This window comes from Gossypium hirsutum, chromosome D08 (genome assembly GCF_007990345.1).
Source record: "Gossypium hirsutum isolate 1008001.06 chromosome D08, Gossypium_hirsutum_v2.1, whole genome shotgun sequence".
Taxonomy (NCBI): Eukaryota; Viridiplantae; Streptophyta; class Magnoliopsida; order Malvales; family Malvaceae; genus Gossypium; species Gossypium hirsutum.
The window spans coordinates 55,434,934-55,499,898 of NC_053444.1; the positions used below are offsets into that span (position 1 = coordinate 55,434,934).

Genomic DNA, 64,965 nt, shown 5'->3' on the forward strand with positions numbered 1-64,965 from the left:
AATATATATATAAAAGCTATTCATAAACAGTTAGAATAGTAAAAAGGCAAAAAACAGGAGTAAATTAAGATCACAAGAAGCTTACCTTAGGTGATATTTGAGTAACACTAACTTTTGAAATAATGCAATCTATGGGATTATCATTCATTACAGTTGAATAAAATACACGTCTTTCATCATGAAAAGCAGCCTCTTGTTTCATAACCTTTGCATGATGTGCAGAACAGAAGCAACAAAGGTCAGGATAAGAAATAGTGCATGATCTAAAAGAAATCTTAATTTCTGTACTTACTGTATCTTCAGCTCTATAAAACCACTGGACTCTAAAATAATTTTCTCCATCTGTTGTTTTAAAAAATTCTAATATCTTGCCAATGTGGTGTTTTGCTTCTTCACCCTGCAAAAAATCCTTATCCCATGAGAATTTGCTTGCTTCAATTGCCATATTATTGAAATTTAGAACTGCCATAGGCAGACAAGAAGAAAAGGATTAGAAGAGAGACCACGTAAACTTGATTTGCCCAACATTAATTAAGAGAACCTAAATGTATATATACAAATTTTAAAACACACCATGTGTTGATCACATTTACCTTAATATAAACACAATCCCCAAGATTTATGGTACATCCATCAATTTCAGCTTGAGCATAATGGCATTCCACATTCCAAACTACCTTGTCTTCATCATCATCATCATCATCACTATCACATTAGGAACAGGGGTTATAAGCCCAAGAAAGAAGATGAAGATAAAAAGGTTAATAGCAATTTTGAGATAAAAGCTAAATCAAGATAACTAAAACACTAAGCAGGCAGAGCTCATAAGAGGTTACTTACTCCGATGAGATGAGTTTTCTGTTAGATTTTGTATTCTGCAAAGTACAAGATATTCACAATCAGCATTGAAAAATACTAGTGCACTCAAATTACTAATATTCCAGCTCATCCCCAAACCATTCTCTTTAAAAATTAAAACCAAGTGCTATGAACACTATAGCAGCAAACTACATGCACTATAGTCCAGACTCCAAAGGAGCAAAAGCTAGATGCATAGTTACTTACCGATGTATCAATGTTGAATACTAAAGATGCTTTAATGCATGCCAGATAATGCTCAAACAAGATAAAGGGATATCAGAATGGACAGAAAAGGAAAGAGAGGCAAAATAAAGTAAAAACTTATGGTCACTGCTTCAATCAGCCTAATCAATCAAAGAAATAGCATTTGACAGTGTAATTCATATCAACCACCTTCATTTCATATCGCCAACGCCACCTTTCTTGAGCTTCGTCATCCGGGATTGGATTGCCTATAAATATAACATCAGTCTTGGATTGGCTCTTCTTCTTTCCTGAAAGAGACGAGCCCTTGGCTTTCTTTGAGAATGTTTCATCTGAGGTTCCCATATCTGATTCTGCTGATGAGATCTTAAATTTCTTGGAAGGCTGTTCATCACATGAATTGGATAATCTATTGGAAGAAGAGTTTACTTCAGCACTATCACCTTCAGCCAATAATGTAGAAAGTGAGGAAGGTGTTTTCAACTGCTTTTCATCAGACATTTCCCTCCTATGTTCTCTAAAAGATGCATTACTGTCGCCATTTTCTGTTGCGTGCATGGAACTGGGAGAAATTCCCAAGAGCTTCTCTTCAGAAAAGATCACTTCATCCATATCCAATCTTCTAACAGATATATCACTGCTACCATTTTTAGTAACCTGGCTAAATTTCAGAGATCTTCTTAACTGCCTTTCAATAATAAGCCTTAAGTTTGTCTCATTATGCCTTAAAGGAAAAGTTCCTTTATCCGCTTCCTCGGTCTTTGAGAGACATAATCGCTTGCTGTTCAACTTTCCAGAAGATCTTGTTTCAGAGTAGGAACCTTTGTCAGAGGATTTAAAAATAGTTTTTGATGAGCGACCTTTGGTTTCAGGTGGGGCCGAAGTCAATCGTGGAGATCTCCTCAACCCCATTCCATTGGTTCTTTCAATATTCATGATTTTTGCCCCTTTATTTCTACCGACACAAAAAAATAGCATAAAAAGAAAGATCAGGAACAGACAGTGTAGAGCAAGGTTGACCATGTCATATTACTAAAATGCAACAATGAAAGAAATTAGCAATTGCTACTCACTTTAACTTGAACCGTTGACTTTTTGAGCTTCGACTCTGCATAACCTATGAACAAGAATCCACACAAATGAATCAGGTAAGTTGCATACCTCTAAAAAAGCCTTCATCTTTGACTTGTAAAGCATTTGAAAAAAACCCACAAGAAATATAGCAGCAGAAAATCAAAGCCATTTATTAGACGAATTAAGAAGCCATAAATGTGACCCACATTTACATGTATTATTTTTTAATTTACGTTGACCCAAATAGAACTACAATTAAAGCCTTAATTACAACTGAAACCGTCTTCTTAGATAATATAAAAATAGAGAAATCCTTCCAAAAAATATAGAGGAAGATTTTATTACCGGGAAAAAAAAAGACTTAATACTTTAGCTCGATGAATAGGGGCCAACACACCTAGCTGCTAAACTTACTACGCCGAAATATCTAGTGCCTGTTTACCGAACCCAACCAAGAAGGCTGGACGCATAATCCCTTAAGGCAACGACTATGGCAGACCTCCTAGCTTACCTTAATTTACAGCCCAATGTGTTAAACATATTTCTTCTTTATTTTCAGAATAAATTTAGAAAATCTCGATGGAAAATTAAATTCTAAAGTTAGTGGAAAAACAAAAAAGCAATGGCGTTACCTTCGCGGAAAGAGAGAGGACTTTTTTATTTTCAGCGGCAGCTGAAATGGTAGTAAATCTTGGCGACCTTCTAAGATTCTTACCCTCTACAGTTGTACTTTCCTTAATTTTCCTTTTACAACCTTCAGTTTCTAAACTCACAATGGCCTTGGGCCTCACATTTGCGCTCTCCCTAACGAACAACGCTGAATTTCTGGGCGACCTTCTCAGGCATCTCTCAAGCACCGTTTCTATATCGGATTTCCTCGAAAAAACACTCCGAATTGGAAATAACTGAAAGATACTGGCGGATCTTCTCGGTAGAAGCTTGTTATCATCGGCGCCGGCAGCAATTTCTTCCGGGACGCAAATCTCTAGAGGCAATGGCTGCTCCACATTATCGTCTCCGGTTGTGACCAAAGTAAGAGACTGAGATTTGGAATCAGAGTCGGAATTTTCTGTTGGCTCCATAAATGCAACAAAAAAAAAGGCAATTTCGATAATTTCGAAGATAAAACAAGATTTGAAACCAAACAGAAAAACAAAAAAATTCAAATGTGGATGGTGGAGTGAAGGTGGAGCATAAGGGGAACCGCGGGAGGCCACTGCATCGGTAAGTGCAGAAACTGAGTTCACTTTGCCTCACTCCATACGATCTACACTGCACTCCAGCTTTTGGGAGTTCAGATAAGGAAAAACGTTGTTTCTTTTATTTGAAAAAGATAAATTACGGGATTGATGTGTTTAAATCTGTGCTGTTGAAGGCTTGTACGTTTTGAGAATGGGTTATCAGATCAATCAGAGCGCACAATTATGAAAAGCAAGCACGCATTGGTCACTTTAGATATGATCGTATTTATTTTTAACTACGTTACGCCATTTATGATAAATAGAAAAAATAGATTATATAATATTTACGACAAAAAATTTATTTAATTTTTTTATAAAAACTAAGATTTTGTTGAAATGGTGAAGGTAAGTATAAAAAACTATGACGTATTAAATTTAATTTTAATTTTTTAAGATTCTACGTAAAAATATAAAATGAATAAATATATATTTATAGAAATGTTTGGTACTTTACTAAAAAATAATTTTTGATAGTTCCTCAATTGAATTAGAATTTAGTTAACGGGTGATATCAACTAAATCAGTCATTTAAATAATAATTAGAAATCCTATAATATGTAGAGGCGAGTATTCGATCGAATCAAGTGAAAAATTTTTAAATTAATTGAGTTGACGAGTCTTATTTTATGATCCTAACTCGATTTGAATTTTTTTCGAGTCGAATCGAATCGAGTGAAATTATTCGAGTTGAATTAAAAAATTAAACATGTCAAATTAAAATATTGTTACAGTATAACTAATTCCATGTTATAACACATAAATTTGAAACAATATAATTTAAAAACTTTTTTCAAAGCAAAATAAAAAAAATATTTTAGTATGCTAAACTTGAATCATTAATTTACTTATTTAGGTTCACAAAATTATTATTCTAGAATTTTTTTAATTTTTTAATAAATATAATTTTTATAATTTTTATAAATATTTTTAATTTTAAAATTTATTTTGAATTTTTTTGTAATTTTTGTTGAGAGAGACCAATTTCCTCATTTTCTAACTTGGCAGGGACCAAAAGGGTATTTACACCAATTTGTTATTTGAATTATTCAAGTTATTTAAATTGTAAAATTCAACTTGATTCAAACTCGAAACTCAAATTATTTATTTGAGTTGACTCTAATAATTCAAATAACTCAATTCGATTAACTCAAAATTCGAATTTTTTTCAAATCGAATTAAGTTTTGTTCACCCCTAATCACATGTGGATGTAGGTTGAAACAACAATTAATAATATATGAAATATGTACGATTTATACAAATATTTAACAATTTTATATGACAAATATATTTATTAAAGTTTGATATACTTTTGTCTGGTGGATGAGCTAATAGTAGTTTAGTGGAACTACGGCTGTTACATCAAGTTTTGAGTCGAAAATGGCAAATTTGTATCCAGCATATCCCTTAAACTCTTAATGGTGTTGCTGATCACATGACTAAATGTGCTGATACAAGTAGCTCTTTGATACATTTATTTAGATCCCTACCGGCTTTGGTCATGAACTTGTTGGAAAGAGATTGCAACATGTCTATTTACTCTTGATTATGATTTTATTTAGTGTAATCGCTTAATGCTGCCCTTTTCTATAAAAAAAAGTATATGCATAGCGTCATTGGTTCAAATATCATTATAGACTTTATCAAGAAAAAAAAACCTCATTATAGACAATTTTTTTTATAAAAAGTAAAAAATACTCACAAAATCATTTAAATTACGTTACAAATATTTTTTTTATATAGTTTCTTAATTGAATTGAGACCCAGATGGATGACACCAAGTTAATAAATAACTTTATAAATAGTATAAATATAATTTTTATTTATAAAAATTACTAAAATCTTAATTAAAATTTAGTTAGAATGATAAAACTTATATCTATGAATATCTAGATTTTCTACTCTCAAGTCTCTAAATGAGTTTTTCTAAATTAACTATGGATTTAAATTATTTTTTATAGATTCTATATAAAAATAAAATCACTCAAAATAATATTTATTGACTGAATTAATATTTAATTAATCTATAACATCAACTCAAACAAATCAATTAATAATTGTATATAGGCACAATATAAATTTATAATTTTTTTACATCAATAACCAATTATATGGATAACAAATTGCAATATGATTCTTCGATGAAAATATTTATAAATAAGAGATGGATCCACTTACATTGGTGTAAAATTAAAATTGTTTTACACTCTTTTATATTTTTCCATACAGTTTAGTTGAGCAGGTTTGAACTTAGGAGATGACATTGTTGGGAGAGATAGCCACGAACCCCAAATATGGACCATAAAACGGACTTGCATGGTACCAAAAAAGTATCTTTTCATACCATTAATATTTTAACGATCCAATCGTTAAATTTATCAATATAATTATACTTGACTTGCACATAATTTTTTAAATCAAATCAATATTGATCTAAAATATTGTCTATATTAGTATATACATTTAACGGCTGAAAGTTTTTACATAAAAAATAGATTGAAATTTTTAATTTTTTTTCAAACTTAACCTATAAAATCTATATAAATAGAACATAAAACATAAAATATCAATAAAATTAGAGAAAAATATAAAATCAATTTAATTTTACAATTATAACCAATAAATTCATGGGAAAAAGTGTAAAATCTCTCCCCTATGTTTACAATCGTAAGTAATTAAATTTACTAATAACATCAACCTACCTAATATAAATGTTGGCTCTATACTTTGGGCGGGATCTTCAATGTTCAAAATTCAAAGTGAGCTTTATAATTTAATATTCAAATAATTTCTTTTGGCCGTCATATTGAATCAACTAAATTTATTTTATCACATTTGAAAATCTACTCTATACATTAAAAATATCCTCAAGCGATTCTCTATGTGACATATGCCCAGCTGTTTGCTAAATATGTATTTTTAATTTTTATTAATTTTCAAGTTTGAATTTTTTTAAAGGAGCTAGAATTAAATGGTATATTTTTACGATAGTAAAAATGTAAATTTATTATTTTAATAGCATATGTCTTTATAAATTTTAAATAATTAAATCAATATTTAAATATTTTAAGGGTCAAAATGCAATTTTATTTTTAAGATTCATAATAAACTTGTTTTAAAATAGTTAGTTCATGACTGATTAGTCAACTTAGAATTCATATTTGGAACTAAGTTTAAAAAATCATTTTAATTTCAGTTTTAATTGCAATCGAGTCTTTAAAATAATTAGGTTGCATGTTTGATTAAAAAAGGTTAAATATTTGTTATCTTTTTAAGTGACATATTTTGTAACACCCCTAGTTTGTCTCTGTCACCAGAATAGAGTTTCGGAGTATTACCATATATTTCAAAATATTTAAATTCAAACCAAAACAATTATACAAATTATCTCATAAAAATTAATAACTTCATATAAGTCAGAGTAAAAATACAATTATGGGCTTTAAATTGAGTTTACGGGGTCCTAAAGACAGTTTGGGAACATTCTGGGATCAATTCGAAACAAATCAGAAAATTTTAGAAAAACTTGAAAATTTTAAAAACATGGGTCACACGGCCGTGTCACCAAGCCGTGTGGCATAGCCCAGACCGTGTGGACATTCAAAATATAGACACACGACCGTGTCTCAGCTCATGGGTCCGCCCGTGTAAGTATCCGAAATAGGGCCACAAGGCTATGTGCCAAACCGTGTGTGCATTCGATGTTGAGCCACACGACCATATCATAGGTCATGTGCCAAACAGTGTTACATACTAACTTGAGACACATTGCCGTGTCGTAGGATGTGTCTCAGATTGTATGAAACCTGTACCTAAAATAATAAAGACACACGGCCGTGTGGCAGCATATGTCCCAGGCCATGTGCTACAAAGTTTTCCCCTAAAACAAGTCGTTTTCAACCCAATTGTTTAGGTACCAAGACATAACAAAAACACATGTTTACAAGCCTTCAAAACACAATCAAATAGACCCAAAACATCCAAAAACAATCAACTTATGTGCCTAACCAATATGCCTTCATTAACACCACAATTCAAACATCAAAATAATTCAAAACCAATGCTAGGTTCTCAAGTCACACACATATATCAACCAATTATACTTGACCACCTAAATCATCTTACATTCAAGACAAACCTTACCATTTCTCTATTTGTGCGTTCGCATTCATTTATACCATATCACCATAGGACATCATTCGCTATACTATAGAACAATATAACCAAAATATATACTTATGAGCCTTTACAAAACCTTAAAAGCATACATATACAAGCACCAAAAATCAATCTAAGGCAACATCTTTCAAGTATAACAAGCACCACAAGTAACTTGTGTTCAAAATATTTACACAACACCTATTACATGACAAGTTCCGTACTAAATTTAAATTTCATACCAAACCATGAATTAGCACATTATTAACTAAAGCATATATTTATCACACAAGTATAGAAAATACCACTTGTAGTAAGTACTTAAAACATATACGGGATACTCCTATTACATGCCACATATACCAAAATTAATCATTTTCAAAATCTACCAAAAAGAATCTAGATAGTGTGATATTCGTGTTGATCCAATCGCTTAATTTCGGAAAAAAATTATCTACAATGAAACAGGAAAATAACATAAGTAAGCTTTAATATGCTTAGTAAGTTCACAGGTTAAAACGATAAAACTTACCGAATAAACAAAAATAATTATTTTATAACAATGTCAATAGACATTAGTCTTGCCAACCACAATCAGTCAATGGTGAGTTATACAAATATACAAGTTACATAATCTGTTCAATCATACGAATTCAATCAATATCAATTTACGATATACTATAAAAAATCAAGCAATTATTTATACAATTCCATACACAAGTCATTTAACTATTTTAAATATGCCCGATGAACGATATAACATATATAGGTACGCGATTATCCACTGAAACACACCAAAACGCTCTAATGAGCCTAACCAACTAAGAACAAGCCTTGGCACCAAGTGCCTAGCCTGTAGGCTAACTTCGCTCCAAAAACACATCTCAGCACCAAGTGTCAAGCTCGAAGGCTTTACATCCGCTCCCAATAACACGCCAGAACACTATAAATATAACACAATAGTCCGCAACAAATGCTAGACTCCGGTATATTCAGTGAACAGGAATAAATCAAGAATCATCATCTCATCTCAAGTCAGACCCGTACATCGCGTAATATAACCTATTGGCATGCCAATTGTATCCTATCCTATGTTCATCCGGACTCGATACACATAACCATATAACAATTTCCAATTCAATCCATTTCTCACCAATTCAATCACAATATTTCAAATATGACCAATATCATCAAATTGTATAATTCAAAATAATAACATACTAAAAGTACTCAAAACAATATCATATGAACTTGCCTAGACGAAAACGGTTGCAAAAACAAGGTCGGCGACTAATCCATTAATTTAGTTTTTCCACGATTATCCTTCGTACGAATCAAACCTTGATCTATAATAATTAAATTCAATCTTATCAAATACACATCCCAACTCAATTTTATGCATATGACCCTTAAATTTTCATTATTTACATATTTTCCCTAAACTTTTACATTTATATTAATTTAGTCCCTAAACCCGAATTTACAAATTTAAACTTATTTGAACATAACCCATTCCAACCGAATATTTAAGGACCTTATACAGCCCTCTATACACCATAATTTCACAATATTACCTTGAGATTTTAACATTTAAACAATTTAGTCATTTAATATGAAAATCAACAAAAATTATTTTACAAAATAATCCTATTAAACAACCAAGCTTAGTAATCTATCACAATTTTTCACAAATAACTCAAACTCATCCAAGGCGCATTTTTAAAATATTTAATAATTTCAAAAACGGATGTACGGGTTGGCTGGATCTAATTGCAACGATCTCAAAATCATAAAAATTACTAAAAACAGACTAAAATAACATACCCATGCAAGGAAATAGAAGAACCGAAGCTCCAAGGTGTTGAAAATGGTATTCGATTTGCCAAATGAAGAAGAAAGAAGACGATTGAAACTTTTCTTTTGTTTTTACTATTTAAACATTAATTTTAATAATATTTTGACTAAAAATAGTCCATTAACAACACATGGCCGGCCACTAAATTTTAAGAATGGTTTAATTATCATTTAAAACCATGCAATGATGTTTTCCATACCATTTAACTTAAATAACTAATAATAGTTGATTTTTGTTTTTTTACAATTTAGTTCTTTTTCTTTAATTAACTAGACAAACATCAAAATTATTGGACCAAATTTCAATACACCTATATAATAAATTCGTAATATTTATTAAAAAATATTTATAGACTTGGTTTATAGAAACAAGGTCCTGATACCTCATTTTCTAAAATCACTTGACTTTAGGGACAAACCACTTACTTAACTATTTATTCTATTAGCAAAAATTATTAAATTAAAAATTCAATGTAATACTCTACTGACTCGTAAATATTAATTATTTAATATTTACGAACTCTCATGTCAGTTTTGTGGTCCTGAAATCACTGTTTTTGACACCACTGAAAAATAATAATAATAAATGAGGGTAACTTTTGCCAGGCTTAGTTGCGTGCTTGGTTGAGGATTTGATATGACCATGATAATATCTGTTCTAGAGCCTAGAGTCAAAACCTGGTACCTGTTACAGGTTGGGGTAAACTGGATCTAATTTCTACTATTGTTCGTACACATTTCTTTTGACGTTTACATATTGTTTGCACTTGATCTTGTGGCCAACTGTAGTTTGATTAATGTTGGAAATGAGATGAATGAAATAAATGGTTGAATAATTAAGCTTTTGTGTTGTGAACTGGCCTAGCTCCTAATCTGAAGGTAGGAAGAAGTTGATATACGGTAGGAGGTAATCTTGAAGCGGATAATACAAATTAAGGCACACATTTGGCCCTTCAGCTGGTTTACCAGAGTAGCAGAGCAAAATTTGGGAGTTGCTACCTGAGCCGTGGCAGTAGATGAAAGTTTATAACATCAATTCATTGACTGATTTCGTTTCTGTTCTATTGTGCAAGTCCTTTTTTATTTTTATTTTATATTATTGTATACGGTTTGAGGCAAGATAGCTGTTGGCCAATAATTTTCTTTGGAGAAGTTGCTCAAGTTTCAAACTACCATGTAACTAATTGTGTATCAATTATTTTTTCTCGTGACCAACATGATTGGATTTAGTCTCTCTGATATATATATATATTTCTTTGAGTCCATTCGTATACCATTTTGCTGGCCATGAAACTAGATGTTTGACAGTGGAGATAAATTAAATCTAGGGGTGTTTGGTCTGAAAGTGCTTCTGTAATAGGATTGATTAATTAGGAATGTTTGATGAAATTTAGGATTTTTTTATTATGCAAATTATGCTAGGTGATGGTGATTGTAAAAATGTTGAAAACTCCAAAGATGTAAGTAATAGAAGAGTAAATAGGTGTTGTTCAATTTATCTAATTAAATTGTCATAAATAATTTTTTATTTTTATTTTTAAAAAAAAAGCAAACTTCTTTTAGTCGTTATGCGAAGAGTCACTTGATAATCAGCAATATTAGTCGTTATGCGAAGAGTCACTTGATATTTAGACCTCACAAAATAACATCCATTAGAAGAAAAATGCCATATGAAGTGATTATTTGAAGGAAACCAACTAATTGGCATGCTAATGACCCAATTCGCATCATACGACACAAGAAGCCTTTCCACTAGATCAGTATCCTAAGAACATCAACTAGGATGAAATAACTTAGAAATTTTTAAATGAGCACACCCTTAAATTGGAACGATATCTACATAAAAATTGCTATCATAGTTAGTCCAACGATCTTTCAAAATATTAACTTCACTAGCTATGCTTTGGCCTTATGAATACTCTTCCAAATAAAAGAAGGATTACACCCTTCCAACGACTCAAGAAAACCACCCTCCAGGAAATATCTAACTTTAAAAATTTTGCACGAAAGAGACTTAGGCAAAGTAATGAATATCACCTTTACTTTCTGAGAATATCCAAATTAAAATGAAACAAAAGGTGAAACCCTATACCGCCAAACTTCTTAAAAACACAAAGCCTATCCCAAACAACCCAATGGATAATCTTACAATCACTATCAGAACCCCATAGAAAAGAATTCATCATCTTCTATAGGTCATCACATAAGTTGTGAGGCAACATAAAAACACTCATGCTATAAACAGGAATCGCTTGAGCAACCATCTTGATCACTACTTCCTTCCTTTCCCTTGAAAGAAATTTATTCTTCCAACTAATGACACACTTGCACAAACATTCTTTAATAAAAGCAAAACATGTATTTTATTTCGACAAATGAGAGAAGGCAAACCCAAATTTCTACCATGATTTAGGGGTGTAGTAACACCAAGAACATTATAGACGACTTGCCTAGTATGTTGCTTAGTGTTGGAATTGCACATAATACCTGATTTCAAAAAATTAATTGCATGCCCAAAAGCCTCATCATACTGTCGAAGAATATCCTTAACCTTACCAGTCTTAGACTTGCAAGCTTAAAAAAATAAGAAACTGTCATCCATAAAAAGTAAATGTGAAATCGTTATACTTCCTCGGCAAATAATAACCTCGTGTAAGTGTCACGTGGCTAGAACTTTAATCTCACAAACTGTGCGAACTTAGGTGATTTTTTTGCTTCAAATCTGCTTAATTTAGCTTAACTTTAGAATGTTGAAAAATCACAATGGAAATTCTCCATGACACTAAGAGTAAATTGGAAGCAACTTAAAAACAAAGAAGAATGAATCAAACAGAAAAGCTACAAGAAGTCAATAACACACCAAATGTTTGAGTAAATGCTCTCAAAAGTATTTTACTCAAGAATGAAATACAATGAGATGAATACAAATGAGGAGAAGACTTTTATTTATAGTTGAGCTCCTTTAGATCCAACGGTACAGTTTAATTTATATCAACGGTCAAGATTAAAACGAATCTACAATTGAGATTCTTAAAGGATTTACATGATCCTCTAATATTACAAAATCAAATCTTTTAAGATTACAAATCTTCTTCCATATTTACCATGGCAATCCTAGTTTTCCTTAAGTGCTTCATTGGGCCACCAAGGCTTTAAATAGATAGGTTTCTCCACATGTTCCAGGAATCGGGTCAGTTCAAGTGGGTCTAATAAGCTCTATTTAATCAATTGATTTCCATGAGAATTTCTGTGTGCATTCGTCACGGACTTTGATCTGTGGCCCATGACATAAGTCGCCATTCCTCTTTGCTCTTTGCAACAAAAAACTTAAGCCTTCAATTCACAAAGTAAATAACTATGGAAAAAGTAGATCTCCTTGATAAAGACCCCAATGAGAAATAATAAGACCAATCTCACTACCATTAAATGAGATAAGATAGCTGACCGAAGAGACACAAAAAATCATTCAATCTATCCAACGTCTGTGAAACGCCATGCATTCCATAATAAATCGAATAAAACCCTAGTAACCTCTATTATAGGCTTTACTAATATCAAATTTCAGTGTAACTTCGCCAACCAAACCTCGACTCTTATTCTTCATAAGACGGATAATTTCAAACACCACCATAACATTGCCAGTAATTAACCTTCTTGGAATAAAAGCCGACTAAAACTGAGAAATAATATTGGGTAAAAGTAATTTCAAACAATTAGCCAACACTTTCGGCACAAGCTTTTACACAACATTATATAAAGCAATAGGTCCAAGATCCCGTATGGAAATGGGATTTTTCTTCTTCAGAATCAACACAACAATGGTGTCGTTAACAACTGAAGGGAACTCACCATGATTAAGCCAATCGTAACATTCTTTAACCACCTCCTCGCCAACAATATGCCAATATTTCTAATAAAATGCATCATTCAACCCATCAAGATCTAGTGTTTTATCAGGATGCATCTCAAACAAAGCCCTCCTAAACTTATTTGGTTCAAACAGACCAATTATAGCAATATTGTTAGTGTTGAAAACAAAAAGGAGAAAAATTTGAAAAAAAAAATCATAATTCAAGCCCACAAAACCATAATACAAAGAATTGAAACATTTAATAACAATCGACTGCATACCTGGTTCATCAAAACATTGCCTACCATTAAAGGTGAGCAAAGCTTGATTTGATTCAAAAAAATAAAAAAAAATTGAACTTTGAGTTAATCGAATCAAGTTATTTGAGTTATTTAAATTATTTGAGTCAACTCGAATAAGTAATTCGAGTTTCGAGTTCGAATCGAGTTAAATTTTACAATTCGAATAATTTGAATAACAGGTTGGTGTAAATACCCTTTTGGTCCCTGTCACGTTTGAAAATGAGCAAATTGATCTTTCTCTCAACAAAAATTACAAAAAAAAATTCAAAATAATTTTTATAATTCAAAATATTTATAAAAATTCAAAAATTTATATTTTATAAAAAAACTATAAAAATTTCAAAAAAAATTCTAAAAAAATTTATAAAGAACGTTAAAAAATTAAAAAAATTCAAGAATAATAAGTTTGAAACCTAAATAAGTTAATTAATTATTAAAGTTTATCATACTAGAGTATTTATTATTATTATTTTGCTTTAAAAAAGATTTCAAATATATATAGTTTCAATTTTATGTGCTCTAATATGAAATTAGTTATACTATAACAATATTTTAATTTGACATGTTTAATTTTTTAATTTAACTAGAACAATTTCACTCGATTTGATTCGACTCGACTTGAATATCATTTCACTCGACTTGATTCGAAATAATTTCAAATTGAGTTAGGATGATAAAATAGGACTCACCAACCCGATTAACTCGAAATTTTTTCATTTGATTCGATCAAATGCTCACCCCTACTTACCATTGTAATCATAGAGTATCATAATATGATTGACTTATTTCCATTTACTAGCCTACGCATAAAAAATGTAGTATTTGTATCACCATGACACATCCAAAGGACCTTTGCACGTTCCCGCCAAAACACTTCCTCTTGAACAAGTAAACCCCCCAATTTAGGTCGTAATCGAACCACAATATTGTCATTAGAGCCATTATTCCTTGTGCGCATAATGTTCTCCTTCATATCATGTTTTTGGAAAATTGTTCCTGTAACATCCCATGCCCGACCTGATCGCCAAATCCAGGTATGGAAAGTCACGATCCAAACTGTTAAAATCACCAAACTTTTCTTTTTAAAACCGACTTTTGGAATTGGTGAGGTAACCATTTACTAAAATGGCGTTTCATAAATTTGAAAGGATATATATAAACGAAATTAAAATAGTACCACTGTTACACCCCACACTTGACCTAACCGTTGGATCTGGGTATAGAGTGTTACAGGTTGACTCATTGAATTCCTCAACGTTTCTCTTTAAACACCCTGACTAATTGGTGGATTCCACTTTTGTGGTACAGCATTACACAAATTCTAATCCATATTTAGCTGAAATAAGTTTTAAATGGTATTCTACCTTACACAAAAATTTAAAATAAACAAACATAGCTTGCAACGGCAAACTTAACCACTTTCATAAAATGCGAGTAGAAATAGGCCAATCGGGGCTACAATTATATTTCAAATACATACAAAATAATGATTTAATAAAAACGACAGTTCGACAAGGGTTGGCATCTATGTCCTAATAACCTCCTAGCGAATACATGTTATCCACAAAATAAGAAGACTCACAAATAGCCGTAGGTCTGGCGGATTCCTTTCAACACTTCGCTCAATCTAAGAACCTGAAAGGAGATGGAAAATAGGGTAAGTTCATAAAAACTTAGTGAGTTTCGAGAAAGATTAATCTTAATAAATCGTAGCAGACGTTAAGAAATAGGAACTCAACTTGACAACTAACTTGCCATATTTGGTAGATACATCCCTCTAATCAATAAGAAATTTGGTGGATCCTATCACGACTTGCTACTTATGTGGTCTAACCTCTTTATGAACATTTGATTTACTATTTATATTTTTTTTAATACAACATGCATCAACTTATGCACCATTTTCTTTTTCTCTCGTACTCCCTTTCTTTAGCTAGTTTTTTATCCTAGTTCCCGGAGAACCCATCTTTTCATGGATCTTCATAACCTCTCATTTGTATCATACACAAACATTCCCTTCATATCCTCTTCACTCATTTTCTTGTTTGGACACATAAGTGTTCCCCTGCAAGGCCAGGTTTTCATCGCTCACAGTTTGTATCTATGTGCCATACTAAAGGTGAATAATTTGTCTTGGATCTTCAATACCAATGTACATATCATTTCACCGATACCACCTCACTCCAGTTTGTATACGAACCTTATACACTAAAGAAAGAATACTCATTCTTTATATATATCAGGTCATTAAGTCCTTTTTATCGTATTGGACCATGCATACAACTGACTCTAGGAACATAATTATCTAGACATGAGCACCAAAGAAAAAGGAAAGCATCATTTACATGGCTGAACGACGAAAACTGTTAATTGAAATAACATAGACTATAACTCTTGATACAAAGGAACTTACCAAAATACTTTACTTTAGAGTTTTTCTACTCTACTGGTTCCTTGCCTTTTGTACTAGGGCTTTCTCTTGTGTCTTTAGATAAACAATGAAACAACTCTTTTAATCTTCCAGAACTGTCAAAATGTTATGACATATCAAGAATCTATAGACAGGCAGACAGTTTGTAGGTAGAAGTTTTTTCATACCCAGTATTCAAAATATACTACCACATTTCCTATGTTAGCATCTATCTCGTAAAACTTAAAGAAAGGTTTAAGAATTTACCAGCAGACAACCATCGTAGAAGCTTTCTTAAGCTTTAACAAGTAACACATTCGTTAGCAAGGAATAATTCTCCTAGTTTTTTCGATGATAACAATGTCCAGTAGAGAAGATGATTCAAGGGTCTTCTCTCCACTACTACACTATCCTATTTATAGCTAACTCATGGAAAAATCCTAATTAGGATTATCTCTAATCATTACTAGCTTTCACACGCTTCCACTAATTAATCACATCTTACGAGGCCTTCAAAGTGTCCTAATTATCGACACGTTGCCTCATCTAGGACGTTGAATGACTTTAATATGTCCCACAAGATATTTTTACTTACTTTAGCCATTATGTAAAAACACGGGTGGCGATCTTATTAGTGAAAATGTCCGCCTAATAAGGTCTCCGCCCTAATCTCTACCTCGCTATTACTCACTTATATTACTCACTTATATACTTTGTCGCATTAGTGAAGTTCTACAAAGTACTTCGTTATATTACCATTATTCCTTCATTAGGCTAAATCTAGCAACCGATGCGTCATTTATTGGCATAGTCTTTCCAATCCGACTCGGTTCACCAAATCAGGATGTTACAACCATGCCACTTTATAAGATTAAGATACATGTAATTAGCCTTTGATGACAACTTAGACAACATCCATAAATCATAATTAAAAATAAGCCAAAAAGGCTACCAACCATCATTTGAAGATCTCTAAATATCATTTTAAAATATAATTTAATGAATTTTAGATGGCATCATCTAACAATTGTCCTAGTTTCCCCCCAGTAGATACATGTTACCCACGAAAAATAAAAAAAAGGCTCACAAATGGCCGTTGATCTGTCTATTTTCCTTCAGTCACCACGTTCAACTAACGACTTGAAAGTAGGAAGAAGAAACTAGTTAAGTTCGAGAGAACTTAGTGAGTTCCTGGGATTTGAATCCTATTAAATTACTATTAGGCACTTTAAAGTTAGACTCGAATGAATATATTAGCTCGCCATACTTGTCGAATGAATATATTAGCTCGCCATACTTGACGGATACAACTCTCTTTGATCTGGAATACCCACTGGCGGATACTAATGCAATCAGAACCAGCCTGTCGATGGACACTAACTGATTTTTGAAACTCGCGTATGATGAACACAGACACAACTGCTTCACGTGTGCGCCACTTATGCGGACTACCATTTTATAACTATTTGGCTTACTATTACCTTTCATACAATATGCATTACTTATTTTGCACACATGCATCCTTTTTTCACATACTCCCTTCCTTATGCTAGCTTCTAACCCTAGTCCGAAGAATCATATTTGGAACACCCTATACTCGGTCTAGTCTCCAGACCCGAGCTACAAGATGTTATAACATAAAACCGAAACATTCACAAGTAATTTATTTGATAATATCTAATAATCAATAAATACAAGTTAATTTCATGTTAAACATGCATTACAATCTAAACCAAGTCTTAATTAGGCTTACAAAAGCCATTGAACAAGTTCAAAACTAAATTGGGACCAATCTGGAACATTTACAAAATAACAGGTAAACATGCAAAACATGGGTCACACGGCCGTGTGACAGGCTGAGGCCATGTGGTGCAATATCACATAGCCGTGTTCCTAAACCGTGTAACAACTTCATACCGTGTAATATAGGGTCACATAGTAATGTCGCCAGGCTATGTAACTCACTGTGGTCGTGTGAACTAAAAGTCACCCTGAACGTGAAGCAAACATGGTCATGTCAACCACCCGTGTGTAACACACGACCGTGTGGTAGCTTATGTACAGTATAAATGACTTGTTTTAAGTAATTTTCATACCATTCATACCAAATGACCTATAATGCTATTTAACACCATTCAAACATACTCCAAATTATGCACATTACAATACCAAAACATCAATTTACTAATCATTCAAACAAGCAACCAATATGCCCTCATTGGCACCAACAATTCAACCATTAAACAACAAGCAAACTTTACCATTCTTGACAAGTTAATCATACCTAAAAATTCATATATAATCATCAATTCTTTAACTAGAATATCAATAAGCAAAGTTAAACATATGGCTTAAAACATTATACCAATTTCATCAAACAAAACATACCATAATTACCAATGCCTTTAACCTTTTCATATCACAACTCAATTACACCAAATGTAAACATTTACCTAACATAACCAAAGTCCATTTCCATTTCATGCTATCATCTAGACAAATACCTAATGCCATCCATGCCTTTTCCATTATCATTTATATGCTAAGTTACCATATGCATATATCCATATATTTATATACATTCAAACTCAACCATGCAAACCACAAACACAAGCTTTACATTTCAATATTTAACCCTTCTAAGTACATGCAACAAATAACCAAGCTCGAAACATCAAAATTTTACCTAATCGGGAGATGAAAGGTGTGTGCTTCTCGATGATCTGATCGACACATTCCAAACATCCAAAATCTACAGAAAAGTAGTAATACGAGTAAGTATATTGCTTAATAAACTCATACAATATAAACAAATAGCTTATCTTAACCATTTAACAATTACATGAATCAATATGAAACAATTTCACCTATCATAGCATTCAAAACAACATCAACCAAATGAGATTTAGTTCAAACCACATATATAATTTCAAATGTTAAAATACCAACTTCAACTTAAAATTCATCATGAATCCATGTTCTAATTTATCACTTTGTTCACTTTTATCATTCAAATTGCATCATATATTCTTATCATAATCATTCATATCATGTTCATCCTTTTTCCCAACACTAATTTCATATTTTCACATTTCCATCTTTTATTTCTACTCGATGAAACTTCGTACAAGAACTCTATATACATGTGAGAATAATAGTGCTTGGTTAACCGTTAGGGTTAAACCAACACAATAAATAGCCTGGCCAGAGATTTATATTCCTATATTCTCGAGTCTATAACATATGCAATAGCCTATTCTTGTAATTTCTAGTCCGCAACATATGCAAGAGCTTAGAACCTATTCTTGTATTTTCGAGTCCGCAACATATGCAAGAGTTTAGAACCTATTCATGTATTCTGGAGTTCGCAACATATGCAAGAGCTCGGAACCTATTCTTGTATTCTCGAGTCCACAACACATGTAGGAACTCAGAATCTGGACAAGAACTCATAACCTCGTATACGAGACTTTTAATAATTTTATTAGGATTTATTTCACATTATAACACAATTTCTAATTCACCAACAATCAACATTAACAAATCAAATATAACACATTAGCATAAACAATTTAAATTATATTGCATGAACTACCTGACAAAACGGTACTGCTTTAGGTAACAGGGACTATTCGACAACTTTCCTTTTTTTTGCCTAAGTTAACAACTTGATATGCATGGTTAGAAAGCTTAGAATAGTTCGGTCATGGCTTCCTAATCTTCTTTCTTTCTTCAAACTGTGGAAAATAATGAAACGGTGAAGATGGCAACCATGTTAATGTTTTTTTAACATAATATAATATAATATAAATTTTAATTTATTTAATACATGTTAATTAAAAACACCTATCCAACCATCCACCATAATTAAATATGGCATAATTTTCATATGAATCCATTCAATTTTACCATTTGCCCCAGGCCGAAATTCCTAGCATCGCCAGACTTCATGTACTCCTTAATTTCATTACATTGCGCATCCTTGAATTGTGACTCCAATATTTGGGAAAGGAAAATTGGTCGTGCCTTTAATTTGACGAGAATTGACCTATCATTAGCCAGACACACTTTTGTTCTCAGAGAAGTTAGGGTTGATACGATTTTCCTGCTCAATGCATTAGTCACCACAATTGTCTTGCCCAGATGGTACTCAATGGTTAAGTCATAATCCTTTAACAGATCGATCCATCTTCGTTGGCGTAAGTTCAATTCTTTTTGGGTAAGCAAATACTTCAAGCTCTTATGGTCTAAAAATATACGACACTTCTCTCTGTAGAGATAATATCTCTAAATCTTTAAAGCTAACACCACTGTAGCCAGTTCTAAATCATGGGTTGGGTAATTCTTCTCATGTGGTTTGAGCTGGCGTGATATGTAAGAAATCACCTTCCCCTTTTACATAAACACACATTCTAACCCATTCAAAGATACATCCGTGAACATGATGTATTCTACTCCTGTTTCTGGCTGACTCAACACTTTAGTTCATGCTTTATTTAGCTCATCAAAACTGTGTTGACATTCTTCAGACTAGTGAAACATCGCTTCTTTCCTTAACAACCACATCAATGACGTTGCAATAATTGAGAACCCTTTCACAAGCCTTCTATAGTACTCCATCAGACCAAGGAAATTGCGTACCTCTGTAATGCTTTTCGACAGATTCCATTCGAGTACAGCCCGGATCTTTTCAGGATCTACCTTAATTCGTTCTACAAAGATGACATGGCCTAAGAAGTGAACTTCCTTTAGCCAGAATTCGCACTTGCTGAATTTGGTGTACAATTTATATTTTCGAAAAACATTTAAAACTATCCGCAAGTGTTCATCGTGCTTTGTAACACAATGATCAAGGTAGGGTTGGAATACTTTGTTCATTAGATCCATAAATATTGCGGATGTATTAGTTAAGCCAAAAGACATCACTAAAAAATCATAGTGGCCATTAAGGTTGTAAATGAACCGAGTTTGAACAAACAAACCTCTATTCATGTTCATTTGTTTATTTTTAAAGCTTGTTCGTGTTCAGTTTGTGTTCGTTAAGAATTTTAAATTTTTATTCATGCCCGTTTATTTCAAATTCTGTGTGTTCATGTTCGTTTGTTAATGTTCACAAACATGTTCATTTAACTTAATCGAACATGTTTACGAACATATTCATGAACATAAAATTGAACATGTTCACAGAAAATGTTAATAAATATATACACATATATTGTTTAGATATAAAATAGTCAAATATAAATATTAATAATTATATTATAAATGAAAATTACAAACTAAGATAATTTTATTAATATATACTAATAGAACAATAAACGAGTTTTAAGATAATTTAATTAATATATCATTAATAAATAAGCGAGTCAATAAACGAGCTTGTTTGTAAACATAAATGAACCGAACACACCTTTGTTCGTGTTCGTTCGTTTATTAAATTTTGTTCATATTTGTTTATTTAGCTTAATAAATGAACATAAACGAACCTTATATAAATGATTCACAAATAGTTCATCGAACGTTCTGTTCATTTACACCCCTAGTGGCCATAACGCGTGTGAAATGCTGTTTTAGGAATATTATCCCCTTTAATCTTTACTTGATAATATCCAGACCGTAGATCAATCTTTAAAAACACCTTAGCTCCACTTAGCTGATCAAACAAGTCCTAAATTTTGGGTAACAAATACTTGTTCTTTATGGTTACTTTGTTCAGCTGTCTATAGTCAATACACAACCAGAGAGTTTCATCATTCTTTTTAACAAATAGGATTGGCATATCCCAAGGCGAAACGCTTGGTCTGATGAGCCCTTTATCCAACAGTTCTTGCAACTGATATTTCAACTCCTTCAACTTTACTAGAGTCATTCTATACGGTGCACTTAATATGGGAACAGTCCCTAGTGTTACATCAATAGAGAACTCCATATCTCGGTTTGGCAGGATCCCCGATAGCTCTTCTAGAAAGACATCTGGAAATTTATTCACAATTAGTACTTGTCTGAAGTCTTCCCTCACCATATTAGAATCTAGGATATATGATAAGTAAGCATCTCTGCCCTTAACCATCAATTTTTGAGTTGAAACTGCTAAGACTAAATTGTTTTTGATATCTCGATTTACTCCCGAGATCAACACTTCATTGCCATCGACAAATACTAACCATACCCCTCTGGACTTGCACTCGACTACTGCGTTATGTCTCGTAAGCCAATCTAGCCTACATATAGCACCGAACTCATGAAAACTCAAAAGAATTAAATTCACCAAGAATACATGTCTGCCAATACTTAACGAATAGTTTTTTACCACATTATTTACTACAGTACTTTGGTTTAAAAGATTAGTGACTAACATGCTAACCTCTGTGAGGACAACTCTAAGACTCCTCCCAGCCACAAACTTATCACAAATGTAAGAATGAGTAGACCCAGGGTCTACCAATACATATATGCATGTCTCAAATAAAGAGAATTTACTCGTAATGATGTTGTGAGCTTCGATGTCCTCTTTTGCCTACATGACATATACTTTGGCTGAACCTTTCAAGCTAGGGTTATTTGTATTTCTTCTTGGGGCTCCTTAGATCGATCATGATTTAGCCACTGTCTCTATATTCACTTCAGGTTGGGACTCCCTAACTACCTGAACAGATTTTTCAGTATTTCCTCCTACCCTTATGGGGCAATCCTTTTTATAATGGTTCTAGGCTCCCCCCAGTGGCCATCCAACATATACCAGTATGGTTTTTCCTGTAACTATTACACACGAGAACCCTTATTATCTGGGTTCTTTCCATGCTAGCTATGGATGTCGCTTGGCATACACTCCGATCTCGGTGAAAACCTACAGTCTGTGTCTCCCTTGTTGGGATAGTTGAATATCTTTTTACATCATTGGGCCTCTTGAAGCCAGCGTTAGAAACTATGTCGGAAGCTCCGCACTTGCTCCTTTCTCTGTCTCTATCTTGTTTCTTTCCTGAATAGTTGTCTCTATTCTTTGAACCTTTGCAGATAAGGTAAAAAATTCTCTAATCTCAAGGGAAAACTACAATACCCTAAGCTCCTCATTTAAACCTCATTTGGACCTAATACACAAACCTTCCTCATTTGGAACTAGGTCCTTAATGTACTTTACTTGATAAACTCCTTTTCATATTCAAATACTGTCATCTTTCCTTTCTTGAGCTCCAAAAAAGTATTTCTTCATTTGTTCAATGAAGAGGCTGTTGATGAAGTTTTCTTTGAACTTCCTTAGGACAAAAATCTTAATTCACCTGCTCTCTTGGGACTATATTGGATATTGTGGTCCATCACTGATATGCCTTATCCTTAAGCAAGAAGATGGCGCATCTCAGACTCTTGAATGGGGAACACTATAATTCTTAAACTACCCGACAGACTCGAAAAAGCCAATTTTTTGCTGCAACTAGATCATCTTCTATACTGCCTCAAAACTCCTTGGTACCACGCTTACGGTTGACCTCCACAGGGTCTCATCGAGACACTGCTACAACTGAAATTGGAGGAGCAGAATTCACTGGTGGTACAACCTTTGCTGTACTCATCGTCTCCTCTTATCTCAATGATTCGTCACGGTATCTATGGGATGAGGTTGGTGCAGCTCCCATGTATCGGTCGAACCATTGTCCCATCACATGGCCCATCATTTCCATCAATGCCTTCTTAGCCTCTGTTCCTATAACTCATTGACTCGCAGAATGAGCAAGGCTACCCACTGGTAGAGAGGCATTTCTTTCTATTTCCTCCCCTTTAGCGTTTTTAGAATTTATCGACATCTTCCTTCTTTCTTTTTTTTGCTACAACACACAAATTTAGTTAACAATACCAAGAGGAATCCAACTAGATTTATGTAACATGTATTGAAGGATTTCTAACTAACGATGGTTTTCGAGAATTAGCTAAACCTGACTATAATACCAATAAAACTGTAACACCCCACGCCTGAGAAGGTCGTCAGATCTGGGTATGGAGCGTCATAATCCAAACCATTAAAATCACCAAACTTTTCTTTTTAAAACCTACTTTTCAAATTAGCGGGGTAACTATTTACCAAAATGGCGTTTCGTAAATTTGAAAGAATATATATAAAAACAATTTAATAGGTGAATGATCTGAGGTAATACTAAAGTTCGCTTTGGCTCAGTACCATTTTATTTTAATTTTGTTCTTATATATATAACCTTTCAAATTTACGTAACGTCATTTTGGTAAATGGTTACCCCGCCAATTCGGAAAGTCGGTTTTAAAAAGAAAAGTTTAGTGATTTCAATGATTTGAATCATGACGATCCATACTCGGATCCGACGACCAGATCAGGCGTAAGATGTTACAGCACGACTCATAATCAATATCCAACAGCGTGGGATCCTCGAGTACAACCATCAAATCCACATCTTCATTTTCTTCCAACAATAAACTTTGGATTTCCCGCTCCATTACAAAAAAGAAAAAAGAAAAAAAAACCCAACTAAAAAATGCTTTGACGAGCAAGAAAAACCATGCAAAAACCTTGCACTCACTCGGGAGGAGAGGCAAGACTTTATATGTAGTTTATCTACACATTCACTCAAGATATTTAATCTACTCTAGAAAATGTGTTAGTGAATAATTTAACATTCCTACTATGTTCTCATAAATTTAATTTTTTTATAATCATGTATATATTATATATTATAAGTCCTTAAGAAACATTTGCGTTCACACTAAAAAATTAGCATTTAGCTTCATACCATGTTGGCCATGTTTTTAAAAATTAAAACAAAATATGATGTAATAGTATAAATACTATTTTTATTATATTATTCCATCATATTAAGTTTTTAAATAATAAAACATAATTTTTATTATATTAGCTAAAATATTTGAAAATTCTAATATTATACGGTTATATCATGTTTTTAAAAATCAAAACATAATTTCAATTACATTAGTTAAAAAACTATCTTTAATTTTTTTTAAATCACATATTAAATTAAATAAATATTATAATAGAATAAATACTTTGTTAAAAAATATTTAATGTTTGAACATTAAGTTGTGACCTCACTACACCAAATGAGGCTTTTAGCGGCATATTTTGTGGCGTTTGTAGTCTCGCATTAGCGGCGTAAAAAATAAACCGCCGCTAAATATCAGGCATTAGCGGCGCATCATGAGAAGCGCCGTAAAAGAACATCATTAGCGGCGTTTCCTGTCACACGCCGCAAGATCTGAAGACCAAAACGCATCATTTTGGTCTTGATGTATACAAGAATTAGTGGCGTTTATAGTAAATCACCGCTAAAGCAATTATTAGCGGCGCAATGGCTAAAGCGCCGCAAAATCTAAACAAAAACGCACCGTTTTGTCTCGCTGTATATTAGCGTTAGTGGCGCTTTAACAAAACGCCGCAATATATGTTAACCAAAACGCAGCGTTTGGCCTAGAGGTATGTTACAGTTTATGGCGCTTATAGGAAAGCGCCGCAAAAATATCCTAACCAAAGTGCACCGTTTTGGTCTTGGTGTATGTTACAGTTAGTGGCGCTTAATGTAAAACGCCGGTAAAGTATAATATTAGCGGCGTGTTGTGGTAAGCGCCGCAAAACCTCTTAACCAAAACGCAGAGTTTGGTCTTGAGGTATATTAGAATTAGTGGCGCAGAGCGAACACGCCACTAATGTATACTATTAGCGGGGCTTTTGTATAAGCGCCGCAAAATTTGACAACAAAAACGCAACGTTTTTGTCTCGATGTATACAGTTACTACTGGCGCATATAAAGAAACGCCGCTAAATCATAGTATTAGTGGCGCTTCTGCACAAGCGCCACAAAATATACTCACAAAACGCTGAGTTTTTACATGAGGTATATTAGAATTAGTGGCGCTTTTTGGAGACCGCCGCTGAAGTATATTATTAGCGGCGCTCTTTTATAAGCGCCGCAAAAGATATTAACAAAAACGCAGCGTTTAAGTCTTGATGTATACTGGAATTAGTGGCGTTCACGAGAAATCGCCGCTAAAGCATGGTATTAGCGGCGCTTTTTGATAAGCACCGGAAAATGTATTGACCAAAACGCAGAGTTTTGGTCTTAACCATGCATTATATAATGTAGGTTATTATATATGTTTAGTTTATCGTATTTGGTCTATGGTTTATGGTTTAAAGGTTGGGGTTTAAGGTTTAAGGTTAATATGTGTTAAAGATTTATGATTTAATTTAGGGTTTATGGTTTACAATTTAGAATAACTAGTATTTTGTAATTTATATATTAATTAATTTCTTATATAATTGTAAAAAATATAATATTAATTTCGATCTTTAAAATTGTGTGAAGATTTGGTTATTCAAAATCGATATAAGCTATATCCAGAAGGATATCCCCATCTTATCCCATCTCGGTTCAGTATTTTTAGTGCTCTGTTCAGTATAATATATATGTATATATATGATTATTAATTTAAGATTTTAGCTAGGTCATATTTAGGGCCGGGTTACTATTTTAAGATTATTGTAATTGATCAGGAGTACTATATATATTATGTAATAGCTGATCAGATTTAATGTTTAGGTGTTAGGAGCTGGGTTAGACGTTATGGGCCGGTTAGGAGTTAGGGATTTATGGTTTAGCCAGGGATTTAGGCGGGTCGGGTTAGGGTATTAGGTTTAGATCTTTTACATATGTAAATGGAATAACAAATTAAGCTTGGTGGACACTTGTATATATGAATTTAGGGTTACGGTTATAGGGTTAGGGGTTAGAAGTTAACAGTTAAGGACTTAGGGTTTAGATCTTATTTAGTTTTTTTAATTTATATTTTAAATATGTTCTTACATTTTTGAACATGAATAAAAATTATATATTAACCAACCAATCTGAAATAATTAATAAAACACCGCATTAAAGCACGATAAAAAAATAATTCTTAGAGAAATAGCAAAAGAATCAATTGGCTGGAATAAAAATCAGATTAATTAATTGTATTTAAATTTACATATGTTAATGGGATAGCAATGCTTGGTGGACACTTGTATGGATTTAGGGTTTGGGATTTAAGGTTTAGGAATTTTGGGGCCAGATCAGGGTTTTAGGTTTAGAGTACTAATTAGTATTTTTAAAATATATTTTAAAAATTTAATCTAAACCAATTGATGTATTTAATTAATATTAGTTTAAATGGAATTAAAAAATAAGTTAAAATTTTTGCTTAACTTAGCATTTTCTCTATATTAACTAAACGGTGCCGTTTTTGTTAGTTTTTTGTGGCGTTTGTGTTTGAAACACAGGAAAAGTGACTTGATATATTGGCTAAACGTCGACGTATAACTTAAGGAAATTAATTTTTAGTCGTGCTTTAGAAGAAAGCGCCAGAAATGTGCAATAAATCCGAGCAAAACGGCGCTGTTTCGGATTAGAACCTTCATTATTTGTGGCGCTTGTCAAGAAACGCCGCAAATACACAAGCTATAGCGGCGTTTTTTCATTAAACGCCGAGAAAGTGTCTTCAATTTTTTGCTAAACGGCGTCGTCTCTGTACACACTTTTATACTTAGCATTTTCTATATATTAATTCAACGGCGCCGTTTCTGTTAATGTTTTGTGGCGTTTATTGAGAAAATGCCAGAATTGTGCATTACAGCTTACTAAAATGGCGCCGTTTCTGTTTTAACTTTAAAATTTAGTGGCGTTTTTTCAAAAACGCCGCAAATGTTTCTTAAAATTTCGATGAAACGTCGTCGTTTCTGTACCGTGTTTTAACTTATGCCAATTTATGTGTATCTCAGTGGCCAGAATTCTACATTGCAGAAACAAAATTTGGGGAGAAACGAAAGCAGTGAAATCGAAAGAGAAAAAACGAAGGAAGAAACGGAGAGGAGAAATCTTTCTGTGGAAACGAAGGCTTCAGAGGATACTATCAAAGCTGCGTCATCTGTGTTTAAAAGGTAAGCTTTTTTCGAAATAGTGTATCTTGATTTAGGGTTTAGGTTCAGAGTAAATTGGGAATTTAGGGTTTAGGGTCCTAGTTCAGTCACGAAGCAATTTTTACAAATTTGGTTTGGAATTTGGGGAATTTGGGAATTTTTGCGTGTCTAGGGTTTGGTTCTGATCCTGTCGAGCTTTTTTATTTCTTCTACTTTTTTCCTTACACTGTTCGATAATCATGTCTTGTTCCCCAGGAGTGAGTCTGCATTTGCCCACCTGTTGAAGGAAGGAGAACTGAAAATTGTGTACTTAGGTAAGTTTGCTGATTTGGTCATTTATCAATAGTTGAATGGATGTAAAATTTTTCCTGCATTTCTTACTGCTTGATTGCTGAAGGGTACTGCTTTTAATTCGGTTTTTTGGAATTTTTGGTGCATTCCTTACTGCTCGTATTTAGGGTAGTTTGCTGATTTGTTCAAACAATAATTTTCATTGTTTGAAAATTAGAAGCATTTTAGTAAACAAACACTATAATTAAAATTAGATGTTAAATGTATATTCAATATTTTAGAAGCATTGTTTGAAAATGTATATTCAATATTTGATGTTAAATTGTAATTTTAGAACTAAATTCAAAATTTGTTACTGTTAAAAGTACTCATACTTGAAATTAAAATTAGAACTAAATTCCAACTATTTTATATGTCTTTGGTGCTGGATGTAAAAAAATGGATTGGTCTAATTTACAAATTCCAGTTGGTGCTAGCATCTGATGGATGTAAAACAAAGCAAAGGAAAGGGTTCATCTTTTTTCTTTTTCAAACAGTTTGTTTCATAACTAGGGAAATTGATGGAAAAGGTTTGGATTTTGATCGAAGGAATTGGATGAGATGAGATGGGATGCAGTTCCTGTGAAAAGAGAAAAAGAAGGAAAAATTGAAGTTAAAAGCTTTATGGTTGTGTGTTTTTTTTACTTTGGGGGTGTTTGATTGATGGGACAATAATATGGGAAAAGTATGTGCCAATTGACGGGGAGACGTGGCTCCATTGACATGTCACCATTACACCATAATTTAGGTCTTCCAATTTTCTTTGACATTCATCAGTCCTCTTCTGTATTTATTGTAAATTTTCATGTCTGTTCTAAATTTATAATTTATATAAAATTCATATTTCCGATTAAATTATTAATTTTGTATTTCATACAATTTTATTCAAAATTTAATTAAAAATGTCACATTACAGTATGAGATTATTTACAGTAGCCAACAATTTTAATAATCCCTGTTATGACATTTAGACTAAAAATCATAATTGAATAATAGTTTAGGTATCACAAATTAAATAACATTTGGTTAATTACATAACTTACAAAAATTAAATAACTTATATAACTTACATAAATTAAGTAATTTACATAACTTACATAAATTAAATATCTTGCGTAACTTACGTAAATTAAGTTAATTAAATAACTTACATAAATTAAGTAAATTAAATAACTTACATAACTTACATAAATTAAGTAATTTACATAACTTACATAAATTAAATATCTTGCATAACTTACGTAAATTAAGTTAATTAAATAACTTACATAAATTAAGTAAATTAAATAACTTAAATAACTTACATAAATTAAGTAATTTACATAACTTACATAAATTAAATATCTTGCATAACTTACATAAATTAAATATCTTACATAACTTACATAAATTAAATATCTTACATAACTTACATAAATTAAGTAATTTACATAACTTACATAAATTAAATATCTTGCATAACTTACGTAAATTAAGTTAATTAAATAACTTACATAAATTAAGTTAATTAAATAACTTACATAAATTAAATATCTTGCATAACTTACATAAATTAAATAACTTACATAACTTACATAAATTAAGTAATTTACATAACTTACATAAATTAAATATCTTGCATAACTTACGTAAATTAAGTTAATTAAATAACTTACATAAATTAAGTAAATTAAATAACTTAAATAACTTACATAAATTAAGTAATTTACATAACTTACATAAATTAAATATCTTGCATAACTTACATAAATTAAATATCTTACATAACTTACATAAATTAAATATCTTACATAACTTACATAAATTAAGTAAATTAAATAACTTACATAACTTACATAACTTACATAACTTACATAAATTAAATATCTTACATTACTTACATAGCTTACATTACTTACATGGGGCATACATAATACATAATACAGAACTTACATAGTTATAACTGGCGTTTTGACTAACCCGAGCAAATTATTGTCAACGTCAGACTTCAAGAATTAAGAAATGGACCGGTCTTGGATGAATTGTCAAGGGTTAGCAACGATTATCGAAATGGGGTGCAGAGTTTTCTAAATTTTGCATTTCAATATGCAAGCCAAGAGAACATGATTCTTTGCCCATGTAAGAAGTGTGTCAACATAAACTGGCATTATCGTGAGGTTGTATACGAGCATCTAATTGTTGATGGGTTTGTTAAGGGTTATAAGCAATGGCTTTTTCATGGAGAATGCCCTAGAAGTACTTCCTCTTCAACGATGGAGGTATCTTATCCTGGTACTGCTTACCATCAGTCTGATAGAGGAGATGACATGGAAGGTATGTTGCGGGATGCATTTAATATGCACAATCATGGTGTGCAATCGTTCCCAGGGGATTTTATGGCATCTGATGATTGTAATATTGGTGGAACTGCTTTTACCGAACCGGGAAGTAGTGTACCTCATGAAGAGCCAAATGGAGAAGCGGCAAAGTTCTACGCTTTACTTAATGACATGAACGAAGAACTGTATGAGGGATCAAAATTTTCAAAAATGGCCTTCTGTGTTCGTCTTTTTCAGTTAAAATGTTTGGGAGGGTGGACCGGAAACTCGTTGACAATGCTATTAGAGTTTTTGAGAGAGATGTTCCCGTTTGCAAAAATCCCTTAGTCATGCAAGGATATGAAGAAAATGATAAAAGATTTAGGCCTTGGGTACAACAAAATCCATAGTTGCCCAAATGACTGCATGTTGTATTGGGGCGATCGAAAAAACCAACAGTGCTGTCATGTATGCGACCAATCCCATTGGATAAATAGAAACATAGAAGACGGGAACGACGATGAAAATGATGCACAGTCGAGGAAGAAGCCAGTTAAGATTTTGCGGTATTTTCCGTTGATACCAAGGCTTCAAAGACTTTTCATGTCATCGAAGACAGCGGAGTCAATGACGTGGCACCATGATGGACGAACCGACAATGGATTACTAAAGCATCCGGCAGATTCTTTAGCTTGGAAAGCATTTGACAATAAATTTCCAAACTTTGCAAGCGATCCTAGGAGTGTGAGGCTTGGACTAACATCTGATGGATTTAATCCTTTCAAGATCATGAGCACTGCCTACAGTACTTGGCCAGTAATGCTTGTTCCTTACAATCTGCCTCCGTGGATTTGCATGAAGCAATCTTCCCTTATCTTATCTATGATTATCCTTGGAGAGAAAGGGCCCGGGAATGATATCGACATTTATTTACAGCCACTTATTGAAGAGTTAAAACAATTATGGGCTGGTGTCGAGACATACGATGTGCTGAGAAAGGAGAGCTTTAATTTACGTGCAGCTTTGATGTGGACCATAAATGACTTTCCCGCTTATGCCAATTTATCCGGTTGGAGTACTAAGGGTCGTTATGCGTGTCCTTGTTGTGCTGCACAAACATGCTCGCAATGGTTGTACAATGGGAAGAAGTTTTGTTACATGGGGCATCGTCGGTGGTTACCGAAAAATCATAGATTTAGATTTCAGAGTTCTGTATTTGACGGCACTGAAGAGTTCAGAGAAGCTCCTTCCCAGACCAGTGGCTCTGAAATCTTGTTCATGTTGGAAGATATGAATTTCATTTATGGGAAGATGAACCGACCGCCAAACACGCAGAGAAACAGAAGATCAAATGATGAAGCCGATGAAAGCTCCGACGAAGAGGACGATCCTAATGAGGCGGACTTGTGGAAAAAAAGAAGTATTTTTTTGAGTTGCCTTATTGGGAGCATCACCTTTTACGACACAATCTTGATGTTATGCACATTGAGAAAAATGTCTGCGAGAACATTGTGAGTACAATTTTGAACGTCGACGGAAAATCAAAAGACAATCTTCAGAGTCGACTTGATTTAGTCCAAATGGGAATTCGGCCTGATCTTCATCCCAATCCACTTCCGAATGGGAAATATCGGTTGCCGCCTTCTATTTTCTCAATGTCCAAGACGGAGAAAGAACTGTTTTGCATGGTGTTGAAGGATATAAAGGTTCCGGATGCGTATGCATCAAATATATCTCGATGTGTTAGTGTTAAAGATCGAAGATTATATTCGCTAAAATCACATGACCATCACATCTTGATGCAAGATTTAATGCTAGTTGCTCTACGATGTTGTATGTCCAAGAAGGTGACGTCTTGTATCATTGAACTATCCAACATAATGAAAGCCATTTGCGGCAAAGTTTTGGATGTTCAAGAACTTCAGAAGGTACAGGATCGAGCCGCTTTGACTTTATGCAACATGGAGAAAATCTTCCCACCTTCCTTCTTCACCATTATGGTTCACTTGATAATTCATCTCCCGTACGAAGTAATTCTTGGTGGACCCGTTTCCTATCGATGGATGTATCCCATAGAAAGGTCTTAGAGAATTATTTTTAAAATTTTCCCTCATTCACCTCAATGCCTTTAGTTACAACTTTTGATAATGTTGTATATTGTGTTTAGGTTCCTATCCAAATTAAAATCTTACTGCCGCAACAAGTGATATCCAGAAGGATCGATTGCTGAAGGCTACTTGGCAGAGGAATGTATGACCTTCTGCTCGAGATATTTGGAAGATGTCGAAACAAGGTTGAACAAACCAAATAGGAATGCTGGACTCACGGACTATGACTTAGCCGATACTTATTTGTTCCAAAGTTTTGGACAACTAATCGGCAAAGTTGAAATTGCGGAATTAGATAATTTATCGTGGGTACAAGCACATCGATATGTTCTGTTTCACCACGAATCATTGGAACCTTTACGGAAGTAAGTTCTACAAATTTTATAAATATTTATCAAACTAAAATTGTTTATCTTCTAACAAAGATCACATTTTTTTAACATAGTGAGTACAAACAAATATTGAGATCTCGTGCACGCTCCCGAAGAACACAACATCGAGATATTAATAAGTTGTTTACAGAATCTTTTTATGAATGGTTAAGCCAAACGGTATGTGGTTGGAGCTTTCGCTTACAAATTATAATGCTTTCTCATAACATTTTTAATTACTTAGTTTACTTTCCATTCAATAGGTTTGGAATGGGAAGAGCGTAAACGACGAAGTTAAATGGCTCTCTCAAGGTCCAAATCGAGTGGTTAAAAGATATAGTGTGTTCCTCATCAACGGATTCAGATTTCATACAAAATATCGCGAGAGGTTGAGGAGAACGCAAAATTGTGGAATAGTTGTTAATTCTGCAATTACAAGTTATGCTAGCGCTAGGGACAATAATCCTGTCGAGGGAAATGTGGAATATTTCGGACAGCTTACTAACATAATTGAGTTGGATTACTACGGCAAATGAAAAGTTGTCTTATTTCGAGCTGATTGGGCCGATGTTAATGCAGCTCGTGGAATCAAGCAAGATCAATTTGGTTTTACAATGGTGAACTTTGACCGATTGATTCACACAGGCCAACAACTGATAGATGAGCCGTATGTATTCTCAAGTCAAGTCAAACAAGTTTTTTACTCAAAAGATCCAACTGATGAGAGTTGGTACGTTGTACTCCGTAACATCCCTAGAGACTTGTTTGACATGGGCAGTGGAAGTAGAGATAACATCGACGATAGATCAGAAACTTTGCCATTTCCAGAACAAAACTTAAACGATAATATCCCTAGTACTAGTGCACAATTTCAATGGGTTCGTCAGGATACGGATGAAGATATTTACGAATAATGATGTAGTAAGATTTTACGATTGTTTAATTATATGTAACTTACATTAGTATTAAATCTTGGTCTTATTATATAACTCAACTATTTTATATGTGCTGTTATTGTTGTAATTAGTTATTAAGTTTAATTACATTTTATGTGTATTGCAGATAAAATGCCTAGAAGAAAAATTATAAGGGAAAGCATTGTTCAAAATGATCCGAAATCGACAGAAACAAATAGTACTGAACAACAGACAGCAATTGGATCTTCGAATGTTCTGATTACGCACGAGGATCCTACGGAAGTTCAAAGTAACTTACATTAATTCCATGCGTGTTGACTGATAATTGATTTATTTTTCAAATTCTTATATTATAATATACCATTTGTAGCTGAAAATGGTGGGACGCGTAGAGGTCGAGGACGTACGATACTTAGAGAGTTATAGGAGTTAGATCTAGTCGAGCGTGTCAAGGTATGCAGAAACAGTTTTGGTCAGCCTGTTGGATCAGAAGCTCGACTTTTAGCAGGATACATGGGCATTTTAGCACGAAATCCGAATATGTTGCCTATCAACTACGAGTCATGACGTCAAATGCCCGATAGCAACAAAAACCAAGCCCTCGATAATATTAAGGTAACAAAATGTTAATGTCATAAACAATTATGGGAAATAGTTTCATTTATAATTACTTTATTAACTTGTGTTTTTTGTAGGCGAGGTTTGCTTTAGAGGTCTCCGATGCTTATGTAAAGAAGGCATTGGGAAAAAGATAGAGAGACAATAAAGTACTTTGAAGAAAAATTATTATAAGACAAAAACCACACTCGATGAGAAATTGCAAAATGTCCCGCCGGGTATGTTGAGGTACCAATGGGAAGATGCGATTAGATTTTGGCATTCTCAGAAAGGCGAGGTACGACGTACTTCTAAACTATTGTAATTATTTTGGTTTATAGTATTTACTATTTACGTACTAAAAATTTTATAACGTAGGATCGTGAACGAGTTGGAAAAAGCAGCCGGCAGCAACAAAAATTCACTCACACAGCCGGGTCGAGAAGTTTTGCATGTGTAGCTGAGGCGGAGGTATTTTTAATTTTTTAATATTCTCAAATATGTATAACTTTCTATTAAATAATATTTTTACTACTATATTATAGGAACGGTCGTCCGGTCAAAAAGTTAGACGCCTACAACTTTTTGAAATTACACATAAGAAAAAAGATGGATCTGCTATGACTCCTGAAGCTGGTGAAATTATGGTACGTTTACTTAATACGATTTCACTTGTTTTAGTTATTTATAGTGTTTTTATCTAATGGTTTAATTCATTGCATGTAATGCGACTATTGTTATATTGCATTTGTTTTTTTACTATATATAGCGTTCCTAACTATGTGATTTATTTATTAGGAAAAACTAAAGGAAAAAAAGATGGAGTATGAAGCGATTGCTTCTAGTGATAGTTCTGTTCATCTTGAAGACATTGATAACCGGATTATTACTGAAGTTTTGGGTCCTGAAAAGTATGGTCGGGTTCAATTTCAAAGATCTTTTATCAGCCCAACCCAATATTTTGGATCCAGCTCGCACCAATACATGGCTTCGCGGAGTCAATCTCAAGCTGAAGTTCAGAGGTTAAAAGACCAGATGGCTCAGATGCAAGCGACCACATTTGAGGTTCAAAGGAAATATGAAGAACTTCAGCAGCAACTTAAAGCAGAGGCTGCAGCGAGGGAAGCAGAGGCTACAGCGAGAGAAGCAGATGCCACAGCGAGAGAAGCAGTGAGAGAAGCAGAGGTTCAAAAGAAATACGAAGAACTACAAGTACGACTTCAAAAAGATGCGGCATCGAGAGAAGCAGAGCAGAGCAAAAAGTACGACGAACTTCAACAGCAGCTTCAGATTATGATGAAGATGTTTCAGCAGTCGCAACTTCCGCCGTCATAGTGTATGTTGCATAAATACTTTTAACGCTTTTGTAAAGAAAAGTATGAATTCACTTTTATTTATCAATTAATATTATTTTAGTCATTTAATTTGAAACATTATATAAATTTATTGTTTTTGGTTAGTTTAGATTTGGTTGCTTTTGATTTGCTGTTGCAGGAGGGCTGAAAAAAAATAAAAAATTTAATTTTAAAAAAATCCCAAAATTAGTGGCGTTTTTAAAAAAGCGCCGCTAAAGAACACTACTTTTAGCGGCGTTTTTGAAGAAGCGCCGCTATAGAACATTACTTTTAGAGGTGTTTTCTTCCAAAGCGCCGCTAAAGAACATGAGCTTTAGCGGCGTTTATTTTAAGTGCCGCTAAAAAACATGATCTTTAGCGGCGTTTTTTTTCTAAGCGCCGCTAAAGAACATGATCTTTAGGGGCTTTTTTTTAAGCGCCGCTAAAGAACATGATCTTTAGGGGCATTTTTTTCTAAGCGCCGCTAAAGAACATGAGCTTTAGCGGCGTTTCTTTATGTAAGCGCCGCAAAAGTTAGCGACGTTGTCGTTAGCGGCATTTTTTGTGGCGCTTGTAAAAGCGCCGGAAATGGAGTTAGTGGCGTTAAAAAGCGCCGCTAAAGACCTAAAAAACGCGCCTCATTTGGTGTAGTGCCTATTAATTGGATGTTCACTTTTTTTAAAAATAGTTTAGATTCGAATCATCATTATACTAAAACCTATTTAATATTGTTATTAAATTATCTTTTTTTTTGAAAAAATCATGCTTAAAATAAATTTTAAAAATAAGTATATTTTAAAATTAAAATACTTGGAATTATTGTAATAAAATATTTGAAATTTAATTAATATATTTTAACTATTTAATGCTTCAAGTTTTTTTTTATTTTTTTTATTTTAGATCACGAGAGTTATTTATTTCAATGTCTATTTTTTTACTAGTAATAGGTATTGGTATTTATCTAGATTTCCTCCTCAAATTATAAGGTGGGAAGGTAAGAAAGTCGAAACTATTTTATACAATTATTTTTATAGATAGTTTTCATGAATAAAACAAAAAATCAAAATAAATATTACGATTATTACATTTTTAAAATTTTATTATTCATAACTATAAATTTAACCCTCAAAAGTCTACCAATTTTTTAATTTGTCCTTATTCTTTTGGTTTTTTTTTTCAATTGCACCACCAATCTTTCAATTTTTATCAAATTGATCAAATTTGGATGGAAAAAAACTAATGTATCCATTAATTGACTAACAATTGATGAAATTCATTGATGTGGCATGCTAGATGTACTTAATTATTGATGTAGCACTATTTTATCTTATACATCATGTCAACAAATTATTTAAATTTTATAAAAAAATTGAAAAAAAAAGATTTTTAAATAGTGTGGAAACTTTTATATTAATTCAAAATATGTATAATTTTAAAAAAAAGTATTTCATCTTATTAACTCATTTTCATTGCAATGCGGGCGCCTTCTCAGCCTTTCATAATTTTCCTCAACCACTTTTTGGGCATCCATTAGAGTTGGGGCATGGCACAAACCTTGACAAGCAATCCCAGGATGTATAATGGGAAACCCTTTCAAAAGCTTTGCCAATTCCGCACTCTCATTATTCTCTTTAATTTCTTCAACCCACCAATATGCTTCCCCCCTTTTGAACACTTGAGTGAACTAAGTTCAAATATAAATATGTTAAAGTGACCATTTATCTTAAATCAAATTTCTTTTAATAATTTTATATAAGCTATTACAAAAGCATATATAATAATATTCATTATTCTGTGACACCAATCTAATCAAAAGTCTTAAATTAATACTAGTTTATGACATACAATGTGAGTAAAAATATATTTAAGAACCAAATGAAATAATTTAAAAAAAAAATAACAGTATCAGTATAGATGACCAAACAACTCTATCTCATATCATATCGGCATAAACCAAACCCACGGAGAAACCCACACCCTCCGTAATTTTTGACGTCAATCTAACATCAATATTTTAAAATGACAAAAAAAAATCAAAAGAAAAGCTGAAAAGGGAATTCTATCACAAAAAGATATCAACTAAGCATCCAAAATCATTAATGAAAAAGAAACACCACATAAGCCTTCTTATTTGTTTCTCAATCCTCCCACTTCTACTGCATGTTTGTACCATAAAATTTTAATGTGGTCAGTCAAATAGCACAAAAGAGAGAGCAGAGGCAGGCACCTTCCTCTTTCATGATTGTCTATGAAAGATTCTAGAAATTTAAGTACAAAAATTGAGCTTCTTCATCACCTTTGCATATGCGGCAGGTACTATAGCAGGTTGTCGCAGTCTCCGTCTTGATTTCTTGGACTGCATTAAACAACAGACTATCACTATATTGCAAGATAAGTCATTGATTTTCAACACTCTTTATATGCCACTAAGATGTAACAACTTGTAGAATTAAGCTAATGATAAGAAAAGAAGCAGAGATGATTGTATTATACTGGTTGAGCTTGAAAGAAGAAAACTGTGTTGAGCTCATGATCTCCAATACTTCATTTATCGGTGACAACCATCTCTAAGGTATTGATTATAAGGTTTGCCCTAGGTTTCCCTTGGCTACAAGTATTTCCTACGTTGTGGATTAGATAAAGATTTTAAGGACAATAATCCTGTATTATCCCAAACTACAATGTTGGAGTTTTGGAGACCTTGGCCAAAGGTCCATATTTACAATAATATCATTTCAAGAAATTTTCAGTCCATTAAATGAACAACAGAAGTGCTAGATGTTGTGAAACAGCATACAAACATCTATGCATTTGCAATCATACAACGGCATCTTGCCTAATGGCAAGCCATAGATATTTGCCTCTGCTCCCCTTTTTTATGCCCAAGATCGTTCCTCGATATAAATAAGGGCAATTTTGCAGCAGTGAAAGTACAAGGTTCGCCTGAATTCACCTCCAACATGAAGTCTACACCATTACACTCCCACCATCTAAAAATCCCTTTTTTTTTAAAGAAAAAATAGTCCAGAGGATGGCTAAACGCACCATTACCCTCCCACCATCACACCACACAGGTACACGCATGTGCGCACCCACAACTCAGCAAGAGTGCAAGACAGAAAGCAACTACATAGGTTGAACCCTAAAATGTCAAAGGCAGCTGAATAACTGGCTTCACAAGAAGTAACTTTCAAATCTTTAACAATGATTCTTTCAATTCCTAAATAACCCTCAAAAATCCATCAGGTGCGTGTTATACGCCTACTCAGTGAGACCAAGATATCTCCTTTATGTTCTAGCTGATTACGTACAACCAGAATTTTGTTAAGCACTAAGGATGCATATGGAACTATTGACGCATAAAATAAAGCATGCTTTCAGCTCAAAAAAAAAAAAAAAAAGAAGAAGAAAACTCAAACCCAGAATAAGAACATCAAACTGGAACTGGAACAATACAAAAATGGCATTACCTTCAAATGTGCATTATGATTTTTGCCTTCCCTCCAGCGACGAATATTCCCATCATTCATTGTCCTAAATCGGGACTTATAGGACCTAATCGAATTCAAAGTAAAACATTAACCAAACAAATCTACAAAAAAAAAATGGTTTCCCCAAAAAGAAAAAAAAATAGGAACAAGCTTACGAATAAGATTTCATCTTAATCTTCTTGTGTTTGGAAGTACGTGGAGTCATGGGCTTCCTCCTCTTTGCTCGTTCTCTTGACGAAACATGCCGGACTTGGACCAACTACAGAAAAATGACACCCATAGTTTAGAATCTCGTTTAAATAAAGGATAAAATTTCAACAACCATTGAAATGCAAAGGAACCGAAAGTTTACAGAGAGAAGCAGTGGGGAAGAAGAAAAGGAGTTGACGGCGAGAGGAGGTGATGCGACACTGCTATTGAGAAAGGGTTCAAAGCTCCATTTGGTTGAAATAAAGTGGACTGGAGGAGACGAATGATGCAGAAGGCGACGAGAAGCAGAAAGAGAGGGAAGAGTTTGGGTTGATTGGAGAGCCAAAAAGCGGAGCTTCGTACATAATCTCTGCATCGTCTAATCTTTGGTCCCTGCAAGTTGCAGGCTGCAACCAGGACACAGTTTAGGGTTTAGGCTGTGATTTAGGGATTGTGGAGGGGTGCGTTTGGATTCTGGGATTAGCATGACCTGAAGTTTAGCTCGGAGTGAGTATTCAATAGAAACCTTGGTATCACAAATTAATAAAGGATAAATTTTAGATTTAGTCACTTATATATGGTTTAAATTATATTTTCGTCACTTATTTTTTAAAAGTTATGATATGGTCATTAATGTTATCAATTTGTTACATTTTAATCACTGAACTGTTACCTGTGTAACGATAAGCTAATATGGCACACCATATCATCATTTCAGACAAAAATTTTAGATCAAATTATATTTTTTCTTTTTGAGCAATTTAATTATTTTTGAATAATTAGATCTTTGTATATCATCTGACCAAATCTCACAAATATTATATTTAGATTTAAACACTTCAAGCCAAAAGGATGACTGGTTGGAGAGTAGTTGGAAACCCAATTTTTTTTAAAAAAAGAAGAGGTTTTGATTTCTAATTTATCTTAAACCAAGCCTTCCATTTTCCAAAGGCATGTAGCAATTTTCCCATCTAACTAGAGCTAGTTTACTTTTTTCTACTATAAAACCCCACACTAATTTTCAAACAAGCTTCTCGATCTCAAGACTAATAATTTTAAGAATAATAGTTGCGAATAACACTGATTTTACAAGAGTCACTGTGCTTGCCATAGATAAACACAGATATTCCATCCATTAAAATGTGAGCGAATTTTCTCAATGATGAAGCAATATGTCTCCTTTTAGGTACGTTTATGAAAGAAAAGAACACCAAGGTAGTGACCAAGATCCAAAACCTTATAGAAACTTAATTTAGAAGATCTAAGTGGTGACAATATGAATGCTTAAAGAATCGCAAACAATAACCTCCTTAATAATGTTCGAATCATCAATGAAATTATTTTCAAAATCTCCTTAATTATAATTGTAACGACCCAGTTTTAGTGGTGTCAAGTTTACGATTTTGGACCTCATTTCCATAAACCAAGTCTATAAATATTAAATAAGAATATTTACGGATTTAAGATATTATTGAATTGAGAATTGGCTAAGTGATTTAGCCTAAATTGTGTTTAATTAAGGCCTAAGGACTAAATTATAGAAGTTTAATCGCTAGAAATTTTTAATTAGGAATAAGGCTTGGGGACTTAAATAACAATTATTAAAAGGACCAAAATGGTTAATAAATCACTTTTGCATAGTTGTTAGTGGAAGATGATGTAGGATGTCACTAAATAAGCTTAAACATGATTAAAGTTAACTAAATTTGATTAAGTAAGTTAACTAAGATTAATTAATAAAACTAGTCATAGTATAAAAACCAAAGTTTACTGAAAGATGTTACCATCCTTAATTTGGTAAGTGTAATTGAGTCCTTTTCTTGTAAATTTTATACATGTGAGGTCATTGGAGCTTGATTTAGCTAGCACATGTACCAAATTGTAGAATTTTTAAAGTTTTAAAAAGTTTCCATTGTTGATTTCTTGAAAAATTAGGTCTGAAAATGATAGAAATTAAGCTTAGTTTAAGAAAATGACTAAATTGTAAAGCATAATTGATAGTTTTGTACATCAGGGACCAAATTGAATAAAATGAAAAATTATTATGAAATTTTGGTAGGAATAGAAAGTAGAAGGTCCCTAATGAATATATGCAAAATTGGATTTTAATCTAAAGGTCTAGATAAAAAGTTATGCTTGTTTCAGATTTAGGGACTAAATTGAATAAATTGCAAAATATGCCTAATTTGGTATTTTATTGTGAATTTGGCTGGAAATTTACATTGATGTATGTTTTATGACTATACGTAGCTAACATCAATGCTGGGACATCGAGAGGGAAAGTAAAAGCGAGAGTTGTCGACAAGTAACGCGAGACCCTAGTTTGTACCTTTACGATTCGTACCATTGTTACACATATTTGCCAACTATGTAATAGCCCGATTTTAGCTAAATCAGAACAGTGGTTTCAGAACCACAAATTTGAGGTCAAAAAATTAGTTTAATATTATTTTTGGTGTTTACAGCATATGATTACATATGAGTGAAAGTTTCGTGATTTAATTTTATCGTTTAATAGCTCAATTTAAGAAAAATGACTTAATCACGTAAAATGCAAAAGTGACATTCTATATGTTAAATGTGTTTAATTGCTATGATTTATTGAACCAAAGGTCCTTATGATGATATTTGACCATTGGTTGTGTAAGTAGACATTTATGGACAACCATTTTATATATTTAATGTTATTTCATTAAGGTTAATTAAGTAATTTGTGATTTAAGTTTAATTAAATTAAAACAAAACCAAATTTAAGCTTCATTTCATCTTTCTTTGGCCGAATATGGTGGAAGAAGAAAACATTTAGTTCATTTTAGGGTTCGTCAATTGAGAGCTTAATTGGTAAGTGTTTTGAGCTCGTTTTTTATGATTTTTAAATTTTTGAGATCGTTGCTTTGTATTCTAGCTAGCCCATGCCTTAATTTTTGAAGTTGTCAATGTTTTTGTGAAGTGCCATTGATGAATGTTTAAGCTTTTAAATGTTTGATGATGAAAAATGGATATTTGTTGATAAATTATCATATTTTGTTAAGTGATTTTTGACAAAAATATCAAATAGGAATTTATTTGTGAAAATGTGTGGTTAAATGTGTGAATAAGTAATAAATATGAGCTGATATGTGCACTAGGAAAATTCGGCTAGCTTAGGAAGGTGTTAAATTGCATGAATTTTGTAGATTTGTGAAATAGGGACTAAATTGAATAAATGTGGAACTTTAGGGGCTAAAGTGTAAAAATGCCCAAATATGTGTTTGTGGACTGAATTGAATGATTTGATGAATAAATGAGTTAATTTTGAATGTATATAGATCAAGAACGAAAGAAATTAGATTTAGATCGGGGAAAATCAAAGGTTATCGAATAGTCGATCCATTCCGTTTATCCCGAAAACAAGGTAAGTTAATAAGTAAATAAATGTATTTGAATTCAAATATATATATTTTATGTATTGCTAAATTGATATACGTATATATATTGTCGAATTGAATTGTATATGTATACTTATATTGCCAAATTGAATTGTATAGGTATACACCTATAGCCGAATTGAATTGTATATGTATACTTGTATTGCCGAATTGAATTGTATAGGTATATACCTATTGCCGAATTAAATTGTATAGGTATACAGCTATTGCTGAATTGAATTGTATATGCATACTTATATTGCCGAATTGAATTGTATAGTTATACACCTATTGCCGAATTGAATTATATATGTATACTTATATTGCCGAATTGAATTGCATAGGTATACACCTATTGTCGAATTGAATTGTATAGGTATACACCTATTGTCGAATTAAATTGTATATGTATACTTATATTGCCGAATTGAATTGTATATGTATACTTATGTTGTCGAATTGATTTGTATATGCATTTATATATTGCTGATTTAATTTGAGCATTGGATGACTGGTTTCGTGCATGAATTGATTTAATTATGAAGTCGAAAGCCCCGAATGAACCTTAGGAAAAGTATAGGATACTGATGTCATGACATTATGACTTCCGAATTGTAATTTCGTGTAAGACCATGTCTGAGACATTGGCATCGAAGTAAGAAAACGTGTAAGACCATGTCTGGGTCATTGGCATCGTGTATGATTCATATAAGACCTTGTCTGGGACAGTGGCATCGATATGTGTTAACATGTAAGACCATATCCGGGATATGGCCTTGTACGAACTTTACATGATTTACGAGTATCCTTAACAATTCTGAATGGTTCAACTGGCAATGTCAAATCAAAACCGAAGGTGAATTTGAGCTAAATGGTTTAGGTATATGTGAAGTTTATATGTTCATAAAATATTAAGGTAAGTTTAATACTTAATGTGGTAGTATGAATTTACACGAGTTAGTTGAATGTATATGTGTTTGAGATTTATTTAAATTCAATCTAGTTGAATTGAATTATAAATATCATTGAGATGCTTTATTTGCCTATGGCTTACTAAGCTTTCAAAGCTTACTTTGTGCATTCTTTCAGTGTTTTATAGATTATCGAAGCTAGCTCGGACTCGGGGATCATCGGGAAATGTCATCACACTATCGAACATCTTGTTGGTACTTTTGAAGCTTTGTAAATATGGTATATGACATGTATAGGCTAGTGAACTTTTGGTACATTTTGAATTGTAAATTCTAGCCATGTGAGTTGGCTTTGTAATTAATGTGTACGTATAATGGTTAAGTGTTTGGCATGCTTTTTATGATAGGTGATGCCCTTGAATTTGTTCAATTTGGTTTGGATGTCTTGATGATTAAATGATGCAATTGGTATGATATTGAGATGATAGATTGGTATGTAATTGAGATATGAGTTGGTTGTTTAAGTATTGAGAAAATTCATGTTTGAACTTAAGTTAAATTGATATACTTTTGAGTTAGTTTGTGGGCATGAAATGAGAGGTTTCGGCTGCCTATTATTATGTGAAAAAAAATTTAAGTTTTTAAGAAATTTTTATATGTGATTGGTTTAGTCCCAAACCACTTCTAAAGCATGTTTAAGGTCTCGTAGACCTATTTAAGGGACATTATGTATGTTAATTAAATGTTGTGTTTGATCGGTAATACTTTTTAACCCTAATCCGATGACAGACACGGGTTAAGGGTGTTACAAGCTATATATGGAACGTCAAGGTGAGTATACAATGGTAAAGTGAATTGTAATGTTGAATGTGTTAGAAGATATAGAAATAAAGGACTAAAATGAATAAGATGAGAGATGATATACATTTCCTTGAAATGTGATATGTGTTGTGGAAATTAAATAAAAAACTGTATGATATGAATGTATGTGTTTGGTTAATGAATTGATGATAAGATCGAAATTTTTTGCATGGTTAAAATATGTATCAATTCGGCATTACCCTAATAATGGTCCTAAGTACTATCGATTTAGTTGGCATGCCTTAGGTTGAGTACTATCATTGTCGGGCCATCCGAGATGGTAGGATATGTATATAGTGAAAACCATCGTTGCTGGGCCATTCGGATGTTGGATTTGGTGCCTTAAGTGTAGTATTTTCGTCTATGTACTCTTGTAACTTTTTAAAAAAAAAGATTGGTTAATAAAATTATTCATAAATTACATTAATACATTTTATATATTGTCATTATGTGATTTTTGCATTTAAAGCAAAATAGAATCAAATATTAGCTCATTGGTTGTCTAATTTTAAATAATACTAAGCAGTATACGTGGTCGGATCGTAATACAAAAAGATAACTTATATTAGTAGATGAACTTAAACATGTTCTTAGTCTAATCGGAAATGAGCAAATCGATTGAAAGACTAATATGTTGTTTATCAAGTCCAATTAAGGAGATGCCTTTTCTTGGGCATCGGAGTAGATGACTCCTAGAAGATGAAGTCATAGATGTGACTGACTAGACTGACGGTACATCAGACTGGACCTAAGAAAAATAGATCTTGAATCCGTTTATAGATTTATTTACTTGTGACGTTCATAGTGTAGTATACCTCAAGCCTGAGTGGATGACGAACTATATATGTGTGACTCGTATACTTTGATGTAGGTAAAGCTTGAGTTCAAATAGATAATGAACTAAAAGTTGGTGTGTTGGGTATACAACTTCTTCAATATATAGCGTAATTTGCAATAGTGAAATTCATAGCCCAAGATATGGGTAAATGATATTTTGTCATTAGCATTACATGATAGATGAAAAGTAAAAATGACCACGGGTCATTCATCTTTGTGATGAATGACCTGATTATAGGGGTGAGCATTCGATCGAATCAAATCGAATCGAATCGAAAATTTTTGAGTTAATCGAGTTTTCGAATCTCATTTTCTCATTCTAACTTTATTTGAAGTTTTATCGAATCGAATCGAGTGAGATATAGATCGAATTGAATCGAATCGAATTATTTGTTCGAGTTAAGTTTAAAAATAAAATAAAATTATTGTTGTTTATTTTTATGTAATTTTTCAAAAAATAATTTTTTTAAAGTTTTTAAACATAATCATACAACAAAAAATTGAAGTAAATAAGTGAATAAATAAAAGTAACACAACATCAACCCAAATAAACAACATGATTCCAAATAAACAACAAAAATAATACAAAAAGATTATAATAAAAAACATAAGTAAAAATCCAAGTAAATAGCATGAGTCAAAATAAACAACATTATAATAAAAAACAAAACATAAGAAAAAGTCCAAAATACAATAGAAACCTACTCCAAAAGAACACAACAAAAGTCCAATTAACCAACAACAACAACAAACCAAACCAAACCAAACCAAACTAATAACAATAACACATCAGTTCAAAAACCATTATAATATACAGCAGCATAAATTAAACAAAAAAAATGTTAAACTACATTTATAAAAAATGGTTGAATTGTTTTATTTTTATAATTATAAGTTTTTGAATATATAAAATAATAACTAAATTAGAAAGAACAACAATAAATCTGCAGCTTCAAAATGATGGCTATAGTTTGATGATGATTGGTGCATACAAAAATAATTGACATTCTTTTCTCCTCAATCGATTAAATTAAAAATTAAATAATATACAACAGCATAAATTAAACAAAAAAAAGTATGTTAAACTACATTTATAAAAAATGGTTGAATTGTTTTATTTTTATAATTATAAGTTTTTGAATATATAAAATAATAACTAAATTAGAAAGAACAACAATAAATCTGCAGCTTCAAAATGATGGCAATAGTTTGATGATGATTGGTGCATACAAAAATAATTGACTGCATATTCCCACTTAGAGAATTTATATTTCTAATATCAATTTCAACAATCTTTAATCCTTGCAAAGGTAATGAGGTGAATAATACATACATATACTGATATACATATATCAGGTCTCAATGTATCATTCCTTAATACATAATCAAACATATATGCCTGAAGAATGAAATAAGAAATAAAAGAAGTAGCAGATCCAGAAAAGCAATCTAAGTTTCAAATTTCAACAACATTAAAAGCAACCCATTGAAAAGGAAAATAAAATAAAGAACACATTCCATAGGCATAAACGATGGGAGAGCTATACAAAAGAACCCCAAATAGAAATAAAAACCCAGAAAAGAAGCTAACTAACCTCCAAAACAAAAAATAAGAATCTTTTAGAGAAGTGTAATAGATTATCTCTAAGATTTCGTTTAAGAAAACACACTCAATGGGGTGTTGGTAATTCATCTCAACTCAGAATAGGAACCAGAGAAGATGGGATGAATCCACCCAGTTGGAAAGGCACATCCTCCTCTTGAATTGAGATGCAACCTAATCTACAGCTTTGTTGGCGTCTCTTGTTGTTAGCAAGTAACAAACCTTCATGCATAGCAAGAGCCTCAACTTCAAGGGTAGAGCTAGCCAAGAAACTTCTTCCCTTCTTAGCAACTAAAGCAGTCATAGAATCTTTAATGATCACCCCAATTCCAACTTCCTTCGACAATAAATTGAAGGCACCATCACAATTAACAATCCAATAACCAACCGTAGGCGCAATCCATCTTACTTGCTTACATCGATCCTTCCCTCCTCTAAAGATTCTTATTTTTTGTGTTGGTTATGTTTAGTACCAGAGATGATATCAGTTCTTTCTCACCACCCCCACAAGAAAAGCTTAAGAACTAAACAACAAGTAGCGAAAATAAAAGGGAATTCCACTCTCTCCCTGCAAACTTAAAGAAAACTCAAGCCTGCTCTGCTTTGATAAACAATGAAGAAACAAGTTTCTTCTCTCTTCGCCAAAAATTTACGACCGTTCAACGCATAATTCTTAAAGTTCAATCCAAAAACCCACGAGGCAAAATTGAAAACACTCATATCCCACACCAAGAAACAAAAACAAGACAAAATAAGGGAAAACCAGAAAAAAAGCTTATTTTAATGAAAGAAGCTAGAATTTTTTTTCAATGTTTTTTCTTTTTATTTGTTTCAACAGAAACCCATAATTTCTGATAAAAGATTTGTTGGTTTGGATCTTTTCACTGGGATCAAGAGGACTTCTTTAACAGCTGACAAGTGCAACTCTAACAAAGAGGGAAGTTTGAATGTTACCTGTGTACCCAATCAGTTGCTTTAGAAAGATTCGCAGAGCTCAAACCAAGGTACTGCAAGGAAGAAAGTGCAGAAACTGAGAAGCCCATTGAAACTAAATACAGTGTAAGGAAAGGAATAAAAGTTAATATACCTTAGAAATCAAAGGTAGAAGACGTAAAAGCACCGGCGGTGGAGCAGTCAGCCGTGGAGGACCCGGGACCGGAGGTGGATCGGTGGAGGAGGGTGGACCGGAGGTGAAGATTTTTGAATTGGGAAAAAAGGGAGGAGGGAGGGCACAGGCTTAGTTAGGGATTTTGGAAGTGATTTTGTTTTAAATGTAGTGTATTTTAAAAATAAAAAATATATATAGTATATTTTAAAAATAAAAAATATAGTTTTTATTCGAATTATTCGAGTTATTTGAATTCGAAAATTCAACTCGATTCGAACTCGAAATTCAAAAGAAAAAATTCGAATTGATTCGATTAATTCGATTAATTCGATTAACTCGATTCGAATAATTCAAAATTCAAAATGTTTTTCGATTTTTTCGAATCGAATCGAATTTTGCTCACCCCTACCTGATTACTATTTGATAATAATTGACTTTTCATAAAGGAATATATAATGGTTACCATGAAATAAAATAGGATCATATTGGGAGAGCAAATTTATTCCAAAGAGATTAAGGATATCCTATGAGGGTTACATATTTATGACAAGGTCATTGGACGAACACTGATTGAGTTGCTTTCGCAATGGTATGTCATTAGGGAGAGCAGTCACGATACAATAGTGAAACGATATCGTAACTAAATGAGTTTATAATTAATAAGAGAAAAGCTTCAACTTAATTATAAATCATTTGAGCCTTAATCACATATGTCCATTGATCCTTTCGCAAGCTAGTTGAAACTATAAATGAATTGCATGTTAAATTAAATGAACAGAAATGGATAGAAATGGGAAACATTTGGAAATGAATGCGGTTTTCTCTAAATGGAAATAACCTGAGAAATTAATTTATGGTTTTTAGAATTATTACTTAATTAATTAATTGAATTTCAAAAATGGAATTAGATTAATTGGTCATTGTGAATTTGTTGAATGTAGAAATATTAAATATATTTTCTCATATATTCTTTTACGGTAAAGTTGTAATGATTTTAATGAAATTAGAATTGGGTTAAGAAAATTATTTAGTTGGAAAATTATTTAATTAGTTTAAATTAATTTATGATTTTTATTTTTGGAAATAGAAAAACCATCGTTGTCGGGTCACCTGGGATTGTAATGTAATGACCCTGTTTCCAATGGTAGAAAAAATGTGGTTTCAGGATCCAATTTCTTAAAACAAGCTCGTAAATATTAAATAGAGATATTTACGGGGTTATTATGTTGACGAATTAAAATTTTGGTCAAACAATTTAGTCAAAAATGTTGTTAATTAAGGCCTAGAGACTAAATTGTAAAAAAATAATTGTTGAAGATTTTTAATGAGGATAAGGCTTGGGAAATTAAATAACAATTATCCAAAGGACCAAAATTTTTAGTCATGAGATAGTGGACAGTGAAGTCAAATTCTATTAAGATTAAATTATGGTTTAAAGTATGTTTAATAATAGTTTAGTTAATATTTAACTGAATTAAACTAAAACAATGTTAAGCTTAGTATAAATAATAAGATAGTGGGATGACAACCAAATTGTCATCATCTTCAAGCTCTCACCATCCACAATATTCGAAAGAAATAAAACCTTAAGTTTCTTCAAGCTTTTGATCACAAATTGGTAAGTGTAATCAAGTCATTTTCTTGTCATTTTTATAGATTTGAGGTTATGAGAGCTTGATTTAGCTACCCATTTACCAATTTTTAAATCTGTTAAAGTTTTTGAAAGTTTCCATTGTTGAGAATTGGATGAAATTGGTGTGAAATTGCTAAGAATTAAGCTTAGTTTAAGAAAATGACTTAATTGTAAGGCTTAGTTGTTAGTTTCTTACATGAGGGACTAAATTGAATAAAATGTAATACTATTATGAAATGTTGATGGGAATAGAAAATAGAAGGTCCCTAATAAATTTTGGTGAAATCAGATTTTAATTCGAAGTTTTAAATTGAAAGTTATGTTTGTCCTGGTTTTAAAGACTAAGTTGAAGAAATTGCAAATTGTGTGTAAATTGGTATTTGGTTATGAATTGGTTGGAATTTGATAATATGTTATGTTTTGTGATTATTTATAGCTAACGCTAACGGAGAACCTTCAAAAGAGAAAGGAAAAAGTGAGAGTTGTCGACGAGTAACGCAAGATCATGGTTTGTACATTTATGATCTAAGGTTGTTTTAATTGATTGCATCTTCATGTTAACTACATTTAGAAATATCAAGGTTAGTACTTTATAATAATAAAAGCTATTGAATTAAGCTTGATTGTGTGTAATACCCCCTATCCGTATTCGTTGCTGGAATAGGGTACGAGGCATTACCAGATTTTACCGAATTCATTTTTCGTTGTTACGAGTTAAATACTATTCATTTATTGAAACATGTCATGACGTCCCTTGGATGGGACTCCGAAGCCCAAAACATACATCGGGTCTAAACCGAGATTAAATCGAAACCATAAGAATTTTTTTCTTTTTTTTTAAATCTCAATTTTTTTTATGAATTCAATATAACCCCTTTATAAATTTTTAACCTTCCCTACAATTTTAAACCGAGACTAATCTAAACCAACCAATCCATTTCAACATATTTTCAAGATAGATTTAACATATTCATAAGATAACCTCATCACATACCAAAACCAAAATTTGTTAGCCATACCAATGGCTAACCATACATTCATTTCACATTAACATTTACTTTACTAACTTATACATGCCATTGATTTCCAAAATAAAGTTTCTTTATATACCGAGATCTTGAGGTTGATAGTGTGATGCGTCTCCGATCAAATCCAACATCCGAGCTCTTAACACTACAACACAGGGGAAAAGGAAACTGGGGAAGCACTTTGTGCTTAGTAAGCTCATGTAACAAGAATTGTACTTACCTAATATTTTCAATATAATGCAATAAACATTCATACATCCAATCATTGCATTATTCCCTTAACATGCATAAACTCAACATTCAAGTTAGTTCAATAATTTCTATGTATCAATAATATATATACCATGATTGATGAGCTCATTAATACCATGATTTCCATTTCCTTGTTATTTTCCATATTTATCCCGTTGAATTTCTCGAAATTTCGATGGATTGTCAGGGGTACACTTTAGTGTACAAATCCGGGTCCGTCAATTCATATTCATGTGCGCACATTTCCATTTTAGAGAGCACACTCCCGCGAACCTCATCCTTACAGCGGGATTACCAGTCCAGGCTAAATCCCCTGTAATATAAACTCATAGAGTATTGTCGGGATTACTAGTCCAGGCTAAATCCCCTGCAATGACAATTACTCTAATGAGCTTGGATCTGAATTACCAGTCCAGGCTAAATTCAGACCCTAATTCGGATTACCCGTCCGGGCTAAATCAATTTTCCACATATTCTTCGGGAGGGCTATATCAGGATAGGATCACCCATCCAGGCTAGATCCTTTTTACCATCAATTCCTTTTCAGAGATCCATCGAATTTTCCTTCTATTCAACTGAGATTTCTTCCCTTTTTTTATCAAATATATCAATGTTTCATCAATTTTCATTCAATGAACATTCAAATCATATTCACATCAATAACAAACATTTCAAGCATTTAAGAATATAATTCAAGTTACACGAACTTACCTCGATACTTGTTCGTATGCAAAAAATCTTGAGTCATAGTCATAGTCACTAAATTATTTATATCTTGAGTTACGGAACTCCAAATTAAGATCCGCTAATTTTCTCTGAAATTAGACTCACATATCTTCTTACCATAAAGTTTTTAGAATTTTTGGTTTAGCCAATAAGTACATTTTATTCTTTATATTTTCCCCTATTTTGTTGTCTAACAGTTTTGACCCTTCTTCACTAAAAATTAATTATCTCCTCGTACAGGATTCAGATGATGTTCTCGTTTATTTATTTTGAAAATAGTCTCATTAAGAATTTTAAACATATAATTTAAGCCCCTAATTATTTTTCTCCAATTTTTGATGATTTTATAAAGTCAGAACAGGAGAACCTGAAATCATTCAGACCCTGACTCACAAAATTTATTATATCTCATGATTTACAACTCCATTGCTTACACTGTTTCTTCTATAAGAAACTAGGCTCAATAAGCTTTAATTTCATATTTTATTCATCCTCTAATTCAATTTCTAAATTTTTTTTTCATTTTTCAAAGTTAGACTACTGCTGCTGTCCAAAACTGTTTTAGTGCCAAGTGTTGATTTCCATTTTACCCCAAATTTCACAGTCCATACAATTCAGTCCATGCTCAATTAACCCCTCAATTAAGCTAATTTTTCTCAATTAATATTTTACCTAGACATTATAAGTTATTTCACAATTATTGAAATTCAGAATTTCCACATAAAACCCTAACTTCAAACTCTTTTACAATTTGGTCTCAAACATTCACTTTCTATTCAATTCTTTGAATAAAATCGGCGTATAAAAAATTTAAAGCTCTAATTCCATGCTAAATCATCATATACTTCCAGCACATATTCATAGAAACTTTCAATTTCATTCATAAAATCTAAAACTAATGAATTCAACAAGTGGACCTAGTTGTAAAAGTCACAAAAACACAAAAATTTCAAGAAATAATCAAGAATTGAACTTACTTGCAGTAAAAATATGAAAAATCAGCTTAAGGAAACCTTTTATGGTGTTTTTGCTGATGAGAATGCAGAAAAATAAAGAGAAATCTAGATAATTCCACTTTAGTCCTAACTTTTTAAGAAAATTTTGCAATATTCCAATTTTACCCTTAATTCTCCTTATTTTCTTGCTGATTTCATGCCCTTGCCGTCCAGCCCAAATAGAACTTGGGTCTATTTGGCTTTTAAGTTCTCTTTCTTTTATCATTTAAGCTATTTAATCATTTCCTATAATTTTGCATTTGTTACAATTTAGTCTTTTTTGTTCAATTAACAATCGAAACTTTAAAATTTCTTGACGAAACTTTAATACTAACTTTTTAACCCTCCTTAAATATTTATAAAAATATTTATAGCTCAATTAAAAATCTCTGAGGTCTCGATACCTCGTTTTTGATTCTAATTATTTTAATATTTATTTCTAGTACACTATTCACTATTTCAAAAATCTTCCTAACTTCACATTTAACTTATACTCACTAAATTAATAATATTTTCTACTCACTTGTCGAATTTAGTGATCTCGAATCACCGTTTCGACACCACTGAAAATTCAGGCCATTACATTGTGGATTTTCTAAAATGAGAGACTAAATTGAATAATAAATAGTATGAATTGTTGGGAATATGGTATGTGCTATAAGATTCGATGAAAACATATTGAGTGACATGAAGTTTATATAATATGATAATTGATTGGATTGTGATTGTGAATATAATTGATAAATGATAATTGTACGAAATTGTAAATGAGTTGAATATGGTATCTTATTAGTTGTTCAGGCTATGTCAGATATAGTTAACAAGCCATAGGATTGAGTTGTGTACAAGATTATGCACTTATGCACCAAGGTGCACTTTACATGCCATGATGCACCTCATGTGCCAAATACGCGCTCTGTGAGCCCGGATGCACTTTACGTTCTAGTATGCGCTTTGTGTGCCTAGATGCATTTTGTAGTCTAGTATGCATGTTACATGCCAGTTAACCTACTTTGGTTTATCTAATGATGCACTTCGGTGCCAGTTTGGTGTGTTGGTTGGACAATTCGAGTATCCGTCTAAGTTTGAGTCAAGTTAATAGGGGTTGTAAATTATAAGTTTGGTCAATGGTTTGAGTATGGCAATATATAATGCTTTTGTACCTATTATGTATATATGTGAAATTGGGATTGATGGAAACATGTTGACAATTACGTAAATCAGTTAAAATCGAGCCCTGGAGGCCGAAATGAATGCAAATGAGTCGATAGACTCTAGAAATGAGCTGAATAAGATGACAACAAGGTAAATGAATTGTGTATCATAACACATGGATAATGTAATGTTGATGATATGTTATAAATAATGTTTGGTTCATGGCTAATATTGAATTGGTATGTAAGGAATGGTTGGCTATTAATAGTAAATTGGAATTGGTCACACTTGTGGTAAATTGGATATGTTGATTTGGTATTTGATACTAATATGATTATGTGCTTTGATTGATATTGGAAAGGTTGTTAACTAGTACATGTATTGGCTAGATGTTATGTGCAAATTGTTTGTTTTAGCTTGAAGTCTAATGTTAATGTTTATGTTTTGTATACTTTAAATTGTAAATGTACCGCTGATCTCTTAGCGCACGGTTTATTTTCTCTGTGCGTCGGTATAGGTGAACCTCAGAAATTTGAGAAATTTTTCTAGCATCCAAGAATAAATTCTTTGACTCAGTAAAGTTTGTAACGTGCCTTTTGAATTGAATGCGACATGAACCTAGGATTTTTGGTTGGTTTTGTATTGTAAATGGTTGAAGTTAGAATTTGGTAGTTGATGTTATTGTGAAGTATCATTTTGGCATATTTTGGCTTGATTTCAATTGATATGTTATTGTTTTGGTTGTCTGGGAATATGTATGTGTGATTTTAGGTCATTCACACTTGTAACAGTTGATTTTTGAGGTAGCAAATTGTCACATCACGTACCCTCAATGTTACGACAAGAAACAAATTAGGGTTCATATTGTGACGATGTAGCCTTGAGGTCACAACAAACCTAAGTTAGAGAGTCACATTGCGAAGGGGAAACCTCGAAGTCGTGACATCAACTCAGTTTTATAATCTTTACAATTTGATCCATTTCAATCCCAAGTTAATAAAAGAGCTTTTGTAGGCTCGTATAAAATCCAAAATGATTATGTATTGTTTAATACACATGATTTACTTGTATTTAAATGTATAATGACGTTGAATTGAATGTTATTGAATGTAGTTGCTCTAGCAACGAAAATGACACCTTATAGCTCAGACCTGGCAGGTAGGTCGGGTATCAGGGTGTTACAGGTAATATATTTAATTGTGTGAACCATCTTGTCGGGCTATCCATGAAGGTAATATAATGAATTGAATGAACCATCGATGTCGGGCTACTTGGGATGGTAAATTGTGTATATTGTAAAAGTCACAACTGTTGAGCAACTCCGGATGACTAGAGTAGAGTAAGGGTTATAGAACGATAATGAAATTGACAAGATTAGTGTATTTGTGACTCATGATAGAGAAAACATGTAAATTACTATACGAGTTTGTTAGAAACGAGCCTTGGGGGTTGCTATAAATATGAATGAGTTGATAGAATCCAATAATAGACCCGAATGATAAGATAAGTGGTCATTAATGTTGAATGAAATTGAATTATATATGGTATAATGTAAGATTTCATGAATGGCTTAAATTTTGGTGCTTGAAAAATAACTTGATTGGGTTAACTCTCTTATTATGTTGAATGAAATGGTTTTTATGAATTAATGATGCATACTCACATGTGTATGTGTCAATAGAAGTGCTTAACATTGTAGGGCATAGTTTGGATAGTTTTGTGCATATATGTAATGTGACAAATTAGGATGTTATGTTATATTACTTTGATTCATAAAGGTACCATTGAGTTTTATTGCTCAGCGTACGGTTTGTTTTCTTTGTGCGCAAGTGTAGGTGATCCTCGGGAAATCAAAAGGTCGTTCCAGCATCCAAGAATCGATTCTTTGACTTAGAAAAGTTTTTAATGTACTTTTTGTTTTGTATATGGCATGTACTTAGGACTTAGGTTGGTTTTGTATTGTAAATGGTTGAAGTTAGACTTTGGTAGTTTATGTTCTTTTGAAGTATCATTTTGGGCATCTTTTAGCTTGAATACAGTTGGCATATTGTTGTTTTGGTTGTAATTGATATATTAAGTATTATTATAGGTCTCCCAAACTTTTACCATGTTGATTTTTATGGAAACAATATGTCATGTCGCAACGACATATTCCCAATGTCGCGATGAAAAGCAACATAGGATTCACATTGCGATGACATGTAATCAAGGTCATGATGAGCCTAATTCAGAGGGTTGGTCACGATGAGGAACCCTTGATGTCGCGACATCAACCCAAAATTTTGAAGTCTTTACAATTTGGTCCTATTTCGACCTCGGGTTAGCAAAATAGCTTTTGTAAGCTTGTATAAGACCCAAAAACAATTATGCATCCTTTTTTTACATATGTGTTACTTATATATGAATGTTTAATGGGTTTTAATTTAAAGTAAATTGATCGTTGTAACAACCCAATTTTCAGTGGTGTTGGAAATAGTGATCCGAGGCCACAAAATTCAGCAAGTAAGTTTGTAAATATTATTATTTAATATTTACAAGTCAAATATGGTTTTAGAAAGGTTTTTGAATTAGTAATTTTTGTTTGATAATAATTTATTCGGTTAAGCAGTTTTAGAAAATGAGGTATCGGGATCTCGTTTCTATAAACCGAGCTGTAAATACTTTTATAAATATTTAAGGAGTTTCATTAAGGTAGTATTAAATTTTCGTTGAAAAATTTTAACGTTTTGACAGTTAATTAATTAAAAAGAACTAAATTGAAAAAGGTGCAAAACTCAAGTGTGACATGTTGAGAAAATAAGTTTATCAACGTTGAATTTATATGAAATATGTTTAGGTATGCTAACAAGTGTTGTTGTTTGATACTTAGGCAAGTGTCAAGCTATTGGTTGAATGGTAATATGTTTATTTATATGATGCATTGAAATGGTAAGTACTCAAATGAAAATATGCTAGTGCCCATGAAAGAGTGGTAAGGTTTAAATTATGCAATTTCTTATAAAAAGACTTATCATGTGATTAATTTGAAAAAAAAACTATATTTAAATGCACTAGATTGTGGCTATGGTTGAATGATATACTTATGACTTGTGAATTATGCACATGGTACAAGTGTGGAAAGTAAAGAAATGCAAATGAAAATAAAGAAATCTGGAAGAATTTAAAGTTGTTTAAAATCCTATTATGCTAGGAATAATATGTATAAGTGATGCTGTGGATTTACTTATTTTGTGAGTTGTTGAATTTGGTTTCCTGAATCGTGTGATATTGATTTATGATTATTCTGGAATGTATAAATTTCATATTAAAAATGGATTGATAGGATTAAAGTTCATAGAAGCTTACTAAGCATTCAATGCTTACATAGTTGTTTTTCTTTACTTTTCAGATTATCTAAAGCTCGATCGGGTTAGAAGTTTGTCGGAGTTATATCACACTATCTAGCGGTTCTATCAGTACTTTCGGATGTTTTGATTTTGGTTATAATGGCATGTATAAGTATACTGGTTAATGTTGGCCTATATGTGTTTTGTTAAAATTAGTCACTTATTTGGCTTGTGTGTTGGCATATTTTGGTTGGTGCATATTTTCCTTATATGATTGATTTGTGATTTGGTTTATGATTGTATGGTAAAAGGGTAAAATGTTAACTAAAGGTACATGCCTTGTTGGGTGAGAAAAATGGCTTATAAAATAGCCTATTTTCGTCCACACAGGCAGAGACATTGGTGTGTGTCACGACCAAGTGACACGGTCGTGTGTCCCCTGTATCTTTTAAAAGAATGCAAGTCAGTGAGTTACACGGCCTTAGACACGGGCGTGCCTTTTGACCGTGTGACCCTTGCAGTGTTGAAAATATTAAATGTTTTCAAAATTTTTTTTAAGTTTCTGATTTAGTCCCGATTTATTTCTGATGCGTAATTTGGGCCTCGAGGGATCGTATAAGGGACAATATGTATGATTTTGATTGGTTTTTGACATGAATACTATATAATAGGAAATGTTTTCATTTTTGTCTGTTTGATTTATAAACTCCGGTAATGCTCCGTAACCCTGTTTCGGTGACGGATTTGGGTTAGGGTGTTACAATCGTACTTGCTCTAGCAATGAATGTGGCATATTGTAGCTTGGACCCGACAATCGGGTTGGGTATCGTGGTGTTACGATAATGACATTAAGAATGCTAAAGATCTTTTGATTTGCATTAATTTAGGATTTCTCACTGAATGAATCATCTAGAATCGTGAACTTAAAGCCTCACTTACCGCTTTCCATATTTGTCGTAAGCCCACATCCTTACATTTCTAACACCAAAATTTCCTCCCAATGAGCATCCAATCCCCAAAGTATTCTTCCTCCACTCTTCAAATTTTTTCCATCGTTGTCAATTTTTTTCATTTTCATTTACACAGTTTCAACACCATTTCTACAACTATCAAGACATGTTTCCTTAATGTGACTGTAATGTCCACAATTAAAACACACATTAGGAAGAGCTTCGTATTCAACTTTTTGAATGTTTCATTTGATTCATACTTTTGATACCAAAAGGTTCCTCAAATCTACACTTATAGGTATTGCAAATTTACCTCACGTATCATTATATATAATGTAGTCGATTTTAATAACTTCCCTGTAGTTTTGCCAATAGCCATCAAGATGCTTTTACCATACATTACACTTGGTAAACTAAGTAATCAGATTCAAAAAACTAGATTGTGTGGGTAATCTTGAATCGTAAAAGGATGGTGTCTGTAGTTGAATGGTTAGCTAATATCCAAAAACTACCCAAGCACCTTCGGAGGGAACTTCGGTATGGTCATCTGCTAACTGGAGTTTCACCAAATAATAATTGTTTTCGAGATCCATGAGATAAAAGGTATGCAAAGGTTTTCATAAGGCAAAAATCTTATTAAGAAGGCATTAAAACCAATCTTTCTATCCAAGAGTTTAATAATCACCATTTGGAACATTTTTTTCACCATCAAGATATGGATCTGCTCCGTAAGTATATTGATAGCATCCCATCAATTACTTCTATATGCACATCCCTTTCACCTTATTAAAATCATGATCCTCTTGTATTTTTCTTTTATTGACATGGTTGTTTTACCTACCCATGAGTTTGTCTCTAAATGAAACAACTTCTTCCATTAGGTTGTGAAGATTACCATTGCCAACATTGGGGAGGATCATCCTCTCTCCAACAAACTTTCTTTGTTGTTCTTTTGCTGCTCTAATGTGCTATCTCGATTGTTTTAGCTTCTTTTGATTATAACATTTAATTTTCCAACGAGAATGATAACTCATATTAATTTATATTTAGTGCATTTTTTTAACAAAAAAGTTAATTGAATAAGGTAAGTATAATCTACTGTAAAAAAAAAGTTTAAGTCAACTTTTCTTTTAAAAACTACATTTAAAATATTTATACATGAGATGTACAACTAATTGCATTCAACTTTTATTGCTGGGAAAAAAAACTTTTATCTCCATTTTTTCAAAATAATATAAAATATTATATTTTAAAAATTAAGATTTATGATGGAGGTTGAAACAAAAAATACACAGTAGTAAGTAAGGTTGAATCTACGATATCGATAATAAGTTTTTTCTTAGTAAAACAAGTAATTAAAAATAAAGGGAGTTTTAAAATTAAAATTTCTAAAACGAAGATTGCAAATAAAATATTAAGAAATAAATACCATGGGAATTTAGTCTAAAGGTGAAATATTAAATTGATTCATGGGTTAGATCATCATTGTAAATATAACTTCAATGTTATTTAATAAATTAGTTATAGTTATCAACTTCGCCCCAGCCAACTAATCTCTCATTATCTTTTTGATAATCAAGACGAAACTCATTCAAATAATATATCTTGTGAACAAATAACCTGGAATGAAGCACTTAAGATTTATTTTTTAATAGCATTAAAATTAAAGAGAGCCATTCTAGTAAACAAATAAACATAAGTGGGGTTTATTCAGACCAAATCACATATCCATAAAGCATGAATTGCATATTTAGCTTATACAAAATCATGTTTTTTGTCATAAGTATCAAAAAGATTAAACAACTATGAATTTAAAAATTCTAACTGACAAAGTAAATGTTTTAAGTTATTGAATATGGACCTTATGCTCAATAAACCTGAATATTTGTAATTAAAACATGAGATATGTATTGCCAATAAAATAAGTAAAAATTGATTAGATATCAAAACCTTCAACTATAGTATTTATAAAAGATTAATCGAGTATTAACTCAGTTAGAAAAAGATTAACATACCATTCTAAAAAGAATGATAACTAATATTTATGATGTACTTTTGTCTTTTCATACTTTTTATATAATCTTTAAATAAATAAATAAATACTATCCAAACACATGTTTAATAAGATTTTATACAAATTCTTTATCACTTAACCTATAATCATTGTTAAATAAAATTTGAAAAAAAAAATACTTTTTAACATAAAATGATTTCTTTCACTCAAGAGGTGGGTGTTACATAATCTAGTTGTGTAGAATATATTTGCTTTGCAGAAAATGTAAATAAAAATAATAATAAAAATTGCGTCAACAATTACACTTGTGTTTTTAAATATTAGAGATTAAATTCCTTAAAATAAAAGTAGGTGGACTAAATTCGAAATGAGACTCATGCATATTTTAATCATATATATTTGTTTTTATAGTTTTTCAGTTATTATTATTATTTATTGATGGGAAATATTTATTTTTCATTAATCACCTCAAATATGAATTCTTTTAACATCCACCTTCAATTCGGACTTTGGAGGATTTGACAGTCATTGCTTGTCTACAACGAGACGGCCATGAAACTGAAAGTAGAGATTACTTCAACAGAACTGCATTTACATTTAAGAAAAAGACAGAATTATTTCCAAAGAATTACGATACGAAAAAGAAAGTTGGTTTTTTTTGTCTCTAAAGTTCAAATCATACAAAGGACTCGAAACCCTTTAATGATTCTTCCTATGCAGCTTCCTTACCCTCAGGCACGGCCTCTTTCTTTGCATTCTCATCATCATCGTTGTTAATGCTATTGCTATGATCTGAGCCATTGGCGATGGGTGAAGAAACCATCTCACCTTCTTCACTGATAAGCCCCGCGGCCACAGTGCCTGCAACGTCGCTGATGTTCCCATATATCGATATCACCATTGCAACAGCTGCTGTGCAGAACGCGATTCCAAAAGAAGTTCCAACGTTCCCAGCAGCGGCTCCCGATGCTACCGCGAACCCTATACAAGTTCCCGCCATTTTCACCCACGAGAACCAGGTTGCAAATGCACCTTCTTTCCCGGCCGGTGAGCAATCCATCAACAAAACCCGCGCAAAAGCATGCATGACTCCGGTCGACGTGCTTTGCAAATCAGAGAAGATCAGTATATAATGTCTCTCCCAGTTGTCCTTCCGGAATTGGAACCCTATACCCGAAGTTACTAGTGATAAAATGAGGCCAAGAAGATGCATTTTCACAGCATTTGTCTTTAAAATAAGTTGAACCGATTGCAGCATTGGCAGAGAAACAGAGGGGAAAATGAAATAAATCAACCAGAAATAGAGCAAGAACACAGGCTTGAGGCAGAGTTCACCAACCAAAAAGAGTACCCCTCCCGTGAAAATGCACATTGATGTGAATGAAGAAAGACCAACAACAATGAGGGTTCCAAGTCTATGATGTGATTTAAAAATGGAAAGAAAATGGTCTTTTGGTAAAGGAGAGGTAATGGTTGCCCCTGGCCTTAGGGTAAAGACGTGAACTATACCAGCTAGCCATATGAGACCACTGAAAATGGAAACAACCCACAGACCAGTAAATATATCTTGAATTCGAAGCATATAATATACGAATGCTACTATTACTGCCGACCCCAAACAACCAACACCAGTGGCATTGAGCGACAGCCGACTTGAGACACCTCTTCTATTAGGGAACTGATGTCTTTGAAGGGACGGTCCAGTGAAGCCCTGGATCATTAGGCCATGATGGCGGGTGTGGGAGGCAGTAGAGACGGTAATGGCAACCACGATGGGAGCAACATATAGAGGGAAGATCCATGTGACTTTGAAGAATCCAACAGGCAGACAAAAGAATGCTCCAATGGCTGTTGCAGCACCAGCAATAACTACCTGGTTCTGGCCATGGTCAAGGTTGGTGGAGACGAAACGAAGTGCGGGGCTAGCCAGAATTAGACCTATGCCCCAAGAGATTGAAGTCCACTCTAAAGGGGAGACTTTTGAATTGCCAATTGATACTGAACGGTGTGTAAGTCGCTCATACCTATAATATTCAAACCATAGATGATGAAAATTTGATCTTAAACGCGTTAGTTTAGAAGATGTTTTATATCAACACTTACAGTTCCATTTCATTAATCTTACAAGCCAAGCCCTTGGCACTCTTGTTCCATCCTCGAAGTGGCTCAGTAGGTGAGTCAACTATTTGACCGATGATGAGAGAAAAAACTATGGGTATAAGAACTGTATGAACAAAGTAAGAGCACAGTTCATACACATACCAAACCCAAACTTCTCCTTTTGTAGGTTGAGGCTCAAGCCTCGAATATGGCCTGCAAGTCTCCCTAGTACCCTTCATTTTCATGGAACTATCACCCCCGTTAGAGACCGATCTATTGATTTCCTCATTATTTGGTTCATGTGCCTGGACTATTTCTTGATTGCTTTGAATTTCAGAACTCTCTTCTGCCATGTCTACTTGTTCTATTGGTTCTGCTTTGAAGAAGGAACAAGTAATTAAGCAAAGGCTAAATAAAAAAGTTGATATAAGGATGAAATTGAACGATGTTGAGAGATTAATAGAATATGTGCATTGTTTTGTGAAATTTTCGAGAGTACCGGCTTTTGTTCTTTTGGCAAGACACAAACCTCGTTATGTTCAGTGATGAAACATCATTGTTTGACTCAGTCACTGACTTGGTCTTTACCCCGAGTCCAACAAAATATTCATTTATGTTGTGCGGAAGCGTGTAAAAGAGTAAAATTATTGTACTAAAAAATCACACTAAGTTCAATTCCCAGGAAAGAGAGGTGGATCACAAGGATCGCTTAAGTACCAGGTCTTTCCTAGCCAGAATATCCCTCAATCGTAATTTAATAGCACAATAAATCACTACAATCACACACACAATTCATGCAGAATAATACAATAAAGAACACAAGAATTTAACGAGGTTCGGCAAATTTTGCCTACGTCCTCGGGCACTACCAAATATATTTCACTCCAAAATACAAGTGAGAATTTACAAAGAGAGAGAGAGAAAACAATGCCTTAAGTAGAGAATGGCAAGTTTGAGATACAGAATGAGAGATGGTTATGCCTATTTATAGTTGAGGTTCAGGGATCAACTTGCAAAGTCACTTTACAATTTAGGGACCATATATTGCAAATATCTCAGATTTTATTATGCCAATATCTCGATACCCATATCTTTGACTTTCCAATATTTGATACCCATATCTTTGACTTTCCAATATTTGATACCCATATCTTTGACTTTCCATTATTTGATACCTATATCTTTGATTTTCCATAAATATGGATAATTCCCAATAATCTCCACCTTGAAGATTTGATTCGAGTAATCTTATCTTCACACAATTCTCTCTGCCTTTGTCAACAACACTTGATAGCGCCTTCTTCAACTGTTAAACATGCAGAATATTGATCAAGTTCAAACAATGTTCGAACTTGATTGTTGTTACCACCTTGGTCATCATATCTGCGGGATTATCTGCAGTCTTAATCTTCTGAAGGTGAATTTTCCCCTCATCAATAATTTCCCGCACAAAGTGGAAACGTACATCGATATGCTTTGTACGTGCATGATAGACTTGATTCTTTGCTAAATGAATAGCACTTTGACTATCACAATACACATTAATATGCTCCTGGACCAATCCCAAGGTTTTAACCATACCTTGTAACCAAATAGCTTCCTTTACAGCCTCTGTTACAGCCATGTATTCAGCTTCTATGGTTGACAACGCAACTGTAGACTGCAGTGTAGACTTCTAACTTATTGGTCCTCCAGCAAGAGTAAACACATAACCAGTGGTTGATCTTCGTTTGTCTAAATCACCGGCATAATCAGAATCAACGTACCCAACAACACCTTTACCAAGTGTAGTATCCTGCTTGAACAGTAATCCAATATCCATGGTCTTATGAATATACCGTAGAATCCATTTCACAGCTTGCCAATGTCCTGTTCCAGGATTATGCATATACCTGCTCACTATACTAACTGCCTGTGAAATGTCGGGTCTTGTACACACCATTGCATACATCAAGCTACCTACTGCATTAGAATACGGAACTTGTAACATGTATTCTCGTTCCGTATTCGTCGAAGGAGATAGTTGTGCAGAAAGCTTGAAATGAGAAGCCAACGGGGTACTTACAGGTTTTGTCTGCTCGTTCATGCCAAACTGCTGTAGTACCTTTTTCAAATACTGCTTCTGAGACAAGCTAACTCTATCATGAGCTCTATCTCTCCATATTTCCATGCCGAGAATCTTTTTAGCTTCTCCTAAATCTTTCATCTCAAACTCGAGATTGAGTTGAGTCTTCAATCTTTCAATCTCAACTTTGCTCTTAGATGCTATTAGCATATCATCAACATATAAGAGCAAGTATATGAAAGTTCCTTCTTGTAGCTTCTGAAAATACACGCAATGATCAAATTTACTTCTTGTGTACCTTTGCCCTTTCATGAACTGATCAAATCGCTTGTACCACTGCCTCGGAGATTGCTTCAATCCATAAAGCGACTTTGTCAGTTTGTAAACCCAATTTTCTTTTCCAGCAACCTTGAATCCATCTGGCTGAGTCATATAGATTTCCTCTTCCAAATCACCGTGTAAAAACGCGGTCTTCACATCAA

At 32.8% G+C, this 64,965-nt stretch overlaps 2 protein-coding genes and 2 long non-coding RNA genes across 7 annotated transcripts in view; all 4 read right to left on the reverse strand.

Annotated features, from left to right (window-relative positions):
• The window catches only part of LOC107900654 (DNA (cytosine-5)-methyltransferase CMT2), a 9,974-nt gene extending 6,372 nt beyond the window's left edge, over positions 1-3,602 (reverse strand). For 3 of the 4 annotated variants that reach the window (XM_041098446.1, XM_041098449.1, XM_041098448.1), the window contains exons 1-6: positions 2,772-3,602; positions 2,139-2,182; positions 1,255-2,020; positions 841-875; positions 594-705; positions 86-397 (exon numbers count right to left, since the gene is read on the reverse strand). In XM_041098446.1, the coding sequence (XP_040954380.1) occupies positions 86-397; positions 594-705; positions 841-875; positions 1,255-2,020; positions 2,139-2,182; positions 2,772-3,221 (1,719 nt within the window). In that variant the 5' untranslated portion in view covers positions 3,222-3,602. The remainder of the gene's footprint in view (positions 1-85; positions 398-593; positions 706-840; positions 876-1,254; positions 2,021-2,138; positions 2,183-2,771) is intronic. The other variant, XM_041098447.1, reaches the window with a different exon arrangement.
• Positions 3,603-7,689: 4,087 nt separating this feature from the next.
• LOC121219869 (uncharacterized) lies at positions 7,690-9,459 on the reverse strand. Its single transcript, XR_005916876.1, has 2 exons — positions 9,361-9,459; positions 7,690-7,990 (listed from the first exon to the last, which is right to left on the reverse strand). It is a non-coding gene; the product is annotated as an uncharacterized lncRNA (long non-coding RNA).
• Positions 9,460-37,907: 28,448 nt separating this feature from the next.
• On the reverse strand, positions 37,908-40,057 carry LOC107900653 (uncharacterized). Its single transcript, XM_016826322.2, has 4 exons — positions 39,676-40,057; positions 39,479-39,582; positions 39,303-39,387; positions 37,908-38,188 (listed from the first exon to the last, which is right to left on the reverse strand). Exons 1-4 carry the CDS (start codon positions 39,886-39,888, stop codon positions 38,099-38,101), a joined length of 492 nt encoding a protein of 163 aa, XP_016681811.1. The 5' UTR covers positions 39,889-40,057; the 3' UTR covers positions 37,908-38,098.
• A 6,750-nt stretch (positions 40,058-46,807) lies between these two features.
• Positions 46,808-48,388, reverse strand: LOC107900652 (uncharacterized). The gene is made up of 2 exons (XR_001684989.2): positions 48,219-48,388; positions 46,808-48,138 (listed from the first exon to the last, which is right to left on the reverse strand). It is a non-coding gene; the product is annotated as an uncharacterized lncRNA (long non-coding RNA).
• Between the last annotated feature and the right edge of the window lie 16,577 nt (positions 48,389-64,965).

What these genes read in the sequence shown, in the direction of transcription:
- LOC107900653 (XM_016826322.2), bottom strand. Translation starts at nt 39,888, where the DNA reads ATGCAGAGATTATGTACGAAGCTCCGCTTTTTGGCTCTCCAATCAACC. An exon ending in CTTCCCCACTGCTTCTCTCT is followed by an intron (nt 39,583 to 39,675) that starts GTAAACTTTCGG and finishes ATTTTTCTGTAG; the next exon opens with TTGGTCCAAGTCCGGCATGT. An exon ending in ATCATAATGCACATTTGAAG is followed by an intron (nt 38,189 to 39,302) that starts GTAATGCCATTT and finishes TGTTTAATGCAG; the next exon opens with TCCAAGAAATCAAGACGGAG.